Here is a 72,089-nt window from a genome sequence, read left to right on the forward strand (position 1 = left end):
GATCGAGGTTTTTGGGAGTGGGTTTCAAATCTCAATGACGTTTGTAAAAATATTTCTTTTAAGAAGATAATTTTCAACATTTGTGGATTTACGTTTCTGGCAGGGAGGAGATGATGGCCGAAAACGAAAGTAGTTTCGTTTATAGGACTAATTTGCTCGTTAATGCTTTGGGTACCGGTAGTTCCTAGCACTCTGTACTCTGATACCTGTATGATGATTTTCCACTGCGCTCGCTGCTCGCTCCGCTCGCTGTTCGAGAGGCGTCGCGGTTTGAGAACAGGGCTAGTTCCATAAGGGAAATGCAGACTTATCATCTTTATAGGCCTACATTTAATCAATTTAGGTAATGAGCCGTGAAAAGGCTCATGAACTGTACATTTGTCAATATTATGCCTAAAATAAATGCATAAATGTTCATGGTACTTTTATTTTACAGAATTCTGCCTTAAAACTTGGTCAATCAAAATGTATAACGTGTTGTTAATTCCGTCGCCATATATTCGTTGTGAGTTGCGACTTGTCAACATCGCGCAAATACGTTCTTGTCAAAGTGTCAAACCGGACCACGTTACTTTGCATAAATGCTAATTAAATTTGAGAGGGGCTAGACATTACGAACATAGTAGGCCTATGGCAAAATTCTACAAAATTAAAGTAAACCATGAACAATAATTATGACTTAATTTTAGCAAAGTGTTGGCAAAAGTTACGAGCACTTTCAAGTCTAGTCATCATCAACTCTCTAAGAAATAATTGTCCTCTCAGGAGAACCCGCCCTCTTAGATCTTGAACCTCTAAAAGGTTCTTTAGTTTGGGGTCATTTTCGATGGTCTTGGAACCATATTTGGTTCTTTAGAAAACCTCTAAGGGTTCTCCTGTGAGGACAACTTTAGAATCTTTTTAGAACCTTTATTTCTTAGAGTGTTAACTGCGCTTTGTACGTGAGAGTAATCAATTAAGTTTGTCGAATTTAACTGAAGACCGAATTGAAAACATTAGTTTGCGTCTGACGTCAGGGCAAAGGCGCGGTGTGATTGGTTGCTGACCTGCGCAGAACGGCATTTTTGGTCTGGTTGACAGGACATTATACGCAAACTAGTCTTTTGAATATTATTCTGTCTTCAATTATAAATAGTAACTTATATTTGAGAGTTTTCATGTATATAAATCATGTTTTAAAACTTTTTATCCTATAAATGTATAATAATCGGGTTTCATGAGTATTCCATCCATGCATATGTATTAAACAATAATTATTATAAATCGAGTAATAGAGTGTATAAACAGTCATCAATGGTCATGACAATAGTTGACTCGATACATGGTAACACAAGTTCCACATGTTCCATGGGGTGATTTTGCATAGCATGTTTGTATAAAATTAATTTATGTTTCAGCAGTATTTTCAACGAAAATGAATGAAGAATAGTATTCATACACAGGAATAAAGTTTAATGAATCACACATCAAATCAACATTAATTGTCTGGTGTGATTTATTATGTGTCGTGTAAGTCGTAAGTATCACTAATTTGCCAAACTAACTTGTTTCATGAATTTTGTATTGGCCTAATTTAATAATATTTGATATTTGTTTTGGACTTTTATTAAATTACATTTTCGCTTTATTTTCATTGTCTTAAACTAATAAAACATAGCACGTTTTCTAAACGTCACTAAAACGTCAAGAAAACGTTCTAAAACGTAGTAGAAACGTAACATACGTTTTCTGGTGGTGAGTAATGCATCCTCCAATACGTTTTTTACGTTGCTATAACGTTTTCAGGACGTTTTGGACGTTTCTGCAACGTTCTTAGTACGTTAGTTGCGTGCTAGAACGTCCAATACGTTTTCTGTAGGTCCTGGATACGTCTTGGGTAACGGAAAGATAGGTCTTAAAAACGTCTTTTACGTTGCGAAAACGTTTTTAGAACGTCTTTTAATAACGTTTTTAAAACGTCAAAAACCCTCCACAAAATTACGTTTTAAAAACGTTTTATCAGAACGTCTAGAAAACGTCAACGGTACGTTCTCACAACGTTCAGAAAACGTTTTTTGGTTAGCTGGGATTTTGGAAGGTCACGTGAAGTGTCAAATGATTTTTTGACTTCAAATACTCACTGTATTTCATATCTTATGCTTGTCGTATACTTCTTTTCTATTATCGATAGTTAGTTTCAATTTCGACATTACTATATCAACAAGACATTCCCTTATCAAATTAAAAGACTTTCTTGCAGAAACAAATCACGGTGGCCTGATGGGATCATAGTAGTTGACCCACTTCCGCCCGGTCTAACCTTGCTTGGGGGCGCTTTTTAGTATCTTCAACAGGTTCGATTCGCTAAACTTACGACACCTTTATGTGGTGACCTCAATCACATGGGCTGAGTAAGAGTTGATGTGAATTATTCATAACCGATCGATACCTTGCCTCACTTTGTTGAGAGCAAGCCAACAAAATTTGCCATAGGTTTGCGTGGCTAAACAAAAGCCGTGAATTTAGTGTCACCCCCCTGCATGTGCTAACTTGTTTACAATGCTAGTTAATGTTGCCAGGGCCAAGGTGATAGTACTTATTTTATTGATTTTGTCTAGTATAGTGCTGGTTGAATACTCATGCTCCACTGTGCATATGCTTCAGTGATTTTAGCAATCAAATGAAAATGATAGGGTTGCCAGTTCATGCACTGGAATAATAATCACTATAAGGGGCACATCACTAAATAAATGTCCCATTGAAATACATGTGAAAATACAATAAAGTAACTAGGTGCATAATAATTATGAGTCCTGGGGAGGGTAGAATGGGGGAGGGGGAGCAGTTTTGGCAAACATTTACAGTGCATCTTTATAAGGCTTAGGAAACACTACAGAAACATTCAAATCTGCATCATAATATCTAGGCCATTTAAAGTTTCCACATTGGCAAAGTTAGGCTGGCCGAGAGCAGGGCCAGGGAGGATGACAGGAAATGTTGGCATACCTTTTAAAATCTAACCCACGGGCCCCCCATGTATATTTGGGATTCCCCTTCCAAAGAAAATGATAGCCCTCACACCTTCTCTTTCTTCCATGAGTTACACCAAATGCGGAAGGATTTAGTGTAGTGTCCCCTTAAAACAAGAACTGTCTTTAAAAAAGAATTAGTGCTGTGGGATATCTAGAGCAAATATTGATACACAAAAATAATTTAAAAATACTTTGTTGATACAATTTTTCAATCTACATCTCTGAGATGTTTAATATATACATATACTTCATAAATAAAAATTAAAAAACAAAAGACAAGTTGAGTGGAATTTTCACCCTCCGTAACCTTAATGTGGCAAACTGCAACTTTTTCATTTTCATCTTCCTTGGGTTTTTGGATCGTCGTGTCTTTATTTCTTGAACAATTTCAACAAACGAGGTCTTAAATTCGAGCTAAAAGATGCAGCTATTGGATGCTGTTTCAAATTGTGACAGGCCTGCCTTTATTCAGAATACCCAGCAAACACAAAAACGTTTTAAAAACGTTTTAAATAAGTTATATTTTGGCTTTTGGTTTAGGTAAAACGTTTTAATAACATTAAAATGTCGGGTTATATAAAGGTCATGATAATGTTTTAAAACGTTTTTATGAAAACACACTACAACAATATTTTTAAATGTTTTCAAAAAATGTTATTATAAACTTTTTTACAAACATTTTAGCCAAATATTGTGTCAATACTTAAATAACATTATGTTAAAATGTTTGAACCCGGCAAACACGGAAATGTTCTTAAAATGTTTTCTTCAAAACCTTTTAATAACATTTAAATGTCGGGTTATATAAAGGTCATGAAAACCTTTTTAAAACGTTATTGAAAATATTTTGGGCAAACTTTTTTCGCAAAATATTTTTTCAACCCCAAAATAATATTCTGTTTAGAATGTTTTGAATCAAGTTTTCAAGAATGTTTTTGGAATGTTATTAAAACGTTTTATACCCTTTATATAACCCGACATTTAAACGTTTTCTGACAACCTTTTATAACCTTTTGCGAATGATGTCGAAAACGTTTTGTGTTTGCTGGGTACACAGGGGGTGAACGCAACTGGTACCTTAATTATTTGGCTTACTGTATATAAAAATCTCAACTTTTTTTGAGAAAAGTGGGGGGTGAATGGGTGATGCTGTGGATCACGAAATGCCCTTTTAATTTAATATAAGGGAACTTTATTCATTTCAGAACCAAATAAAGTTAAAAAGATTTTATTACATACCGGAAAAAGTTAATTTTTATTCCGCAAAGGTATAAAGTAGGTAGCCTACTAAGTCGGCAATCATGTACCACATCCATTTCAACACGGCCCGGCTACGATACCCGCAATAAATGTACCGGTATCATAATGAAATAATATCAAAAAGACCCAATTCGCCTGCAATTCCCTGGATCTTTTAAGGTGTTCTGCATGTTCATTCCATCTTTTTTTCAATTTGACTTTCCTTCTAATTTTGGGGGCCGGCCCGGGCCTATCTGGCCCCATGCTAAATCCGTCCCTGGGCAAGTGGACTCCCGGGCCGGGCGGAGAAATATATATCTGAGCTCTCTGGCAAAAACTTTAATTTGTATTGTAGCTTCATAACGAAATTCCGTCCAGTTGTGTGTGCACCATTCGCGGGCCGTGCAGTCACGTGATTCATTTATCAAAATTGGTGGCGGTGTCAACATGGCTGACGTTGACGAGTGCAGACAACACAATAACAGAGCAAATTACGAAGGAATTTCGCCATTAAATTGCCTGTTTTAGTGAATATTTTAGTGCATACCAGTGCTTCATTTCGTTCTTGATTATTTTGTGTTGTAAAGAATGCTCAATCTACGGTAGATTTGAAGAATGGACGCAGTTAGCATCTGCAATCAAGTTGGATTTAATTTTTAAATCACCGACCGTCAACAAACAACGAATACGATCGATCGATCGAGAGAAGGGTTTAAAATTTTATTTTAACTTTAGCTTTTTTAGTTAATTGAGATGACTGAAGAAATTTTATAGTATTTCATCATGTCTAGCTCAAATCTAAGGCCCAAGAAGGGCAAACTTCGTGCTGCAGCAAGCAGTGGAAGCAAAGCAAAAAGTGAGTACACTGCATGACTGATTGCGCTGAACTGACTAAAACATGAAAAACAGCATCATGATCATGATGGCATTGTTGATGCCATCATCATGATGAATTATTATTGATGATCATGATGATGCATGGAATGGATGGCCATCAGGGCTTGAAATAAGCAGGAGCAAGGGGCAAATTTATCCCTGCAGGGTCAGAATTTCGTTTCACAGTCAGTGAGAATCAATCTTGATTTTAAAATCTTGCATGCTTGCAGAATAAATTTGCAGGAATCATTTGTTTCTCCAAATCAACTTTTTTGACCTTCATGCCTTTTTTTAATTTTAGTGTAAACTACAAACATCTCGTTGCAGGAATCAACATTGATTCACGCAAATCTGTTTACGAGAATCTTTGTGAGAATTGATTATCTGATTCAAGCTGAAAGTCTGACCCTGGCTGCCCTGCTAAAACTTAAGGCAAAATGCCCGGCCCTGGTTCTGAAAGAAACAGAACTGAGTGTGTGTTACTGAATAATGTTATAGCTAAAATAATAATTTCTCAATCACGAGTGTATGAATGTACTGCGTGCACTGCGTAAATGTCGCAAGTTTGGTGGAATGACACGATAGCGCGATCGATTTTGCACGCACTGTAAATGCAGCGCTACCCAAAAGCATGTGTGGTAGGCGCGGCGCTGTACGCCGACGCAATTGTCATTGCGTACCCTATTGAGCTCATGATCGAGAAACTATTATCTTAGCTGTGTTAGTGTGCATTGTGTACAATGTGGACAATGTAATTTGTATCAATCATGCAATTCTGTTGGTCGGACATCCGGGCATGAACCGGCTGACAATATAGCACTCACTGAACTCTGGAGTGTACCACAAGCTATCACAGTATTGTGCCAGGTTCGACTCTCTGCAAATACAAATATGCGATAAGTTGTTTTCACTCCAATAGATGAATGGATGTGACGTGGCTCCGACCGAGAGAATGGACCAGCATGACCAGGTCCAGGGGCAACATTTACACAAAAACACCCAAAATTGCTCCTGGATCTGAAGTGCTTATATTTCAAGCCCTGATGGTCATGATACCGTACGTCATTGTTGTAATGATCATCATAAAATCTTTAAATTAAAATGCAAATTGCTTTCGAGTCATTCCATATCAAATCAACCAATTTTCTGAAAAGTTGCCAGGTGACCCGAGCTCAGATTTTGATGAAAGTCCATCAGAATAATCTTTAGTGGGCACAATCAATGAACACACACAACATTTTTGGTCTCATACAAAAAAAAATGCATAGTCCATGTCGTGTTTAAGAAATGGCCCCTTGAAGTTTAGCCCGCCCCCCTTTTTTTGGCACTCGCAAACTTGTGTCATTGGTGATTTTTACCAACTTTGGTAGCTGAGTCATTCCATGTTAAATCAACGAATTTACTGAAAAGTTCCCAGGTGACCCTCACAGATTTTGATGAAAGTCCATCAGAATAATCCTCAGTGAACACACACAAAAATGTGGTCTCACGGTCATAGTCCATGTCGTTTTCAAGAAATGGCCCCTTGAAGTTTGGCCCGGACTCCCCCCTTTTTTGGCACTCAGTCACAGATGATTTAATTTTTACCTTTTTTTATGTTTACAATGTTTCTTTCAGCTGGTCAGCAAAGTCCCAGTCTACGTAGAAAACTTGATTTCCCAGGAGCTTCTCCTAAAGGTCAGTTTCTCTTTTTCTTATCCAAATACATAAACAGTGGTGGCGTCAGGCCTAGGGGAGGCATGAGAGACCAATGCCCGCCAGTCAGAGCTCTTGCCTCTACCAGTTGCCTCCCCCCTGTTAAAAACCCCTGAATTACGAAAATATCCACTTTTTATGTGTAGAGTTATTTCTTGCAAAATTGTTGGTTTATTTCACCTCCTGACTGAAAGACTTTGCCCCCGCCCCATATGCCCCCGAAAACAATTCTGGCGCCATTCGCGGGCCGTGCAGTCACGTGATTCATTTATCAAAATTGGTGGCGGTGTCAACTTGGCTGACGTTGACGAGTGCAGACAACACAATAACAGAGCAAATTACGAAGGAATTTCGCCATTAAATTGCCTGTTCTTGTGAATATTTTAGTGCATACCAGTGACTTCATTTCGTTCTTGATTATTTTGTGTTGTAAGGCCACGTGTTTTGAACTCGCCACCCTTAGCGTTACATCACAAATATTATGAATTTTTACACCAATCAAGTTTCAAATTAGAATATCTCCACAACTATCAACCCTAAACTAGCAAAAGTATACACTTTTTGAAAGCTGAAGGCAAAAGCAATTTAAATATACACATTTCAACTCACTGTACAGGGTGACCTTGAAGTTATACAGGGTGGAATAAAAAAAATCCAAATAAAAAATGGGTCATTTAATGCATTGCTTATTACTAACTTGCAGAACTTTATAAACTGAAAGTAAACAACATTGATTTGGTTAGAGGTTAGGGGGAGCCTACTGACTCTAGAAGAAAAAAAATCACAGCTGTTTGGTAATCTCGGAATACAGGGTGTCCCAATATATGTTCAAATTTGTTTACAATTCAACATATTTTGAACTGAAACATTTTACCCCTAACCCATACAAAAAAAGTAAGTCAATATTTAGATTCCTCATCAAATTTCCTCTCAGAAAATGTAAACTTTGACTATGATAGGATAAGTAATTAAAAATTTACAGCAACTTTTAGATTTTGAAGACATCCGCATTGCTTACTACAGTGTTTAATATGAAAACGGTAGTTTTGTACATAAAAGTTTGCATTTTATAGACTAAACCAATCATAAAGAGTTAAAATGATTAAAACAATTAGCAGAATTAATAATCTTTCAGAAGAGCTCTTAACCATGTCTGTAGCCCATATGGATGCAAAGATATGATCAGTTGATTCAACGCACACACACAAAATCTTTATTTCCCATAGACTTTGCACATACCGCCACCGCCTCATCCGCCACCGCCTCATCATCCACCACCTCGGTCATTCTGAACTCAAACAACTCCACTATCTTAGCTGATAAACAATTCTCCTTTGGAGGTCTGTTAGGGCACTTATATAGCTTCAAAATGACACCAAACACACTTCAATACCTTTTGTTTAAGCAGAGATATAATAATTTGAACGAGTCTCGATTTGGAAAAGCGTAACAACACCACCATTTTTGGGTGGCGAGTTCAAAACGCGTGGCCGTAAAGAATGCTCAATCTACGGTAGATTTGAAGAATGGACGCAGTTAGCATCTGCAATCAAGTTGGATTTAATTTTTAAATCACCGACCGTCAACAAACAACGAATACGATCGATCGATCGAGAGAAGGGCTTTAAAATTTTATTAACTTTAGCTTTTTTAGTTAATTGAAATGACTGAATATCCACTTTTTATGTGTACAGTTATTTCTTGCAAAATTGTTGGTTGATTTCACCTCCTGACTGAAAGACTTTGCCCCCGCCCCATATGCCCCCGAAAACAATTCTGGCGCCGCCACAGTAGGGGAGATTGGGGTTAGTTGAAACATTTTTCACAAAATCGTCTTTTTAACGCAAACCGATTACATTCAAGAAACACTAACCATATCAGTATAAACATATACATACATGCTACAAATACAGCCTTAAATTTTATTGGACCTGCTTATGATTATTCATATAATCCAATTTGAAAATTTGAAAAAAGTTTCAACTAACCCCACCCCTGGGGTAAGTTGAAACATAGGGTGGGGTTAGTTGAAACATGGCTTGTAAAAATGTCAAAATAATTATTATTGTGTTGTTAGGGTTATACTTCCCTTGAAGGCACCATTTAACATACAATCAGTGTGAAAAAATGAATAAATAAATATGTGGGAGCGCGGGTCAATACTTTGGACACAAGGTGACGAGTGTCACCAAAAACAAAAATATGAGAAGCCTAAAATATTATAAAATGTACTTTCTGTGTGCACTTTTTGCTTGTATTATTGCTTTTTAACCATATTAAAGCAATATTGAAGAAATGGTAAACATGTTACAAATTTTTAAAAAGTCAAATTTTTAACCATATTTTTCTATGCGATTTTCACGCTTCAACTAACCCCACCTCAAAAGTTTCAACTAACCCGATGCCTATTTTTACATTTCAAAGTTCATTACACAAAATAAGAAATACAATAAAACTTTTATTTAACATTATTCTGGGACTTACTACTAGTGCTTATGATACTCAAAAATAATCCCTGAATCTTCAAACAACATGGAGATAACGATCTTTTCTGAGGGGTATAAAATTAGTCAGCAAGTCAAAAACAGATATTCCTTTCCCAAGCCAACACTGGTGGGGCATCAGTGCTGTTGCTAATTTGGTGGATGACCCTTACTAATACCTATTACTAGGTGCCAGTATTTTACCAAATTAATTTTTTGTGTCAGAAAAAATACAATGTTTCAACTTACCCAGTGTTCCAACTAACCCCAATCTCCCCTACATACGGTACATATATACTGAAAGATTGAAAGTGTTTGTTTTTCAAATAAATCAGTTCTAGATGAAAAAAATTCTAATTTATAATATTAACCAGTTTATCCCTTGTCTTGTCTTGTGCTGGTACTACCCAACACCCCCAAAAAATTGGGAGTCAACCGTGTAGGGTAGGCCCTACTTGAGGTGCACTGTGACTTCAGACTAGTTGTCTTGAAGGTACCGGTAGTTGTTTGTTTGTTGCTTTCTTGAAGGATTCTTTTTTTGTCGTTGATGTTGGTTAGGTTAGATGGTAAGTTATTCCAGTCAGTTGCCGAACCCTGCGTTAGAGCCTTAGAATTAACATATGTTCGATATTGTGTAGCCCCAACAAATACGTCAACTGAGTCTGATCCACAATCCATATTACAGCATTAGTTACAAATTGTAAATTCTGGATCAGTATGGAATTATGGATCAACAACAAGGCTGGGTTTAAAAGAGAGTAAAAACATTCAGAGAGTGCCTAAGTTACAGGAATTTTCTGATGTGCATAAATTTACATAAAGCTTGAAATGTTAAATGTCTCTTTGTTTTATTTGAAGTTGCTTTGAGTCAATTTTTTCTCCTTGCCCTTATTTTTGGGTAATGCTGTGAAAAGTTCCTCGGCTTCTGAGGCCAGTGCCTCGATAAATTTGTTCGATGGTGTCATTTAATTTGTTTTAAATTAAACCACCTATCCCTATCATTTCAATTTACACAGCTGCTGAAGTGGAAAGGCCTTTGAAAGGAAAAGTGTTTCATCTGAACGCCAAACGTCCGCAGTTCGCTAAGAGACTCAAAGAAGATTTGGAATATTTGGGTGGTGTAAGTACAACATGTATCAAATATTTGTTTATTGATCAGCTGTAGGCCAGGCAGGGCCTAGATGTTGTCTTGGTTTGCGAGCTAATCAAAATCCATCATAGTCACTATATATGATACAATGAGAGAAGTTGATTTTCGCAACCGAATCTTACAAGAATCGATTTGGCGATTCTCGTCGAAATCTAGGTTCTGCCAGAACTTTAGGTATTAAGCAAACGCAATTTTTAGTTCTGGACAAGGATGTTCAGCGATGACGTGGCCACTGTCTTCTATCACCTCATAGAGCGTGTTTCTACAGAGCCAAATACCGTTTTGGAAACGGTATGGAACCGTTAATCACTCCTGTGGAAACAGCCTCCAACGCCTTTTGCAACACCTTTTCATCGCCAACGGAAACCTCGTTGGAGTAGGTTTTTGCCGTTGACGAAGCGGGTAGATTTTCTGTGGAAACAGACCTAAGCGGTAACTTGCCGATTATTGAGCAAAATCAAACAAAATGGCTGTTAATCAACATGTTAATTGGACAGACGACATGACAAAAACGTTAATAACAGCCTGGGCAGCATAACAAGTCCAAACTATTATGTAAAGCCACAATTTCTCCGTGATACAGAAAAACAGACAAACTCACAGAATTCGGGGTTTGCTCACGGAAACTTGTAAATGCTACAAAATAGTGAAAAACTGTGTAAAATGTAAAACTTTTCTGTTGATTTGCAAAATATAACAAAAAAAGTGATTATAGCAATAATCAACCATTAAACAACCCATTCTAGCATTAATTCTAGGCCTACGATGCAAGATTTTGGCCATACTACCGTAAAAGGTAAGACAAAATACACTTTTAAAACATGTTTATCATTCAGATTAAACGGTATGAACAAAAAAAAAAAAAAAACCTGTCTGTGGAAACAGCAGGTTAAACGGTAAGATAGCGTTATCCATTTAGCGGTAACTTAGCGGTGCGCCTGTAGAAACACGCTCATAGATGACAATAATGAAATACATGTAGGCTATTCAATTTAAAATCCACACCCCCTGTGGAAGATTTGGGAAATATCTTCCATAGGGGGAATATGTTTTTCAAATGTAATTAAATATTAATGATTTTATATGTGACATGATCAAGAGGAATGAGTCGGATGTTGTTTTTGAGTTTATTGGCATAAACAGTGTTCAAATTCTTTTTGTTTTATATTGTTTTCAGCCATGATAAATTGCTCATAACTCGGTAACCAGATGTCCGATTTTAATGGGGTTTACATCAAAATGTAGTATTTATAAACTGCCTGAAAATGATGTAAAAAACTTCCTAATTGAAAATAGCTGACATGTGACTCATTCCCCTTGATCATATCACATGTATCTTTCACAACGGGAGTAGGCCTACCGTACATGTAAGTATTTCAAATAGAAGTACCCAGTTGTCTATTCTATTCAAAAGTCATATTCTCTCTGTGGAAGACATTAGCTAAATCAAGTCCACCTTGGGTAGTGTGGATTTTAAATGGAATAGCCCAATGCTAGTCAGGGTTCGAATTCGTTTAAAAATTTTGCGCAGCAGTTTTTGGCTAATCCATCATAATCAGGATACTTCCATATATACTAAAGCACAATACAAAGTGCTATACAAATGCAAAATTGGGTAGCAGTAACTTCAAAATAAGAAGCAAACTGCTATGCGATACAGCCAAATTCGAACCCTGATGCTAGTTTTAGGCTAAACCATACCCACTTTTATCATAACCCACTTGTGCATGACCACTAATTTTGTTGTTGTTACTTTTCCTTGATATTCAGACTGTTGATCAATTTCTAAATCGCGATGTGTGGTACCTTATCACTGATAATATTGAGGCTAAAGACACCGGCAAGGGTTCAGGCAAAGGCACCAATCAAGCTGGCCCGGCTAGTCCTGCCGTATCGACACCAAGCCCCTTCCATCACACCAGAGGGTAAGTCAAATACCGAAAAACTCTATAGTTAGCATACATGTACAATGTATGTGACCAGCTCCAACAAAACCCTGAACAAATCGCCAGGCATGTTTTTGAGTTATAGGCCTAGATAACATTCCCATAAAAAAATTTGACCTTGGGACTGAGTGGACTTTCAAATCTTTGAAAGTACTTATTAAATCAATAATATTTAATCAATGATTGACAGTTGAACTATGATAATCCCTATTCAATCCTGTGTAAGGCAGGAAACTAATTAGCACATTCATCAGACTAACAATTTGGCAAAAATATCAAGGTATCATTCACAAAATTATCCATATCTTGAAAAGTATTGATGCTATGTATATAACTTTGGTGTCATTTTGAAGCTTATTGTCCTGTGCTTACATTTTTATTCAAATCATGAAATGTCGAAAAGGCGACTTGTTCCTGGTTTTGTCGGAACGGGTCACATACTTGTTTACTATTGAGCGCTTCTAAAACATGAAGAGCTCCATCCACAAAAGTGTTAACTATAAACCATTGTTAAGGTGAAACAATATGGACTAAGGAGAGGGAGTGCTGGTACAACCCCTACCCCTTGATAGTAAAAATAGGCATGCTCTCTGGGTAAATAACTGTTTTTACTTGTAAATAAAAATGCACATAATTATTTCTCTACAGATCCTTTGGTAATGCTGACTCTCCTAGTATGATGACAGCCCAAGAGTCAGGACCGGTAAGTATGCTTGTTTCAAATTGTCACTTACTTATTTAGTATTAACCTATTTTGTGATATAAAATGTGTGATTCGATTCAGGGGTTTTATATCTCATCAATTACATGTGGCAGAAATGACACCCCTTACAGAGAGACATGGGATCTCCTTTATAGAACCCATACCATTCCTTTCGTGTGTCAGCTTTAATTGTCTCATTTAAAAAAAGGTAAAGGAGGCGAACCTGTGTATATACATTGAACAGAGTGCTCATCTCTCTTTCATTGGCGATTGGGCCAGACTCCTCCATGTAATGTTGCTGTAACCTCCTCCACAGTAAGTAGGTTACCTTCTCATCATTACAGCATTAAGGGATCTGGAATGAGGGTTTTGAGCGTTTCGACAGTATTTTTGTGGTACATGAGAGCACATCAGACATATCGAATTGCATTCTGAATACGAAGAATGTCTTTATGATATCAAATAATTTTCATTTTTTGAAATTCACGATATAATACAAATTTGATATTTTTCACATTTTTGATAACAGTCCTTGAAGTAAATTTTATAAATCTAATGATATATTCTTAAAGTGTATGTGGTTTGGAAGACAAGTCTACGATCAATTGAAAATTTTGACCTGTCATAATGAAGATATGGATTTTTTCCCAAAAAGACCTAATATTTTTTGGTGTTTTGGGAAAAAAATCCATATCTTCAATATGAAATATCAAAATTTTCAATTGACCGTCGGCTTTTCATCCCACCTACATATCTGATTATAAATCATCAGATTTATAAAGTCTACTTCGAGTACTGTTAAATATCAAAAATTTTTAATGATTTTGCCATAAAATGTGTATTACATTGCGAATTTCAAAAAATCAGAATGGAATTCTCTGAATGTCTGATGTGCTCTAATGTCCCACAATAAATACTGTCCAAACGTTCATACCCCATCCCTTAAAGAATGCCGGTACCCATTCACCTGGGTAGAAAGGAGTAATCGAGGTGAAGTACCTTACTCAAGGGCACAACACGTACACATGGCCACGGCGGGGTTCGAACCTGCAATCAGTATTTGAGTTAAAACACTAGGTCATGGGGTGGAAATGACACCCCATACATCAGGCGGCGGATGACATGATCGAGCCGGCAACTTGTGAAATCGCCCGGCCGTATGGCATTTTGATTTTCCAATACTCGGTTAGTTTTGTGGGGTTCATTATCGAACCCCAACGGTTTTAGCTTGTATTTATATTATTTATCAACAATTTTGATTTTGATTTAAACTTTTGATCCAAACACAAGGAATTAATTCCTACCTCAAAAATTTCAGATGGTACTCCATCTTTCATCAGCGAGTGAGTGACTGTATCAGGTCGTGATTTTCTTGACCTTTGACCTGATAACAGACTCGTAGACTCCTGCTTGAACCGGCCCCCGTCTTTGTTGAGAGATGGTTGGTTGGCTTTGATGTGAACTGCTTCTTTGACTCCACGTTGGAACCACAAGTTTAAATCAAAATCATGATTTATACCAACACAGATGAACTTTCATAAACATAGGCCTATTTGTTTGTGATATTTCAAGCATTTTAAAATTTCAAAAAAATCCCATTCAATTACACAGTTGACGATGAAAATTTACTGAATTTAGAGAATGCAATGCGGCCACCACCTGCCATACATCAAGCTTTGGGATCTCCTTGATAGAAACCATGCCATTCCTTCTGTGTTAATTGTCTCAATATTTGAGTTAATATACCGCTATATGTCATTCTTCCTTCCGACCCACCCAAAGAACAAGTTGAAACATTATTTGGAAGGTTTTTTGGAGGGGCGGGGGCAAAATGACTGCATTGTATCCCCTTAAGCCTGACATTGAGTATGCTGAAGAGGTTTTCATCTTACAGGGGCAACTGCTATGTGGCTAGTGTAAATTTGCACACTAGAGTATACCGGTAATTTGTTATTTAAGTGTCTTTCTTATTTTCTGCAGGTCACTCGTGGACAAGCTATTTTACAAAAAGCAGTGAAATCACAGGTAAATATGTTTTGGTGTAGTTTAATTGAAAATAGGTGTGGGAGGTCCATTGATTGATTGCAGGACTAAACGCTGGACATTTGCAATATGTGTCATGCGTATTTTGGCATTTATCTAAACTCTAAGACTTCACAATCTAAGGGAGTGTTCAGAAATACTTTGGTGGGGGGGGGGGCTGGTATTAGAACATGGCATGGGAAGCAATTGTGACTGATAGACTCATGCATTGAACTGTTAAAAGGAAATATCAAATATTTCACCAGTTTAATTCACCCAGTCAAAGACCATTCTAAGCAGATTGGTGTAGAAGCACACACCTAAATATAAAATTTGCAGGATATATGCATCCATGGTGAAATAATCCACAGATAGACAGTTTGGGATGGCCTATAATGCTCACTCCATGTTTGACACACACACAGTATACAAATATTGACTGCTATGGCGAGGCTAGCCGAGGGTCATAGCATGGTTTTGAGATCACCGCGGGCCTAAAATGTTAACCATGACCCGAATAAAGCAGTCAATATTTGTTTTATCTACCTAATTATAATATAGATTTTTGTCATCTGATTGGTTATAAAGGCGTATTTTATTGTTCATAGGCCATGGTAAAATTTTCCACGAACGTTTTTCGTTATGAACCGATCACGTCACCGCAACTGGCATACAGTGCATTGGCGCCATGGGCGTAGAGTTTGATCGGGACACACACCGATGATGTGAAAATGACTGCCTGGGGAATAGTCTTTTTAAAAGACTATTGCCCAAGGAATAGTTCAGTTTTTACGTAATTCTTAAAAAGGAGGGCATAGCTAATTCAATGATTGCACTTTTAACCAACCAGATGACAGGAATCTATATATGAGGTATATAAAAAGTTACGTTTTAAAACTTTTTGTACTGATACAGTACTGATATCAAACACTTGCATTGTTAGTCTTCATCCTAACATGTTTATATTTTTGTGTTTTACAGGGAGGAAGTTCCAATGTTCTTTCCAATGCCAGGAATCTAGGCATACACATTTACCATGTGGATGGTATCCTTTGCTACTTGATTACTATATAAATACTAAATGTGTGCTGAGGCCTGTGGGCTGAGGCCTGTGCATAGTGTAAATCACTTCAGTTTTTTTTAAACAATATTGGTTTTGAGTCCATGTCCCACCACTCAAAACTATAGTTGACATACCTGGTGGCGTGCCCACTGCCCCATGAACTTTCATATTCGGAGGCTGAGTGAATTAAAATATACCCAAAATAAGCTGATTTTTCGCATTTTAGGTGTAAACTTTTATCACTTTGGAAAGCAATTACCTTGTATTAGACAAACCATCTCGTTTTAAAGCTCCCCCTACAATGGTGGATAAGCTTTTATTATCCTTGTAATACAAGTAGTAAAAACAAGGTACAAAATGTGTTCATTTTACCACCTTTAGCATCAACAAATCAATAAACAAGACAAATGCTCCATACAAATAGTGGCCAGAAGATCTGGAATTAGTATGCATACATTGTATTAGTAAAAGTGGGTAATGGTGAATCCAACGGACGAGGACACAAAACACATCAAGGATCAATAAATGATACAAGAGGATACCTTGAATATAAACAACAGGAAGGAAAACGAGCAAGGTACACCAACTTGATGTGGGGAAACAAGTAAAATACAGACTAGACAATATGCAGGGGGGCAGGGACAGACTTAGGTTTCAGTTTTTTACTGGCCCTCCGGGCCAGTGAAACGGCAAATCTACTGGCCCTGCAATAAATTTACTGGCCCAACTTTTTCAATATGTTCTACTGCGAAAAGTACAAATAAAGAAGCATGTTCCCATGCCCGTAACCAGGGGGCAGGTGGTGAACACCCCCTCGCCAAATGACCCATTCACGAGCGTGAGAGAGCGAACATTTTGAACAAAAGTCCACTTTTTAAAAATCCTGGTTATGGGCCTGCACGCTCCAATGCGGCTTTTAAAGTTAGAGACTACCAATTAGGCCTACCAAACTTGACACATGTTACTTGTGTGTTAACATTCTTTTATTCTGTGCCACCATGGACCCTAAAAATCTTTTTCCAGGATCTATGGTGCCACTTTAATTCAAGCAAACCTGAACATTTTTAATTGTTTTGTACTGAGCATACTCAATATAGAGAGACTACTAACACAAGTTCAGTCAGTAGTCCTTCCTTAATCTATAGCTCCAATAGTTCACAAAAGAAAAGGTTCAACGGTATGCGGTATTTGCGATATCGCTATCATCATCAGATAGAGCATGAAAGAGCTTGGAAATAGTACGTAGGCCTATATCGCCGTAAAGAGCGGCCATTACCACTTGCTTGCAACGCAAGGACAAGAATAAATAGACAAAAAAAATCATTAAATAAAAATATAAATTACACACAGTTACAGGTGACAAGTGGAACAGAAACTGTGTCCAATTCAGTCATATGAGTTATATATATCAGGATCAAAAATCTAGTGGCCCGCCGGGCCAGCATTGTTGGAAGTTTACTGGCCCGAGGCAAAATCAACTGGCCTTGGGCCACCGGGCCACTGCTTAAATCCGTCCCTGCAGGGGGGGGGCAAACCCAGCAAATGTAGGCATAGGAAGTAAGCAAAGTTCAATAGCCAAAACTTACCAGTTCCAAGGCTCACAAAAGTGCTAAACCTGCAAAAACAACAAGGATCAATGGTAATACAAAATTGCACTAGAACAAGTGATGAAAATCACTGTGCATATAAACAGACACGCTAAACCAAACATCCAGAGTAGGCACAAAAACAAGCAAAGTTTGATTGTATTAGTACTCATTTTGAAGTGGAATGTCAAGAGCTGGCCTTGTATTGTTACTAGCTTTGAAGTGGATTGTGTAACTAATACATGTACAAAGAAGAGACAAAAGATAACTCATCATTGTTACAGGGAATTAATAATGAGGTGGTTTGACCTATACATGGTACTTTTTTTTCACAGTGTATGTATTCAACAGTTTTTTATGCCTCCACCATGAGGCATACTGTTTTTGCAATGTCCGTGCTTCCGCCCTTCCGAAGCTTCCGTGCTTCCGTCCGGAAGCTATATCTCGGCATGCATGGGCGGATTGACTTCAGATTTTCAGGATAGGTGGGTCATGGTCAAAAACTCTGGCTTTTTTTTTTTTTGGGTGCGATTCAAGGTCATATACTGAGGTTAAAGGTCATTTGAGGTCAGGGGGCCCATTTTCCTTATTTACCTCTTTTCTCAGAGACTAGGGTCGACGCTCCTCAAACTTGGTGGGTGGGTGCATCTTGACCCCAGGCAGAACAAGTTTGTATTGGTTAGTGGGTCAAGGTCACCTGAGGTCACCCAGGGGTCATCTGAGGTCAAATGAGCAAAAACTGTTGTATGGCCATGATACTTGGTACATACAATCAACATTTAGAGCCAAATTTTTGGAAGGTCATTTTGGGGTCACCCAGGGTCATCTGAGGTCAAATTAGTAAAACTGTCGTATGGGCATGAAACTTGGTGGGTACAGTCAACATTTAGAGCGAAATTTTGGAAGGTCATTTTGAGGTCATCCAGGGGTCATCTGAGGTCAAATTAGTAAAAACTAGCAGATGGGCATGAAACTTGGTGGGTACAGTCAACATTTAGAGCCAAATTTTTAGGAGGTCATATTGGGGTCATCTGAGGTCAAATTAGTAAAAACTGTCATACGTGCATGAAACTTGGTGGGTACAGTCAACATTTAGAGCCAAATATTTGGAAGGTCATTTTGGGGTCATCCAGGGTCACCCAGAGATCATCTGAGATCAAATTGATACAAACTGCTTTGTATCAACTTTTGAGTGCCACATCGCTCCCTTTGGTGGAGGTATCACGGTCGACGCTGTGCGTCGAAAACCGCGACATCCGAGAACCGCGGTCCATCTAGTTTATCTTTCAATATGTATTCAACAGTTTGCATACATGCATCTCTGTGACTGTTGAACCTTGACCTCGTCTGACACTTAATACTAGGATATAATAACTCCAACTGATTTGAAATTAACACACCAAACCGACATATATTTCCAATATCGCTGCCATGAAAAAGACCTCATGTAATTCCAAAGGTCAAATGCAAAACCTCATAAGTAAAACGTGGGCCAAAACCTCATGTAACAATTTTGCCATTTTGTGTGAGACGGCAAAAAATAACCGGTTAGAATTAACAGGATTTACATAGGACATGGGGTTGCTCTTTAATTTTGGTTATTTTTTTTTTTTACAGTTAAAAGGGAAGCACCAGAAGGTGTGTTGAGACATTTTCTTCAAGTTGACACACAAAAATAGAATTTCAGCAAAATTGCACATGAGGTTTTGTAAATGGGGCGCACTTTTTACATATCAGGTCTTGCATTTGACCTTTGGATTTACATAACTATGAGGTTTTTCCCGCCCAGCGATGATATTTGACCTTCCAAACAAAAAAGTACATGTACCTGCCACTATCATGTAAGTAAGTAAAATATCCAAACGGGGTACAAGTTGGTGAATCCTTAACCAGTAATTGTATAGCTATTCGAAAATATCTTGACAGAGAAAAGGTAAAGCTACAACAGCAATTGGGACCACAGACATCTAAGGTATGTGAACTTTATTGTTTATAATAAGGCCAAAAAAAAAAAAAGTTTGCTTGCCCTCGTCCGACCGACCGTCTCGGCAGGTTTTTTTTTGCGATTTTCCCAAAAATGGCATGTATTTTTCGTCTGAAAAACCAATGATTTAAAAGAAACATTGTAAAATACCATATCCTGCATGTTTACGTGTCCGGCTGTGCCTGACTGTCGGGTTCCGCAATTTCGCTTTACCACCTCAGCGCCTAAGCTCTAATACAATTTGCTATCCACCTGCACATTTCGGATGGCGCATCTAGGGATGAGTTTATTTACAGGCAAAATATAACCGTGCATATCGTGCAAGAATGGATACAGCAGATGTTAAATATGGTAAAAGTAGATAAAATTTGAAAACAGTTGTACCCGATATTCATTTCTTGTTTATAAATATTTAGATTCATTATATTTGTTCAGATCGACTAGGAAGTAACATTGCACTATTTTTTTCAACATGTTTGTTGAGGCTACTTTTATTAAGAGCACAAATCGCTTCGGTATAATATGATTTCACTTTAAACATGGCGGACAGAACACGAGTAGCGCTAGCTGTACAGGTGAAGCAAGGGACCGAACACGCTGATTAATATGATAGTTTTGAAAAGCAGAAAACACATGTAGGAGAATTGTACACTTCATTAAACGAAGGCCTACATGTAGAGAGCTACAATTGTTTAAGGTGCAAGTGGCGAGCACAGATGCTGGACCATGGCGTGATGTTGCTGCTACGGAAATGCTTGAACCATTAATTGCATTCGGTATTCGCCATGTCTGTTTCTGGGAAACGGAAAGAAAAAAAAAAAAAAAAAAATTTCCCGACCGACCGACCCAATTTTTAAAATCCATTCGAGGGCAAGCAAACAATTTTTTTTTGTTGGTTTAAGTGTAGATAAAACTGCACAAAAAGGTGTCTTCACATATGAGGCACACAATATCTTGAAAATACTTACCGTATTTCGTCAAATAGTCACCCCACCACTTTTTCAACCAAGATGTTTCAAAAATGCTGATATTTCCATGCTGTCTTGTGTAGTAAGCTTACCAAGTTGCCCACATGGTTGATAATAGCGTCAATAATTGGCGAAAATCTGGATTGGAAACCCGGAAGTGAACCAGAAGTCGAGTTTCTAGTTCATAGTTTGTCATTTTAGCGTGAGTTTTAAGATTACCTAATGATTTTAACAGGAATTATCATTCTAAAATTGACCTTGAATAAACCCCCCCCCCTTGGGAAAATGTAACGCCCCGGGGGCGTTTATTTGCCGAAATACGGTAATAACAAAAGTTAAGAATAGAGTTCTATCGATTAATAATCCTGTTATGCATATTGTTTTGAATGCTGCTTTTGACTCAGTGTGGCATGAAAGACTTTGGAAGGCACTTGGCTTCTTTGGTTTCCAAACAAAATCACCTATCTCCTGAAAGCCCTCTACAAGAAATCTGCAAGTACTGGTAGAGTAACAGATTGGTTTACAACCTTAGGTTGGAGTTCACCAAGGATGTGTGATGTCAACTCAACTGTTTAACATCCTACTCTAAATGATTGTTGTATGCCCTGTGCGATACCAACATATATATAGTATAACATGATCCAAGGACATGTGGGGAGTAACTTACAATTTGCAGATGACGTCGCACTCATTACAAATAAACGAAGATCGTCAGGCACTGGTTAACCTCAATCTTCAAAGCAGCTTAGCTTTTGGACTCACAATAAATATCGCTACAAGAAGTCTAGCCTTAAAGAAGATCTTTTTCAACATGATCACAATTGTTAATACTAAGCTCTTAAAGGTGGAGGAGTTTACCTACCTGGGAGGAAAAATCACTCAAACAGAATCCTGCTCAGCGAAGATATTAAACTATGTATGGGCAAAAGCCTAGCAGAGATGTCATTTTTCAGGTTTTGGACTGAACAGGTTTTTTGTGAGTCCAAATTCCTGTGTTTTTATTGGCCTGTTTTGGAGCTTTTTGGTCTGCTTTCGCGCACATTTTTTAGGTTTTTCTCACCAGTTTCAGGTTTTTTGAGTGAAACTGAGTGGCATCTCTGACTAGAGGAGCTAAATATTTTGAAAAAAACTATAAATTTCTTCCAAAGCAGTCAAGGTTGTTGAATCAAGAGTTTGTTGATCTTACAGTAATTTGTATGAATTTGTTCTACTTTTCAGGGTCATGAAACACCCAAGGATGCCAAACCTAGCACATCAAGAGGTAGGTCTGTCTAATAAGTGGTGAATAGATTTTAAAAAGTGTTCACAATTTGTGTGTACAAATATTTTGTTTTCAAACATCATTTAGAAAGTAAAATATTGTAAGTACCTGTTTTTCACGTTGAAATAATCTAAAATGTAATATTCAAAAATTTCAAAATGATCCCATTACAGTATGCTTAATGTTCATGAAAATACTCTCCCTTTGCTGCCCTCATTCGTCAGTTGTCTGCATTGCCAACTGAGAAAGTATAGGGAAAAAAAGTGCTGGGACTTTTGCAACCACTTTCTCACCCCTTTCTGGTTGCACAGAGACTGTGACGTTGTGTCCAAAATTGACCTTGACTGCATTTGTATCCATATACCTCTGCCAGTGAATGGTATATGTCCAGAGTGACAGAGGTGACAGCCTGCTGAAAACAAGTCGTATAATATCATTGATTGATCGCTTAAATTCTTTTTTCAGAGAAGAGACTTACGAGACCATTCTTAAAGTATGAAGACAGCAGTAGACATTACCGTCCCGTAACCAGGGAGTTTACCTCCGTACCCCGTGTCATGGCAGACACTGCTAGAGGGAGCTGTCCGTTTGATCTGCATCCACAGAGGAAAGAGAATAAGGAACAAAGAGCTGAGAGGAACTGTGATGAGGGAGGTGGGGGAGATATGGGACCACCGAACTCTGTCAAAAAGTAAGGGCATATTGCAAATGCACACATATCTGGGACTGTCTATTGCCATTTGGACTAATACCATTTCGTTTAATTCCCGTTTAGTCTATATTCAATTGGTCTATTACCAGAAAGTCTAATTGCCACTTAGTCTAATAATCATATAATCTAATGCCCATTTAGTGTAATATTGTTTGGTCTAATAAGCAGTATGTCTACTAACCATGTAGTCTAATAACCATTTTGTCTAATATTTCTTTAATAACCATTCGGTCTAATAACCGTTTGATCTAATAACTGTTAGGTCTAATACTCGTATGGTCTAATAACCAGTTAGTCTAATACCATTTCGTCTATTTATTAATAAACTAAATGCTTGTAAGACTAAATGGTGTGTAGACCAAATGGGTATTAGACCAAATGGTTATTAGACCTATTGGTTATAGACCAAATGAATATTAGACTAAATGATTTTTAGACTAAATGGTTTTAGACTTATTGGTTATTAGACTAAATGGTTATTGGACCAAATGGGTATCGGACCAAATGGTTAAAAGACCAAATGATTATTGGACGTAGTGGATATAGACCTAATGGGTTTAGACGAAATGGATGTAGACGAAATGGATATTAGACCAAATGGTATTAGACCAAATGGCAAATCCCCTCTGGGACTGTCTTGCGGAATTAGCAGGAGAGCAATAAATAGCTCTTCTGGACGAAATGAATGATTAGGATTGAGCTAAAGCTATGTTTCATTTGGCAGAACTTGATAATATTATTTTAATCCCCAAAAAATAAGTACTATATTTTTCTGGATTGGCGAGTATATAGTAACCCTGTGATTTGCACATTTCAGAGCCAGTAGTGTACAGAAAACGCCATCAAACAGGGCAGGGCATAGCAGCAGGAAACAAGCGGAGACTACCGGGGTTAAAGAAAAAAGACGAGGCTACTGTGAATGCTGTGCTGTCAAATATGATGATCTAGAAAAGGTTTGTCAAATGTAATAACAAGATTAGGATTAAAATATTAGCATGACAAAAGAAATGTTATCCACAGAATTGTACTTTTCATGGAAATATTTTGATTGCATTTAAGAGCTCTGTCACCGACCTTTGCACAGACAGTATTTTATGCCTTGTGGACTGGTACGTGTGGTGCTTAGATCTGTGAATAAGGTATATTGCTGATAGTGATCGATAGGCAAAAGTGATGCATGCGGGAAGGAAAAGGGCTCAAATTTGTGATCTCGGGTGATGAATTTTATAGCTATTGAGCCCTTTTCATTCCCAGCATGCATCAGGTTTACCCTTCGATCTCGATCAGCAATACCCTTATTTGCGTGGTATGTATGTAATTTGTAAGTTATTGCATTTGTGGCTTTTGATGTTGGCATTTTTTAATAACTAAATTATTGTTTCTTTTTTCCCCATAATTACAGCATTTAAAGAGTAATCAGCATAAAGAATTTGTAGCCAAACAGAACAACTATGTTAACCTGGATAGGATGATAGCAGAAGGACCCAACATTGACAAGTTCCTGGAGGATGTCATGAAATATCATGAGACAGACAGCCAAAAAGCACAAACGTAAGTACTCCACTATACTTGTAAGGCAAAAACCCTGTTTTACGGGCTGGGGGACTTTTCAAGTAGGGTGGGTCGGGCTGGATTTTTTTTTCTGGAGGCTTAAGTTAAGATGACCCTAAAATATCACCAAAAGCTTGAAAATTTGGCAAAAAAATTCTTATAAACATATTTTTGAAAATGTTCTGAATTTTTTGAGCAAAAAGTAGAAAAAAAATTCTCCCAAAATGCAAAATCTGGGTCGGTCGGGCCAGTAAAACAGTTTTTTTTTGTTGGTCTAACCCAAGTTATTATTCAGTGGGTGTGGCTTGTTAAAACGATACACCTAATTTGAGTGGTTTTTGGGTGCATCAATATCACGAAACAAAAGCTTGAAAATTTGGCAAAAATTCGATAATTTTTTTGCAAACACATTTTGAAATGTTCTGAATTTTTTTCAAAAAGCTTCAGTCAAAATCAATCAATTTTGGCCCCAAAACAGCTGATTTAAGCAAAAAATAAAAATTCTCTCAAAACACAAAATCTGGGTCGATCGGGCCAGTGGGTGTGGCTTGTTAAGGATACACCTAATGGTTAAGGGGTGCATCATATGAGACAATCGGGCGATGATCATAGCGTGTTGAAGGCATCCTCATAGGTTAATACACCGTACGCACACATATATTATGATCAAAAATTCATAAACAAGCTCGGATTTAATCCATCTCACTTGCGAAAATGTTAGCAAAATGATTCTTTTGTTAAAGAATTTCATTGTATGTACCATGTTCAGATCTTTATTTTGATGGAATTTTCATCACAATTGGACTTTCATTCAAGAGATATGATAACGCTAGTGCTGCCCAGAACTTTTTTTTTATAAAGATTAACCGTTCAAAACTGGCAAATAAACACGCGAAAAATTACACGTTTACAGTATCTCAAAAAGTGAAACTGCAGACATTACAGCCCATCATTTCGACAAAGTATATAATTTCACTTATTGGTAACTCCTTGAGCACTACCTGCCAATCTAACATTGCCCCTGATTGGTCAATTATATGATATCTTTATTTTAATCACCAATCAAGATGAAGCTTTGCAAATAATTCACCCCAATTTTTTTGTGTGGTGAAATTATTCTAACAATGTTACTGATTGGTCCAATTGATAATGAAAACTTCTTTTTGACCAATAGGGAGGTAGTTCTCATGGGGTTTAAGTCTTGTTTCCATTTCATATCTCTTTACAGAATTCAAGAAGAATTGGATGAAGTGATCCTCCTTTCTGAACCAAACCCATCTACCAGCAAACCACCTCATGTATTCGCCGTGCCAATGAGCCCTGTTAAGTCTCCATCTAAACAATTGAAAAGCCGTGCTAAAGCTGCGCCATCTTCCCCAGTGCAGTCGCCCAGATCAACCAATCTCTCTCTTCGACAAAGAACGTCACCAAGGCTTCTTGACGGTGAGCCCAAATCTCCGGATCCGCCACCTTCCGCTGCCAAAGAAATGGAAGCAAGCTCAGTTTACACGTTTGGGAAACCGTCTGTTAGTCGGATCGTGCCACAGAGACCGCCTAGTTCAACAGAGTCTTTGTGTGTTGGTAAAAAACAAAGAGGTCAATCAAGGTCAAGAGATACTACACAGAAATCTGCTTCTCAACGTAGCCCCAAGAAGGTCAATGATCAAACTAAAGTGAACGAAAAACAATCGGAAACTGAACAATCTAAGGAACATACGGGTGATGGAAAAGCATCTGAAATGGTGGATGAAGGAACAAAGGATGATATAGATGACAGAGAGAAGCAAAGTACTTCACGACACAAGCAACCTGAGACCGCTACTAAGAAAACAAAGACAGATCTGGTGTCTGATACGGATAATCAAAGAACTAGTAAACCGGAAGATGCCGGCATAAATGAGCAAGAAAAGGAGTCGTCATCTGGTAATTCCGGTAGTAAATTTGAGAGGAAGAAAAGGAAAGTGAGCCAAATTCCTCCTGATGTGTTAGAGGACGATGTATTTGAACCGGACACTCGCCGGTTCCGAACACCCGGTAGGAAATTCGGAAATTTTACGAAGGCTGGTGACTCAAAGAAGTCAAGAACTCCTAGGACTTGCGCATCGGGTTCTGTTGAACCTGATGTAGAGAACAATGAGTTGTCATCCCCTCGTGCTAGACCATTGAGGTCGTGTAAAGATGATAATAGCGGTATTATTGATGAATCGTCAAGACTTAAGAGGAAAAGAAAAACAGAGGATGTTGTAGGTGATGCATCGTCAAAGAGACAGCGGACATCTGATGATGTAGCAGAAGAAGAAACCAAAAGAAATTTAAAGACTAAAGCAAAATCAAGTGAAGATGGTAAAGAAAAAGGCTCAAGTCCAACATCGTTGGATGATTTTAAAGAAGAATCACAAGTACGGAGATCAAGCAGGGGAGCTACGAAGCCAAATTATGCAAAACAATTACTGCAGACCAGGAAGGAAAAAGAACTAGCGAGACAAACGAGAACAGAAAAAAAGCAAGCTATTGTGAACAAACTCAACAACGCTCAGAAACAAGATGACGGTAACGAAACCTCATCGGAGCGTAGAGGAAGGAGGTCCAACAAAAAGATCACAGTATTACGTAGACAAGATATTGACAAAGTTATCCGTGAAAAGACTACCTCACTAGCCAGCAATAAGAACTCATCAATGTCCAGTACTATGGTGCAACCACCATCTACGGCAGCTGAACCGATTACAATACTCGAGGAAGAGCCTCGTAGCGAGCCAAACCTCCCGTCCATGTTCCGTAGCGATAGCAGCGCAATGGATCTCAATTTCTTAGGTTTTCGAAACGACGAGATCGAGTTGACGGGAGAGAATTTGCTGAACTTGTCCGCTACACTGGATGCAGGTTTTGAGCAAAAATTGGAGCGTGGTGCTCTGAATGTGTACTGCATGCCGTCTTCTGAATTGGAGCTTGTTGAAAAAACAAGCGAGTCATCGGACAGTGTTGATTTGGGAGATGTAAGCAAGGTCTTGCAGAGTTTAGAGAACTTTGCTTCCGAAGGTTCGGAATGGGAAGCGCCGATCAATAGATATTTTGACGCGTTTGACGAAGTCGTGGAAGATCTGAAACGAAGAACTTCGGAATTACAGGCCTTGACTCCCAGAAGTCATTTGGCTCCAGGTGACGATGAAGAGGATAGTAGTCTGAAGGAAAATGTAATACAGAAAGAGGCAGGGAACCAGCAAAAGTTATTATTATCAAGTGAAGGGAATATCGCAGATGGCGTTGCTGATGTGCCATCTACAGCAGCTGTTGATGATACCTCGACGCGCAGACGCTCAGCTCGAATACAAGACAAAGATAGCGTATGTGGTGATGGCAAGGAAAGCGCCCCCACAGCAATCAATGCAGTGCCTTACGTCAATCCCTCAGGAAATGCTTTTGATACTCAAAATAACGCAGGGATTTTTAAAGCTCCGTTTCCAAGTCCTAAAAGAAAAATCGGTCAATCGGCAGGTAATCTCAAATTTGTCACTAGCACGCCGGTTCAGCAACAATCCAACGTGCAACCTGCGAGTCCTTGTATATCAATTCCACAGGGAGAAGATAGGGAGCTTATATTGGAGAACTATGTGCACGATGAGACAGAAGCGGAAATAGTCTTTCCAAATTTCTCAAGTCCAGACAAAGCAGCGGGTATATTAATGAGTCCTGTCAAGTACATGAGGTTAAACAACGGCGAGATAGGTTCACCGCCAGTTAGAAGGCGGAGGAGTAATCTCTCAATGTCGCGGGACGGATTCGCATACAACATCTCTCCAAGCGAAAAACCCGAAGCACGAAAGTCGCTTAACTTTAAACTAAAGAGGAGCCCCTCTTTGAATATCCCAAAGATTTCGTCGCCTGGTTCACACCAGTTGCCATCACCTGTTGCATCGTCAGATTTTGACACTGCATCTAATTTAAATCGGTCTCTGAGTACCCCGCTGTCGACATCAACCGTCAAATCCCCGGTATTTTATTTCAATGACTGTCAGAACAGAAAGCGACTTGGTTCGTATACGATGAATAGCAAAAGGCCAAACTTCTCGAACAGTATTTTGAAACCAGCCAAGAAAGGACTGTCCGCTAAACAACTCGGCAAGAAACATCAGCAGCTGAAAAAAGTGGGTGGTAAGAAAAAGGTGAAATCAAAAGGAGCGAAAAGAGCTATCTTACACTCGGATGCGGGAGAAGACGAGGATGGGGATGTGTATGAATTTGTGGACGAAGGTAAAGGCCAATCTCAGAGTAGTACACAAGAGAGTCCACCTGGACCGAAGAAAAACATGGTAAGCGTGTCTATACAGACGAACGAAGAGGATTTGGAATCGGATGGTACATTGAGGGTGCGAGTTCCTCCTAGTCCGGTAAAGCAGCATCTCAGCCCGATTAAGAATCGGACTCCAAGGAAATCTGAGACTGTGATGTTAGCAAGTTTTAACCCGGTTGTGAATTTGGATAAGGATAGTGTACTACCAATGTCTTACTGGATGTAGAAATATATTTGCCCCAGGGATGGTTGGACTATTCCAGTTGAAATCCATACACCCCCTGGGGAAGAACTGACCGTAATCTTCCACACAGGGAGTGTGAATTTCAAATGGGGTTGCCTGAATGAGTGATTCCATTCGAAATCTACACCCCCTGTGTGGGAGATTAAGGTCATGTCTTCCATATGGGGAGTATGGATTTCAACAGGAATAGCCCAGTAATTTTCATGAAGCATTTAAACACAGAAAAACCCATTCAAAATGTATAGGTTGGTTTTAATCTCCTTTGAGTAACTTATCAACAGCAAGATTCCTATTGCAGCTGCCAGTACAGGAACACCACACCACCAAGAGTATCTACCCAGTACCAATGCTGCTATTCGCCGTAGAAGTGATGATGTAACAGTATTTACTACCATAGCAATAGATTAATACAATTTTTTGATATATCGCATTATGAGCAGGTTGCACTCATCATCTGTGTATACATATATCTGCAATAATAGATTGAATACAATACCGCTCTTTTCAACGATACTAATCTTACAGGTGCGAGTGATCAGCATGATATGAATAATCTATAGAATTACGATCCAGATCTTTATCCCTGTTCTTTGACATGTATGGTTCAATGCATAGGTACTGCGTGAACGTTGTAATGCAAGGCAATATATATAAAAATTGTATTCATCTATTGCTGTGCTAGTTAGCCCTGTTACATCATCACTTCTATGGCGAATTGCACAGTACCAACCAGCACTAGTACCAGAACTAGTACTAGTACCAGAACTGGTACTACATAGGCGACCGTGTACCTGTGCAGCAGCTGCAATAGGGATCTGGTAGTGAATATGTTTACAGTTATATGTAACAATGCATTATAAAATAACAAATATTATCTGTTAGGCATTGCCATTTGTTCCATCTTGGAGACCACCATTGAATCGAGCATTGTTGCTTATTATTAATGAATTATCAATCACTTAGGGCCAAGAAAAATCAAAGTTGTATCCTTCAAACTTTGCTGGCATTAATCAGAATCGGTGGTAACATTGTATTGGTTGATGATACATTGCATACAACTATTCAAACGCCTGTGTATCTATTTAAAATCGCTCTCACGTGACAGGATTTTGAATAGATGCACCGGCGTTTGAAACGTACGTTTGGAAATCGCAAGCTCTATTATCTCTTTTTCAACTTGTACCAACAAGTATATAGCAGGGGTGTGAGAGTTCCTCTTTTCAGCTGATTTCCTCATTTTTGGTTGCCAAAATTTACGCCTTTTTCTTTCATTATCAATTCATATTTGGCAATTTTACACCGTTTTTCAGCATTTTTCCTCGTTTTTGGTTTGTGGCCTCGCACACCCCTGATATAGTTTGCTATATATATGTATTCACTAATGGGAATGGCAATGAGAGACACAGAAAGTCACACATGGTACATGTAACTGGACAAAAAAATTTGATCAGTGTGTGCCTGTGGTATTGTCTAGGTCAGTTTGTATTAAAACCAAAGTTAAGCATCAATATTGCATGGTACTGTGCATTATTTGGTTTGTAATTTTTGGTGAATAAGTTAAATTATATATTTATTATATTGTTTTAATAACTGGAATTGCAATTACTGTGTTATAGTAAAGTAACAACTAACTGGCAGGTTAGCTTTAAATTATTTTTAGTGCTTACTTCATCAGCTGTATATTGTAATTTTAATTGCTAACACATGTAATATGGTATAGTAATGAACACAGTATATGATGTGTGCTATTTCATTTGTATATTATGTACCAATTACAAGCTTATTTTGCTCTTCTTTAGCTAGAACCAAACATATTATGGTTTTATATGGTGTATTGCAGTCACAGATGTTAACTCTGCAAGGCAGCTGTTTTGCAATCCATAATATGCAGCCTCTTTAATGCTCTGCATGCTAGCCATACACTTCAATGGAAAAAGTTCAAGTTTTGAAATATTTTCTCAAAATATCAAGAGCTATCTTAAGAACCACTGAACCAATACTAGGCTTATTTGTACTCATTTTAATGCATTTTTCATGTTGATACCAAATATGGTAATGAAAATGTACAATTCTGAAATTTCGTCTGCAGTCGACACCCGTGTGGAGAGAGTTAACACCCCACCTAGTTGATCCCGAGTTTTCAGAAATTAAAAGTGGTAACAACTTCTTATATTCATTAGTTAACCAAAGATTCATTATCAATAAAGATGCCTGAATTAAATGCAGGGTTCCCGCGGTCCTTAAGTCCTTGAATTTGAAAACGCCTTTTCAAGGCTTTGAAAGTCCTTGGAATTTGCACAAGGTCCTTGAAAGTCCTTGAAAATTGGTATTTTACCTAAAGTATAATTTTGACAAAATTTGGTGAGTGGAGAGGGGCTGTCACTTTCGTTAATATGTGCCGCATGAAGAGCCGCATCATGATTTTTGTGTTGTGCCAAGTCCTTGAAAATCATGCTGTTGGACCTTGAAAGTCCTTGCATTTTAAAGGCTTCAAATTGCGGGAACCCTGAGAATATGTAGTTGTTAGCTGCAAGCTTACTTATTGAAGGATTTACTTTAAAAGCAGGTGTAGTACGTAAAGTGAATTAACATTGTGTTCTGTACTTCTGAATCACAGATTCTGGGTTTTTTTTTTACCACAAAAAAACTTTTGAATTTTAATGTGGGAAATATTGCAATTTATATTGAATTCACAAACGTAGGTGTGCATTTTGAAACTTGGACGAGCGAGAAGAAACTCAGAATCAACATTGTGTGACCTAAACCTGTATACAAGCTGCACTTGTAATTTATGTATTCAATTCCACTAATGAAGAATTTGCTATTTTTTCATCTAATTTAACAAATTTGTAATTTCCCTTCTATGCTTTAATTGTTATTACCCTAAATCACAGCTGGTAGTAGGCCTAGCTGGTGTGTGTTTTTATGCATCTTTTGGTAAAAGTGTTCTCTTGTTAGAAGAGTTCGCTTGATAAAATTGTTCTCTTGGTAGAAGAGTTCGCTTGATAAAAGTGTTCTCTTGGTGAAAGTGTTCCTAAGGAAACACCTCAAAAGATCGATGGCATCCTATAAATATAATTAGTTTTGTTTTATAGACGAATCCAATTTCACACATTCCTACACCTCAATGACAGCCATATTTGGGTCCCCGTCGGCTCCATCTCACCTAAAATGTGAAATGATGCGGCCTTGGAGGGTGTTTTAAACTGCATTCTATCACCCGTGTTACACGTAGACAAAAGAATGATGACAGTTTACAACACAAAAGAATCTAACATCGAATTTTAAGCGGCTTTAATCCACCCAATTGGGCAGTCACAACACCAGTTTGGTGCTGCGGGGACCCAGTCAATGGCCGATCAAATCCTGACCATGACTTGGCTCGTTGGATTCGTCTATAGCTTACACACTCCCAGAAGTGTACACCATTTTCACCCTGATGTGGCAGTGACGCCACTTGAGGCAGGTGATTTGCACGCGCATCTATGCGGCATCTATAAGCACTTGCGTGGGTACGCCAGCACTTTGGGCTAATGCCTGTAATTTGAAGCTGATTTGAATGGAATGTGTGCTGACGTCACTGCCACTTGGGGGTGGAAAATTGTATAGCATGAGTCATTTGATGACGAGGAGATCAAGCCTGATTGATGGGCACTAGACATTTTTCATCAATTTTCAGTTGGATTTTTCACTTTATTGACTCGCGCAATAACAAAAACCAAATAATTTTTGCCTATTATAAGCCGAACAAACTTAAGTAACTAGTTTTATTTATAGGTAATCAAGTCTTTTTGGCTGGATGTTCCTTTACCAATATGTCGATTGCTTGGAACACAGAAAGGGTAACTGTAATGGCTGCCTTGAGCACAAAAGTGTTACCTCGCTTTGTTAAACAAAAACAAACCAGGTAACTCTTATGCACCAAGCAGCACATGAAGTTGACCTTTTTGTGCTCAATGCAGTCAATATGAGTCTTCAAGTCTTCAACACAATCATATCTCTTTCTTTTTGACAGCAAAATTTTTAGGCAACCAAAAAAATGAAAAATAAACCCTGTTCTACGTCAGGCCTGAGGGACCCATATGTAAAAAAAAAAAAAAGTGAAAATTTTTTCCTGTATAAATGAATGCTGACCGAGAGTCCAAATGTCAGACCTTTTTTATCTGTGGTCTTTTTCTGCACTTCCTCTGTACAAAAGTATAGGAGCTTTCCAAATGTCAGACCTTTTTTATCTGTGGTCTCTCACACCTCTGGGTTAAAAAGATTGCAAAATATTTACAAATTTTGGTGATTGTTGGGGTCATTTGAAAAAGAACCAACATAAAAAACTCAGAGCCTACTTTTTGATTTGATTTGTTCGGGTTTTTGACAACCCTGGATAACCCAAGAAAGCCTCTATTGAAGCTTATTTCCATTGGGGTCCATTTGAAAACCGAGACGGATTGGGAACAGTCAGGGGTTAACACCCTACTCTTTTCGAAAATGGCTGCAAGATACAGGTATGGCTCTCTGCATACGGGACCGACAGCTTAACGTCCCCTCCGAAGGACGGGGTACTTTCGTGCTTCATTTACCCAATTCTAAATGAACCATGGGGAGAGCGGAAGTCTGAATTTAATCTACAGATGTTGCCAATTAATTTCAGACTTTTTTCCCAAGTCAATATCCCAGCAAATCGCCACCGCCGGAATTGAACCGGGACCTTATGCACTAAAGGCAAGTACCCTAACCATTGCGCCACGCTCTCCCTCCTTGCAAGGTCTGTCTGGCTGTAGAACAGGGTTTTTTATCGCCTTATTTAAATGTTTTCTTCCAAAACTGTATTCTTGTGAGCCTGGTGTTTAATATAACACTCGATGTAGATTATAACTATTGTATTATATTAGATCACAATTTTAATTTTTGTACCTTAATATCACATTCCATATCTTTTGAATCAGGAGGAATGATCATTTTTTTTACACCAATGTTTTACTATGAAAAATACAAACTGTATTCTATAATATTTTTTGTGATTGCCAAAATTCTTTTTGTACTATTTTTCCATGTATGATCTTTGTAAATATGTCTTGTAATTTATAAATAATGTATGATATTTCTTAGTGTATAGATCAGCTGATTTTTGCCATCCGTTTAAGACTTCCAAATCTGTTACCGTTAGAGTATTTTGTTATAACACTTTAATATGCATGTATGAATTATGTATAGTATAGACCTACTTCCAATTCCAGAAAATTACACTACTGATTTTTTGGGATTAAAAATATTTTATCCTGTTTTGCCAAATGAAAATGCCAAATCCTATAACTGGCAGTAAAAAGTCAAATTTTAATATTTTTGCAATTTCAGGGAAATGGGTAAAAACATGCAAAAAAAGTGTTCCAACAATTGCAGCACAAAAATTCAAAGACTTGGCTTAAGTCTAAGCATTCAGAATGTTGGCTATAGTCAGAAGAGTTTGCTCCTAATTCTAGTTGATAATTGGTTCAATGAAAAAGATCAGAAAATATGTTTTAAAAAAACAACCCACAAAACATTTGAATGCATAACCTGAAATTAGTCTTAGTAAAAGTCTTATGGAGCCTTGATTGCCACAGTATACAAAAAAAACAACTCTAAATTGCATGTGTTTAGCCCATATTTACAAAAATTGGTCGAAAATTAAATTTAGACTTTTATTGCCAGTTAGAACTAAGGATTAGGATGTAACCATGTTTCATTTTGCAAAACATAATATTTTTAATCAAATGATGTGTTGCCAATTTATAAGCAGTTTCACTTGGTCATACACTGACCAATTCACACGAGGAATATGTGTGTTCATTATCATTTTCAGAGCAGCTACTTGGAAAATTCCACTATTACAGTATGGTAACATCCTCGCTGGTCCTGTCCAGGCAATATGAACGTGAGAATATGTGCTGAATTCAGCAACTTGGACTTGTATGCAATTGGTTTCAATTTACATTAAAGCCTTAATGTACGATCTTTTTAAATTTTTAGATTTTTCTTTTTTTCTTCCAAAATGATAAAATAGTTAATATGCAATCATTATGAAAGTTACCAATACATTTGAATGTGAAAAACATTGGCAATTTGCAAAGAAACAACATCATAAACTTCACCTCTATCACTCAAAATATCTCGAGTTCGACCTCGGAGTTATTCTCCTACGCAGTCAGTTTGGTTATGCTTCCTCCACACATATGGAGGGAGCGTAACCAAACTGGCTTCGTAGGAGACTACGATTTGCGATCGTTCCGACATATCATAATCTGAAAATTATGATATGTCAGACCAACAGAAAATCATCCCGTTTTACTACAAATAGGGCCGGCAAATTTGACAGTTTGCTCATAGATTTAAGTTTGAACATGTGTAAGTATTACAAATATGCCCCCAAAAAAATCAGTTTTGAAAAAAATAAAGGTATATTCTGATAAAAGATCATACATTAAGGCTTTAAGGTATTCATCAATGTAGGATTAATGTTAATTTGAAGCTCAAAATTAAGATTCTGCAATAATGACTGACAGTAGTAGTTGTTCACTTGATTTGTTGTGAGCGGATTTCTTTATCCTCAACTATGTTATACTCTCAGTTCTTTCCATACTAGCATGCTTGTATAGGATTTTTTAGCCCAGCATGAGCATTTTATTTGAGTCTGGTCCCATCAGCACCTAAGCACATCTCCGTATGGATCAACAATAAAATGAACAAACAAAAAATAACATACACTAATTTGAACTTGAAGCAATGCATTTTGGGATTGATTTGTTGACTAATGTTGTGGATCAGAAAGTTTCTATTCATACGAGTTTGCATGAATACGCACCTTTAGGGTTTCTCTACCAGATGTGGATTTGTATTAAAATTCCTTCCCATAATACCATGCAGATTGTATAACAAAGGAGATGGATTAATCTCTGAACAGTATCTATTACTATGCAATATGCCTAATACCTTGTGGGAAGGAATTTAGGTACATATTGGCATCCGGTAGAGAAACCCTAAAGGTGCGCAGTGAATTTGTAACTGATTGGTACATACTTGCCTTTAGCTTACCTGATTTAGACTACTCCCCATTCCAGAAAAATACAGCACTAATGTTTTAGGATGAAAAAAATATTATCGTGCTTTGCCAAATGAAACATAGCTAAATCCTAAAACTGCCAAAAAAGGTCAAATTTTAATATTTGGCCAATTTTTTGGATATAAGAGCCAAAAACATGCGTTTCTAGTATGTTTTTCATATCTTGTGACAATCAAGCCCCAAAGACTTGTACTAAGACTGATTTTAGTTTATGCATTCTAATATTTGGATGTTTCATTTTGATCACCTATCATTAAATTAAAGTAACACCAAAAAGTGAAAATTAACGCAAAATGTCAGCATACACTCGAGATTTTGAATGCTTGATTTTTGCGACTCGATTGTCAGAAAACGTGCCGAAAGTGCATGTTTTTGGTTCTTTTTTCAAAAAATTGCGAACTTTTTCTTTTATCTCCAGTTAGTACTAAAATTAATGATTAGGATTGAGCTATGTTTTATGTGGCAGAACTTCATAATATTTTTTATTCCCAAAAAATTAGTGCTGTATTTTTCTGGAATGAGGAGTGCTCCTCCCCGATTAGAACGAGTAGGCCCTACCTCCATCGTAAACCTTTCTAACTTGCTCCTTTTGCACATGAATGGCTATTCCAGTTAAAATCCACACCTGCTATGGAATACACGACCTTACATAATCTCCCACACAGGCAGTGGAGATTTCAAATTGAGTCGCCAGGCCTTGTCTTTTGAAAATTGCTGGCGAGTGACAAATCGCTCTCCACAAAACTTGTCAGGTGAGCTGTACTATTGTAGGCGAGTGATTTTAATCACTTGTATTATTATAACACCAAATGTAGGGGAGTGATAAAAAGCTCTTCTCAGCTTCATTTTAGGCCAGTGATCACTCTCACTCGCCTCAAAAGACAGGCCCGAGTTGCCCATTCAGGTAATCCCACTTGAATTCGCAATATGGAAGACTTGACCTTAAATCTCTTACACAGGGTGCGTACGATTTCAAATGAAGATGCCCATTCATGTAACTCCATTAATTTTAAAATTCATACTATCCATAAGGGGTATGGATTTCAACTGGAATAGTACAATGGTTGTAACATTTATTTACAGTAACTCATTTCTACAGGGTGCACAAGTTCCCCTTAAATACTTTTTGAAATAAATCGAAAAATATTTGACGAAATGCAAACTTGTAAAATCACATGTGTAGCCTTATTTGTTTTACACCTATGGAACAAATTATAGCGTCACATGTCATTGCGTTCAGTCACAATGGTTTGTTATGTAAAAAAGGGACAGTTTTAAACTGTTAAAAGTTGCATATGAGTCCATAGGAGTCAACTCTCAAACAATACAGCAGGCCAGGCCTATTCGTGTGTTTGTTAAAGAAAATCTGACTGCTATGGGCTCAGGTGCAACTTTTAAAACGGTCTCTTTTCTTACATAATTAACCATTGTGACTGAACGCAATGATGTATGAAGCTATAAATTGGTCCACAGGGGTAAAACAAACAGGGCTATACCTATCTTTTTATACATTTTTACATTGCGCTAAATTTTTTTAGACTTATTTAAAAAAGTATTTGGGGGACCTTATAAGTTGTGCACAGGTATATTGCAGTTACAACATTGTATTAACATGAAAAAATGTGTTAACATTTGTAACATATACGAGGGGGTATCCAAAAGTTTTTGACATCACCCAGAAGTGAAAGAGCTATATTGATGAAATTTTGTCAGTGTAATCACTGGTCCTTATGTACATTATGGTCCAAAAATGGTCTCATAAGTATGTTTACTTTCTTTACAGGTGGCGCTAGATGGGCAGTAGGCGCATAACCTTTTCATGATAAGATCCTCCACTTTCTTGAATTTCTTCAATGTGGCCGCATCATCCGTAAGGGATGGACGTCCACTTCTTGGCTCATCTGTGAGGGACATGTGGCCAGTTTGGAAATTCCTTTTTCAAAAAGCAACAGTGCCATATGATGGGCAACCATCACCGTAGATAGCTTTCATTTAATCATAGATTTTGTGAGCATTGTAGGCCTAACCCTTCAGATGCAGGAACTTTATCACGCTACATGCCTCAATTTTCACCATCTTGCAGGTTATGGGCCTACTGCCCATCTAGCGCCACCTGTAAAGAAAGTAAGCATACTTATGAGACCATTTTTGGACCATAATGTACATAAGGACCAGTGATTACACTGACAAAATTTCATTTAAATGTTGGGGCACTTAAATTAATCTAACACAGTACTTGCAGTTGATGTTGAAGGCTGCTTTTAAGATCTGTCATGCTGCAGTGATTGTTTTAAATCATAAAACGCTCCAAAAAGACCTGTTGTTCTGAAATTAATTGTGATGCTCCATCAGGATATGCATTATTATTGTAATAATTTATGTAGAAGTTTTCTGTTATATTTAACTATGATATAATATTAACATACTAAAAAAAAGGAAACTGAATAGTTTACTGATTATACATTGATGGCAGTATTTTAGAACTAAACTATTTAAAATAAAACAAGAATGTTAAGTACAGCCTGTAGCTAGGGGTGTGACTCACCCCTGTAAATTGATAAATAGGATACCAAATTATTTGGTCTAAATCGGTCAGATTTGATTAGCGCAAGGTTTTACCGGACAATTTGTAGGTTATTTAACCACAGTTGCTGTTTCTTATTACCATCTGTGATGACCAGCGTTCAAAATGAACCCTTTTGTAGTGCAATTTGCACCCCAAAATACGCCTGTGGTGATACATTAAAAGTCTGGTGCAAAATTGCAATGCCACATTGTACTTGTGTGTCGATTATCTGAGACTGCACTTCAAATTGCTCGGCGTCAGATGAAATTACACCACAACTTTCAAAATGGGGTACAAAAGTGCACCCTGATGTAAAAAAAAATAATTTGAAAACTGGTGATAACTGTTAAACTGCATTCTGGAGTAACATGTTATTTTAGGGAAAATTTGCATTTTTTAAATTGCTTCTTTTATAACCTGTAGAGTCCATCTTTCACCAACTGAGGGGCACTAAAAGTTACTGCATCCAATGGACTTAATATAAATTCCTGAGCATTGGAACCCATCCATGCTCATTCTCACATCCTGTCTCATCAGGTTTTGGGGAAATGGACTATATGAGGTACACCACCAGATTCCTATTGTGGCGTCCTGCACAGGTACACCATTGCAAAGGTACATGACTGGTACAAAGTACCAAATTGGTACTATGCTGCTGGTGCTACAAAGGACCCAGCAGTGGTATTGCACTGGTGCTACGTTATACACAGGTACTCCCCTGGTACTGCAGTTGGCGATGGTGTACCTGCACAGGCTACTGCAAATAGGAATCGGGCAGTGTAGTCTTAGATTTTCTGTTTTTGTTTTGTACTTGATACTTGTAAATAATGGGATTGTTGTAAATTGTATATAATTATGTAGAGGCAATGACTATCTCATCTGTATTATGCAAGGGTTGTTTTTAGAAGATGTGAATCATGCAATAACAGATTGAAGTAGGAATTGCATTTTAACAGATTAAAGAGAAAATATATAACAAAATATGAAATAGATTTGAGACTTTTATTTGCATTGTTATTAAGTATAATTCTTTGTTGAATCAACATTGTATGTACAAAATTGCACATTGGTAAGGGAACAACCCAACAATTGGATGACATTCTATTCGCCGTAGAAGTGACGTAATAATCGTATTAACTACCATAGCAATAGATGAATACAATTTTTGAATAGATTGCCCCGCACTACAAGCAGATTGCACTAATCACCTGTGTATGTCAGCAAACATAGATTGAATACAACACCGGTCTTTTCAAAATACTAATCTTACAGGTGTGAGTGATCAGCCTTTCTTTGACATCAATGCACAGGTACCACATGAACGTTGTAGTGCAGGGCAATATATTCAATATTGTATTCATCTAATTGCTATGGTAGTTAATCCGATTAATTACCTCACTTCTACGGTGACTATAATCAAAAGTGCTTTCATTAGGAGGCTAACCCTCCCTCTGTAACGGTAGTATGAAATATTTAAATTCCAACCTCAAATGATAAACTTAAATATTTTATCTACTTTTTCAACATAGTCAGATTTTTTGATGCCCTCATCCCCAATGAAAGAATGTTCATCATTGTAGGACGTCATTGAAGTGTTGGTTTGTTCCCTAAGGCAAAGGTGTGTATTTACTTGTCCTCGGTGCTTTTCCTGGAGTAGAGTAGGCCGGCCCGAACATTTTTTTTCCTTAAAATCATAGTAAAAAGTAGCTGTATAATAAGTTCCAGAGAAAAATGTAAGTTGTCAATGTTTACTAAATTGTATTACCCCCTTTAACCAGTTTAAAAGTGACAAAAGTGGGACTAACTTGTTCACTTCATGCTCTGAATGTCCTGTCCAATACGGATATAATTTTATTCCCTCAGTGAATAGAAAACTAATATAATATGAATGTGCGTTATCTGAAGTACATCATGACAATAATATCGTTATAAAGTAGAATCTCCTTAAAATACATCAAACATGCACACTATCCATGTTATAACATGTGAAAAGTCATTATTTCATAAATATTTAAAGTACCAGTCTTTACAAGAGTACGATGAACTGTCACTGATGAAGACAATTGACTTAAAGTACTCAAGTTATAATACCGTCAGATCCTAGCATTATTCTGGCAGGAATGCTTCCTAGGTGTAGTAAAAGTTAATGCCTGTATTTTATAGGCCCGAGTGACCATTTCTTTCGAAGCAACTTCGGGGCACCCTCCACTTTAAATTTGTTGATGGTCATCCGCCACTTCTGCACAACGAGTTTGTTTACCTTCCCAGCCTATAAGTCGGTACCCATTTATACACCTGGGTGGAGAGAGACAACATGATAGCACCACCACCTCACCGGGGTTCGAACCCGTAACCCTCCGAATATGAGTTACCAACAGTCGAAAGATAAGTTCTGACACAAAATACTCTAAAGTGGTCGTTATCCACGCCACCAGTTACTAATGCTACACGCAAAAGTATACCTTTGTACATCATTATTTCATGTGCTACTTTGTGCCGTTTCAGGTTATGTCTCACAATTCCAACTTCTTTAATGCACTATTCAATTACTTCTTTACCATGTTTACACCCCACCCACCCCCATCCAGCCTTGTAGCATCTCACACAATCCACCATTGGGTCGGGCAGGGATGTCCGAATTGAAACTTTTATCGAAGTAGCCGGAGAAACAAGGTAAAATTAGCTGGTGGGGTTTCACGAGCATCTATGATATTATATGAAGGTGCGGCCACACGTCCAAAGTCTTTTTCCTCCCCACGCGAAGTTTCTGAATCTGTATTTTTTTAAAGACAATTCTAGATCAACTATCCTATACAGTATCTTTAGTATATCGCGAAGTTTTCATAAAAGGTTTTAATAGTCAAGTAGCCGTCGTTCTCGCCAGCTGCCAGTGCTACTGGGCATCTGCCTCCCCCTGCCTCCAGTGACATCCCAGAATGAATCCTGCTCGACTTTTCACAATATGGGACATCTTCTGACCTTCTTTGTCACAACATCTACAATACTCTTCGGCGGCTTACTTGGATCGATCTTAACTGGCACATTCAACTCTCGCTCCAATTCTTTCTCCAACTCATCCAGATATGTCGTCGTTTGATCCCTCTCCGCAATCGCCAACAATAACTCCCGTTCTAAGTCTGTCTCTCGTTTCACCAATCCAGACTTCTCAGATTCCACTTTCTTCAAATCCACTTCCAAATCATCCAGTATGTTGTTCATTGATTTCAAAGCCTCGGTGTATTTTGCTTTCTCAGTTTTCAACACTTTAGCATGTTGTTCTTCTTTAATACGAATCTGCGATTGTTGGCGTTCGATTTTGTGCTGCAATTCTTTTGCTCTTTTTTCTTCCAGCTGACGCCTCATCTCTTGCACTTCTTCAAGCTGTCGCTGTTTCGTATCAATAACAGCAAGATGCTTTTCGTATTCTGCGCGAATTCGTGCTTCACGCGCTTGAAACTTTTCTTCGATTTCTCTTTCATGACGTTTCTTCTCCATCTCCATCAGGCGATTTGCTTCTTCTAGTAGATCATTGGTATAACAATGACCTCCGTTGCCTTCTACCATCGAATCAACCACATCCAACAAATTGGACACCTGCTGCTTATTTTCAATCGAGTCTGGATCCAAAGTATTATCGAACGCCACATATCGATTATTACACTCTTGTAGGATTCTAAACAATGCAGGTGGGGCCTTCTCGATCATCTGATCAATCCCTTTGATTGATTTCTTCCGCTTAATAGCATCCAAGTGCGTAAACACAACTATCATGTACTGTAGACTTCGATCTCCGAACAGCTTGCGTAGTCCATCCGCAGCCTGCTGGACTTCGGTGGTCATTCGTGCTATAGGTGTCACCAACAGGATGGCATGAGGACCTGGGGTCACATTTATGATACACCCTGTGATTTTCTTAGCAATCACTTCTGGGTCGTCGGTGGTGTCAAACAATCCTGGAGTGTCAACGACTACTATTTCGTCGGAATTACCATCATCAGTAGGCCTATCACAATGGCGGAGATCTTTTCCAGATGATTTATGACAGTCTTTGGTTATAGAAGCAAAGCCGGGTAAACTATCGAATCGATCCCGATCACAGAGAATACTGTTGCCAGTTTCGCTTTTGCCACCGCCCGTGTAACCGATGAGCACAAGCCTTCTTTGTTGTCGTGGTGCAAGATTGATGGGTGTTTCTAATTGAGAGCCTGGAAAGAATATGAAACGATCATTAAAGTTTTTTAAAGGTTAAATAAATGACCATTTTGCAGTGTTGTAAATTTGGTATATGATTGTAGCAATGCCCGGTCAATGGTCAAGCATAATAGCATATTTAGGCGAAATTCTTATTGTCGTCATCGTCATTCGGTCATTTCAAATATTGAGTTTTAGTTTTGGTTTTGGTTTTATTGGTCACGTGCTTTCCTATTATCCTGCTTAAGCTATTGAGTGACGCCATTATCGATATCTTTGTCTGTACCATTTGTTAAAAACTTAAAATTTGTAGCAAGCCGTGTCGGTTTTCAATTCAGTTTGTTATATAATCGAAAATGAGGTTTGAAGTTACCTTGATCAAATTATTTAAAGTTTTTAAATTTCGCAGTGCAATATTCACGAGCAGAGAAGTTGTCGCACAAGTCAATCTACATTTGAAAGCGTGATTTAGTTTTGGATATAGCGAAGGCTTCATCATCATCATCATCATCATCATCATCATCATCATTATCATCATCAACATCATCATCAATATCATCATCATCATCATCATCATCCATCATCATCATCATCATCATCCATCATCATCAATATCATCATCATCATCATCATCATCATCATCATCATCATCATCAATATCATCACCATCAATATCATCATAATCAATATCATCATCATCATCATCATCATCATCAATATCATCATCATTATCATTATCATTATCATTATCATTATCATTATCATTATCATTATCATTATCATTATCATTATCATCATCATCATCATCATCAGCCATTATCAATGCCTAGGCTAAAGGTCAAATTTGTATGCATAGTTATCATTGTCACCACCTACTTCACCTGCAGCAGCACCACCCCCTCCTCCCCACCCATCTACCCCACTCCATTCCATTTATTATTAACTAAGATGGCGCTATTTATCCTAAATCATTATAACTATCAAAATCGGCGAGGATATTAGTACCTGTATCGGCGGTCATGTTGGTAGAAGTGATATCCGTTTTCAATCTCCCTGCATCCACATCAGTCTCCAAACCATTTCCAGCTTCCAGTGCTTCGTCAGCAAGATCCACAACTTCATCCTCGGCTTCATCTATCATATCCTCTGCGTGTGCTCCTCCGTCTGTCTCCAGTTCTTCTCCTCCTACTACAGCTGGAGGGTTTGGAGATTCAGAGGTTCCGCCAGATGGCTCTTGATGACCTAGAAAAGGAAATGATGAACACTGATGAAGAGGGGCAGTTGGTTTTTTGATTCTCTGGATTGTGTCTAGTTTTCACTCATAAAAATAACAACTTTTTATATGTCCAAAATGTGAATAATTATGGACTATAATATACAAAATTACATCGGCCTAATTCATGAAGGTATTACACAAGCTGTATCAAAAAAGATTGTTCTCTATCAATTTTTAGTGCTTTAAAAAAAACACCCACCTCTTCCATCAAGCTTCCATCTTCCAAGAGCATAATTGGAGATCACTTGAAATACGCATGCATGGATCGAATCATATATAGGACTTCAAAAACACTAGTATAATCATGATGATCCAATGGTGCGTTTGGACGGGAAGAGGCAGGCATTTCAAACACACCAAAAATGATGGAGAACATATACAGCCAAGCGAACCTATACCATGTATATGCAATTATTGAATCACGCTGTTTGTATGAAATCATCCATTGCATTTTGAAGGACATTTTGGAGCGATTGCCGAATAGGGTGCAACTCTACTAGTCTTATTACAAGACTGCCCCACCCCAACCCTAAACCCTAACCCTAAACTCCGTAAACGAGGACTGGACTCAAGTCTATCTAGCAAGTTGCACCCTATTTCTTGTCTATAAGTTGTGTCAGGGTCAGGGATAAGATTATTTTTGATAACATTTTGGATTCTCAGCTGCATCTTCAACTCTACAGACTCGGGTGTAGCCCGCATGCAGCGTTCTTACCATTCAAATTTGGGCTAGGCATCTGGCTAGGAAGTGGATAATGGAAGTAGAAGACGGACCCTGATCCTGCCGAGACGGTGAGATTGGTGCTGCCATTGACCTTCAGAGAAGACTGGACTAGCTCAGCATCACTGTTGTCATCGTCGTCATCATAGCTGGTCTGATTATTACGAGAGGAAAGTAAAATAAGAACACAATCAGTGGCCTCAAAAATATTTTTCTTGTCCCCCAGTTTGTCTCCGCCCCCACCCCACTTTTGAGGCAAACCCCCAAAAATACGTATATTTCCACTTTTTGCGGCAAATTTGAGCAAAATTGGTCGACCCCCCCACCATTTTTTTCGTCTTTGCCCCCGAAATTTTTATTTTGCCTCCCCTGAACAAGAAAGCTGGCTATACGCCCCTGGATATTGGCATATGGTTGACTGATGTTAAGTGTAGGGTTAGGGTTAATGTAAGGTTTTTACAATTCGATTGGAAAACGATTTCAACGCCTTTTGTAGGCCTACCTACCAAGTCACCTTCACTCTTAGTTCCCGGTAGCCGTTTCATCGACTCTTCTTGATTACTCGATTTTATCATTGAAATAGAATCTTTTCTTGACTCTCGCTTTAATGAGCCATGCTTTGTCTCCTTTAACTCCCGTTTCGGATCCGGTTTTCTATTCGTATCTGAGCTTGGTTCCGCATTCATATCCGTATTTCGTTCCGCCTGTCGTTGTACGGCTGTCACATAGGCATAGGTGCGGCGATCTGGGTTGGGAATTCCCCAATCGACAAAATAAAAAAATGCATATTTAGTTAGAAGTTCTCGCAGTTAATTTCTTATCTTGTCTAGATAGTAGGCTCCCTATAGTATAGTATAGTATAGTATAGTATAGTATAGTATAGTATAGTATAGTATAGTATAGTATAGTATAGTATAGTATAGTATAGGCCTAGTATAGTATAGTATAGTATAGCATAGTATAGTATATATAGTATAGTAGGCCTATAGTATAGTATAGTATAGTAGGCCTACTAGTATAGTATGGTATAGTATAGTATATATATAGTATAGTATAGTATAGTATAGTATAGTATGGTATGGTAAGTATAGTATAGTATAGTACTATAGGACCAACTTTGAAATTCATTTAGGTCGTCAAACCATTATAAGCCTAAGAACATTGAGAGGTCTTTACAGGATTTGCTTTGGTAAAATATTATTTTAATCGAATGACGGTGTAAATAGGCCTACATAGCCTATGATAAAAGGGATTTTGAATTAGCTTCTAATAGGCCTACGCAATTGATGGTCTTTGATTAATTTGGTTTGGTTTGTATTATTTCTTTGTACTTCTTTATTTTTCATTGCTCAAGAAACAATAAGTAGTCTACTGTAGACAACTCCGTTTTCAAAATATTGTTAAACTAAAATAATTATATAATAAGCATGTTGAGACATGAAAGTACAAGGGTCTATAATTATGACCTTTTCCCCTTCCTACGTACACATGCAACCACAATACTGAGTCATGATCCAATATACATGAAATAAAAGCATAATAACATCTATAGCATGATCGGTGATAATTTTATAAATGCAATTCGGGGAATTTAAAGGCTCATGCATATTCCCGGGGGGGTACTCAGTACAAATGACCATACGGGGACGTGCCGCAAACATGGGTAGCATTTTCAGCCTTCTGGTATATCAATGACCCCTTTTTCAAAGCCTATTTTGGTATATCAATGGGTCCTTTTTTCAAAATTTTCTTAATTTTTTCGGAAAATCTAGCCAATCTAGCAAAAACTAAGACAATTTTGGGTAAATTCGGCCGAAAATTTTGACTTTTGGTATATCAATGGGTCCAAATTTCTTGAAAAATTGGTATATTTATGGGTCTACTTTCAAAATCTCAGCGGCACGTCCCTACCAAAACCAAACTTGAGTACCCCCGGGGGCATATTCTTCGGTTTAAATTAGTTTTCCTTTGTTTGAACTGTGGCTGTGCTATATAATCATCTGTCCCCCCTGGGTTTCAAAAGAGGGGAGGGGTGGTCAGGCAAAATTTAGCAGGGCAAAATGGGTAGTTAACCGGGGTATAGTTAAGCAATTTATGGCTTGTCAAAAGGGGAAGGGTTTGTTTGGCAAGACGGGTAGGGAAATAGATTTTTGGTGGGCCACATAAAATTCGAAATTCGTTTAATTCACGTCCCCATCTTTTTGGGAAAGTGAGGAGAGAGAAGGGGTGTTTTTTTTCTTTTTCTAATTTGACAAAATACAGCATCTACCAAAAAAACGATGAGGCCCTTTTTGACAAATTTAAGATAATGAGGGGTTAGACCCCAGGGCCGGTTTCTCAAAGCATGGCTAGTGGTCATGCTTCCTAAGTCCAATAGGTCCTATATCGCTCATTCTATACACAATCTGGTGCCAATAGCCTTTTTCCCATTCTTTGCAGGTCCACAAACACATTGTCGAGCATTTAGGGCATCAAATATAGGCCTATTGTTTTTCTGGTAGAACTCAACGAAATCTACACGGACATATATAGTTTTCCATACTTCAAATGCTTTCTTCAGCCTGATTAACCCTTGTAAAGGCCCAACAATCACTAAAAATGCCCAAGTGTCAAACCTAACCCTTAATATTTTCTTTGGATAAATGCGATTTCTTTACATATTTGTTGTTTTTTAATTAGATAACGCGCCATCATATTGTTTATCAACATTATTTTTAGTGATCAAAACGTCTTTGAGTAATTCTAAAATAAATTGCACTTTCCACCAAAACGCTGTGAGCTACGTTACCCCTTTTTAACACACGTTATTGGAAAGAAGTAAAACAGAGGTATCAATGTACAGTTTGCGGTTTTTGAAAGGAAACACTTTAAAAATCATAGTAAATATCGTGATGCTGTAGCATTTTTGGCATAGAAATGTTGTAAACATTGAAATTTTGACCGACCCCATGTTAAGAATGGTGAGCGACGTTACCAGGATTATATAGCAGGTAAAAGTAGGCCTGTGCACTTGTATAACATGTACTTCCTAACAATAATGTGATAGGTACAGTGATCGAACCCCATTTATATTAGAATTAACCGACATAACGTTCTAATGTTCGCAAATCACATCAATTAAAAAACCGTGTACTACGTTACTGTGAGCTACGTTACGCACTCTTTACGTGAAATCGGTTTTACATCTTCCGTTTGCTCTTTATGACCTTGGATTAAGTAAAACCAGCCCATTTTGTAGCCGGTAACGTAGAAAAATATGCAAGTGGTGTTGGCAATCTTTTACATCTGAAAGTAGTGATACATTAATCTTAAAAAACACAAAAAGCAGGTCTTTTTGTCGAACAACTTTTATTTTTTCAATTTTTACAGTTGATTGGCACCCGATTTTGTAGAATGAGCGATATATGCTATAATGTACCAGTGCTGATTATTTTTTCACATCATTGGTAGTGCTATATAGCTTGCTGGTTTAGGAAGCCTGACCACTATGAGAAATCAAACCTCAGAATTCCACAAAACACTTGCAATTGATTCATGCTGACTATAGGCCTAATGGACTTGTTTATAAGCATTAACATATAAAAACATTAATAACTTAAAATTTAATATGAAAATTAAAAACGTATGATCCCAGAATACGATTTTAAAAAGAAATTAAAAGAGGGTCGAACTTAAGGCAGAACTTTTATGAATTGTATTTCGCAATTCTTTTCGTTGCACTATGTGTACAGCACCGGCTTAAATTGCACCACCATGACTGTTCATTCCATATTAGTGCATGATGCAACATGCATGATCCCCAACTTCCTCGGAAATGTAGCCAAAGGTTTTAGATGGGCTGCGGAATTCCCCCCCCCCCCAAATGTATAAGTAAAAACCGCATAACCCCTCTTCCCTCCTCAAAGTGACGTCAGAGGCTATTTGAACACGCAGATAGGCCTATGTATAGGCGGTCTTTTGACCGCCTTCATTCGTCTTGGTATAGGCCTAGGGTAAATTGGGGTAAATGGAACGGTGGGGTAAATGGAACGCTGAGAATACAATTCCCTCAATCAAGAAAAAAATTGGGCAACATCATACCGACTGTTCCATTTACCCCAACGCCATACGTTCTGCTTTCGTTTCATACCCCAAGCGTGGGTATACTCGGTATTTGAGTGGAAGAAAATCTCAAATGTTGTCACTGACCTTGAAGTGGTGCTACGGTTCAGTGAACATTACTAATTTAAGGGTATTGATTCCTAAATATTTGAATGTTGTGCTGAGAGTTGTCTTACAATATTGGCAATATGTTTGTTTTCTACAATAACATAAATGTTTTAAACAATAAAATAGCAGATTTTAATGATGAAATTATGCAAATTAATATGCTAATTAGCTAATTAATTAGTTTGGTGTTCCATTTACCCCACAACAGATCCACTTGGGGTAAATGGAACACGGTTGACTGACTTCAATTATATATGACACTTAATATTTTTTTTACTAATTGGTTTAATTATTATGAAATTATATACTACAAATAATTAATTCATGGTAGATTAGGCCTCCTATTGATTTTTAAAAATCTGAAAATCATTTTTTTCTGTTATGTACCGAGAAAAAGTGTTTTTTTACGTGGTATTTAACCATGTTTATAAAAAAACATGAAAACAAAATTATTTTTGTTAACCTTTTGTTTAGTCACAAAATATATGTTAAATAAAATATTCTGATGTCTTTTCAATGTAAATATGGCTATGAATTTAGGCTCCTTGCAAGTAATGCCCCTTGTTCCAATTACCCAACCCACTGTTCCATTTACCCCAATTTGTTGGGGTAACTGGAACACCATGACCATGCATGTATTTGGACTGATACAAGAAACAAAGCCATAAAATGGGAGTTTATCTGTTAAAACAAGTTGTAAAAACATATTATCTACTTATTGAAACAAACAAAAATCATATATGGATACCCTCCTGACCGCAGAAAGTGATTTATTGCTTAAGCGTTCCATTTACCCCAATTTACCCTACATGTTAAATGCTTATTCAGCAATTTAGGCCGTGGGAACTATATTTTCCGTCACTGTCTGCTAGTGTTTAAGCCGAAAACCGTTTTTAAAGATAAAATGGGACATTTAACATGAAATTATAATATCTCTATTAATGTAGGCCTATTTATGGGTTTCAACTTTATCAATAGGCCTACCGCAAGTTCTTTGTTTTTTCATTTCAAAAATCCTAATGACGTACGTCCCTGTTTGTCAATTTTTCGTCCCGTATACCCCCGAGTGGTGAGCTCTCAAAATCAAAATAGTCTGCCAAAAATCGCTTGTCCCCCTTTTCAACGTGCCAAAAAATCTTCTGAACTTTTAGAGAAATATTTTAGTCTCCGTTAATAGCTCTATATTCCACATTATGCTTAAAGAATGCATTCACCGTGAGAATATGCACGGTGCGGGAAAAGATCCCAAAAAAATTCCCGTTCCACCGGTTTATTAGATCTTAACTCGATCCCAGCAGCGCTAAGTGCATGTATGCTCCTAAATTTTATGCAAAATAGTAATACGTAGGCCAATCATACAATAATAGAAGTGTAGGCCTACCTTTATTCCTGGCAAGCGATTTCCAAGAACTTTTGGGAGAACTACGAGGTGAGCTTCTAGATGTCTCCATACTTAATTTCTTTTTAAACCATTGCCACAAAGACATCTGTGCCAAGAACGTCTTAACTACAAGTGTCCTGTCAAAGTATTACAAGATAAGGTGAAATCTGAATTGCTATCACTTGTCACTTCACGTTTATTGTCCTCATGGCATAGTTAGAAAGAGCCCAATTTGGGTGTAAAATTCAGCCCAAAAAGACCTATATTATTTAATATATTAGTGTTGAGTCATTACTTATATTAAAGACCTATAGCTAGTTACTGCTTATACTCTCATTTTTTGAAACTGCTTATTTTTCGAAGTGTGGAGTTGAACGAAGGAGTTTAGAAAGGAAACCACTCTAAAATGAAAGAAAGTACATTTTCTTGAGGCAATCATGCGAGTATTATTTTTTGGGTGGGGGGGGGGGGGGGCTTTGGGGGCACCAGCCCCGGGGTAAAAGCAGGGGGCGGCCAAAATAAAGGGGCGGCGGAAGAAGAAGGGCGGCAAAAACAGGGGCGGCAAAAACGAAGGGCGAAAAGAATTAGTAAAAATAGGAAAAAGTAAAAAAAATATAAAAAATGGTACTAGGCCTATACACCATAATGTGTTGCTTTTAGGGCGCTAGCGCCTAAAATCCTTTTTTTAAATTTTTTTATTATTATTTTTTTGCTCTTCACTTTTTTAAACCACCGGGAAAAAAATGGGTCAAACTTTTCGGGCTGTTGGGGAAGGGGCGACAAAATTGAATTTTCTTCTTTTCTACATCATGTCTATTTAGCCCCGGATCTAGACGCTATAGTTTGGATCACTACAGGGAGACACTCGCAATTTGCAAATCAAGGCGCAGACCCTTGCAAAAAAACCGCGAATGATAAAATCTATCAATTCAGAATCGAATTCCGCCCCTTTAAGGAGTCTGGACAGCTTCTGTAGCAACGAAGAAGTCTTATACGGGTGTTTTAAACAACTTATTGTCACCATTTAGGTGTTTTTCGGTTATTGTTCATAAAGCCCTTTTCTTATACAATATAACAACCCTGGGAAATGAGATCCCGCCCCAATCAGTTGACAGATTTTCTCCGATTTTAATGAACCAATTCCGGAACTAGGGTTGTCGCTTTTCTGTTTTTCTCTGTTTGCGGTTCAACGTAATGTTTCAAAATACTATAATCAGTTTATTTTCGCGAGCATTTAATTTCGGACCTATATTCAATAATATAGATGTGTGTTTGCGAAATTAAGGTTACTACTACTAGCGGTCACCCGTCTTTCGCGGTTCGTAAATAAATGCAATTTTACAAATGCACCCTCCGAGTTTTTATTGCCAACAATTTGACCAACTCCCTAATTTATTACCGATTGATCAGCCGTTTCATTTAATTCATGTATTGTTGGTTGAAGCAGCAGAAAAAAAGTAGTTCACAGCATCTTGCGAATGGTGTGAGCTTTAGCAAAAAATTGCATTGCTCAATTCATAGCGAGCGTGTAGAAGAATTCAAATATCACAGAGTATGCTTTAGCACGGTCCTGTGGTTCTTGAGTTATGTTGTAAAGAGGGCTGAAATAACAACACTTTTGTAAAACGCACATAACTCATTAACAAAAATAAATTAAGCAAGTTTTCAAAGGATATGATTTGTAAAATGAACTTTTGCAAAACACCAAAGTGTTATTTTTCAATAATATATTGATTCAGATAATGAAAATCGAAGCAAATTTTGATCTTATAATTCGCAATATTACGCATGATTCATACCAAATTTAAGCAGTTTTTTTTTTATACGCAAACCATGCGACAGTCTTTGTGAAAATAAAAGTGCGTTGAAAATATATCACTTCAGTGATAGAAGAAGAGTCGGTCGTGGACAAGTTGCGGGTTCATCATAAGTTTATGACTCATATTAATATCATAAGTTGTTTTTGAGAAAGTGTAGGCCTATTGCAAATACGACTATTTTTATCGAATATTATGACGATTCGATTTGATATGAAACCCGGACAGGTTGAGCTGTAGGCCTAGGCCCCTATATTTTACTAGGCCTCTGAAAAATGCAAGGGATGGTAAGTTTTTAGGGGGATGTCCCCTGTAAGTTTAGGTGTGGGGGCATGTCCCCGACGTCTTTCGCTTGCACCGCTACACATAGGTTAATTGATGAGATGTCCATACCCGGGGGTGCTCAATAAAGGTGGGTTTCCAACATCACTTCCATGAATCGATGTCTTACAAATTTAAAGGTGCATGTTCCGATTTTTTTTCATTATTATGTTTTGCACCTCACATTGAGGCCTATCCCCTAAATATAAATCTGATTATTGAGTTCAATTGCAGCAGTGCATAGTTTGCACATTGGACGCAAAAACTGGGTCACATCCGGGGGTCACACTGGGATATAGAACTATAGCATACGGGAGGTATAATAGGCCCTATACTTATACACCATTTTGGCTGAGGCTATCGCCTCGGTTCATGTTAACATTTAAAATTAAACGGATTATATTAAATACAGCCTCCGTTTTCAGGCCTAACATTTTTCTAACTACGAGAAAAATAATTAGCTTTCCTCTATTATAAAATCCACTTTTTAATAAAGCGGCCCCGACAAAATAAATACTCATATGGCAAAAAATAAAAGAGAAAATAGGGAAGGTAAAAAAAGAAGGACCCGTTTCCCAATAATATAGAAAAAATATGAGTTTTCGCCTGATACCAAAATCTACATTTTGATGAGTGGGGGATGATGCTGTCAAATAAGGTCACCCACCTTTAAGTGTCAATCATGTTTGTATTATTGTTCATCTGCCAAATATAAAATCTGGCAAACAACCTTATATGATATAGTATCGCATCACTGTTTTGGGGCGGTTCCAGCTTCAGTTTACCTTTTTACTACAACAGTCCCAGGAGAATACGGTCCAGGGGCGGGCAACCTTTCTCTTCTTCGCAACCCAAAGCCAACAATTGAACATAGCTGCAAATGTATAGGCCTAATAAAGTAGGGGATACGCGTACGACATCCAAATACTAAAATGGAACTTGTTTGACATTAAAAGCGGCATTTCGTGATTTTATTATCATCTTTTCTGCCAAAATTTCAGTTGATTCGGACTTGAATTTGCCTATACGGAAATAGCATGTATAGGCTTATCAGGGGCCTATACAGTGCCCAATAGCAGGCGGCCCGTAGTCAGGCATTTTATATGGGGGTTTGCGGATTTTCGGGGGGGGGGGGGGGCACTCAACTCAAATAACCATATGGGTATGCTCCCCTTCCTGGTTTTTGGACCATGCAGCTCCGAAAGATCCCCTGAATTGACCAAAACAGAGCATTGAAAGAGCATAGGCCTACCAAACAAAATATTATAATGGGCCCAGAGATTTTCCAAAATTCCAAAAGCAGACCTTTTCAAGACAAATCTTTATTACGGACTAAAAAGAGATCTTTGCCCCTCTACAATTGACCTTTATAGAGCTATATTTTTAAACAAATTTCATAGAAATTTGTGGCCCAGTTTTGCTATCTTTTTATAGACAGATTGCAGACAGAATGATTTTAGTTGCTGTACGTATACGAGACCACGCAGCTACTCGTTATTCGCCGGTTTCCTCTTCCCATGTGGTGGAATATAAGGGCATATTCTTTCACAGGCTCGTCATCTTCAAGACGCATGAGCCTATTTTTGGCCGAGAAATTTGAGTTGATGAATCTGGACTCTGGCAACCAGTGGAGTGGTGTTGGTCAGATTGTAGATGGTTTCATTTGGGATCCGATCCACACGCTTGATGTTTAACATGACTCTGTAGCAAGATGTTGCAAAGGCATTGATCTTGTTTTCCATGTCCTTGGTGATTACCCATGACTCGCACCCGTACAGAAGGATAGTGACACAAGTTGTCTCAAACAGCTTGATTTTTGTTCCGATTGGCAGGGATGGGCTTCTCCAAATACGTTACAGTTTCCAGAAAGCGGCCCAGGCTAGTGCTTTTCTTCTTTTAGGTCTCCAACACTAGAGCCCATCTTGGAACCCAAATACTTGAAGTCTGTGACGTCAAGTACTGGCTGGGCGTTACAGTTTGCAGTCATATATTCTGTCGTAGGTGCGCTGATGACAAGGCCTAGATCTGCTGCTGCTGTTGCAGTCCTAGTAAGCTGTGACTGGGCCCGGGCTATAGAAGATTCCAACAGGGCAATATCATCAGCAAAATCCAGGTCATTCAGCATCTTAGCAGGATACCTGCTTGACCGACGTGGGTAGGTAACAATTCCAGCGTCAATTCCAGAAGTTGATTTCTTCAGGAGGTAGTCTACCAGGATAATGAACAGGAATGGTGCCAACACATCACCCTGAAGCACTCCAGTTGTTACTTGGAAAGACTCTGAAATACTTCCATCTACCATAACGGCACTATTGGAGTCCTTGTAGAGCACCTGGATGGCATTGACCACAACATTTGGTATTCCATAATGCCGCAGCACTGAGAACATGACGGACCTGTTGATGGAGTCAAAGGCTTTTTTGAAGTCCACACAAGTGACTGTCAAGGGAAGTTGGTACTCCTTGAAGCCTTCTATGATCCTCCTCAAAATGTGTATTTGCTTCGACCTGATCTAAAGCCAGCCTGGTTGCTTCTCAGTAAAGGATCAATGTGAGGTCGGATTCTGTTCAGAAGGATCTTGTTGTACACTTTTGCGGCAATGGACATAAGTGAAATACCACGGTAGTTTGTCATGAGAGAGAGGTCACCTTTCTTTGGTAGAGGAATGATGACATTATTTTGTGACCCACTGACGTGGCGGTGTCAGCGTTGAGAATACCTCCATACAGAATTTGAGAATCATATCAATCATGCTATCCCCTCCTCCCTGAAGTGCTTCCGCAGTTATAGCACAGTCCAATGCTGCTGCCTTGTTGGTCTTCATGGCTACTATTGCTTCAACTACTTCTTCACGAGTTGGGGGCTCAGTGATAATAGGAAGATCTTCAACAGCTGGTGCAGGAAGTTCTGAAGCTGCTGTGCCACTGTCGTTGTTAAGGAGTGAGCTGAAATATTCCTTCCATTCCTCAAGCAGTTCATGATCACTGGTTGGGGCTGATCCATCTCTCTTTTTGACTTTTACCCCTTTCCTTGAGTTCTTCCCAGAAAGCGAGTGTATGATTTTCCAGGTGGTGGTGTAATTCCCCATTCCATCGGCCAGCTTCAGATCTTCCATCTGCTTATTGAGTGTAGCAAGCTCATCAGATTTATAGGAGTTGTTAAGGCTGGTGTTCAAGTTCCTCCATCTTTCTCTAGATTGACTAGACTTTGAAATGGAGTACCGCTTTTTTTTTCATCCCTTTCAAGTTTAAGTCTGATGGTTGCATCTGATACCCAACTTGGCAGTCCGCATGGCTTTTGCTTTCCAATAACTTCCTCAGCAACTTCACGAACTGCTGTCTCAAAGGTCTCATACCTATCAGAGATGGGCGTGGCATCATCCATGCTCAAGACCTGGAATCTGTTTGTTAATTCCAGCTGAAATTCCTCCTTTGTATCAGGATCTTGCAACTTCTTCCAATTGAATTTTGGTCTCTTGCAGTTGCTTGATGTATATAGATTTGGCTTCATTATTAACTAAATCCCAACTATAGATGGCGCTATTTATCCTAAATCATATTTCTTTATTTGTAAGGGGTAGGTGATGAATACTGCCATTAAAACAGCTGGAATAGGTGAAACAAGGAACAAGGAAATTTTATAAACATATTTTATCAAACAATAAAAGGAATTATTTGTATTAAAAGCTTTCCAGTAATTTCCTGTAACTAAATAGCGCCACCAATTTTGGCATTAATAGATACATTTTATATCCGAAAAAGCTTTAAAAATGCTATAAAAGTGAATAATTCTTTAAAAGAAAAGGAAAATTAAAGTTGAGAATGACTCAAAAGCATCTGTATACATTAGCATGATATCACTTTTATTTTAAAATTTGGTTGTACATGATGTTCTGTTTGAAAAACGAATAAATGATCCCATCAAACAACCGTGGCATGCAAGGTTTTCCTAGATCCTTTGCTTGTTCGCAAACTGGCAGCTAGACGGACGCTCACAATACGATGATCGGAGGCCACTTCTATACTGAATTGTATGCTCGACAGTTGCGGAGAGAATTTACCCACTTGCTGTTTATTAGAATGTGGTCTAACTGTGCATGGGTTGATCCAGCTGGATGGATCCAAGTCCAGAGACGATTCCTGGGTTGGGGGAATCTCATTTGGGCCGGTCTGAGGTTGTACTCCTGGCAAATGTTGACCATACGCTCACCATCGTCATTGGTTGAATCATGGTAGCAGTATGGACCAATCACCCAATGATGGGAAAGATGACTATCTGTTCCAATTCTGGCATTAAAATCACCAAGGGTGAGATGGATGTCGTGCCTTTTCATACCATCCAAATGGTCAGATAGAGATGAATAGAAATCCTCCTTGTCAGAAGATGTTGAGCACTCAGTGGGTGCATATACAACAGTGATGCTAAGCTGAGGGTTACCATGGAATGTTACAAATAGTATCCTCTCGGAAACAGCTTCAACACTCTTAAGACATCTGTGAACATGCTTGGACAAGACCAGACCCACTCCTCCATGCCTTTGCTTGGTAGCAGAACTGTATACTATAACCCAGTTCCTATCGTCTGACTTAAGTTCATCAGTTGGGCTTGGTGTAATGAGACGATGTTCTTGAATTCCGGCAATGTCAATACCTGCATCAGCACAGCCCATGAATAGGTGATGGATTTTCCCTTGTTGATTAACAGTACGGACATTATAAGTAGATATTACAAGAGGTTTGAAGGTAGACAGGCGACAATAATCAGGGCCAACAGTTCGTGATGGTGTGCCGAGTTCCCGCTGGTCCGTCATGGAGTCAACAGTAGACTGCCGCTCATCTACCCTCGGAATTTTTAGAGATTTGCTTGTAGTTTTCGTAATCATTGAGTTGCAGGGATTTATTTTAGTCCAGTCCCAGCAGCTTTACGGGTGATCAGCCCTGTTTCAGCTTATTTCTGGACACACAGCAGCCGAGAGCTACCAATATGCAGTAGTTCGCCTCTGATCTGGAACATGTTGGCCAGTGTTGGAAGATTGACCAATGATGACATGTTCAACACCAGCCTATTGACCGTTGGGAAGTAAATCTTCCTCTTCCGCTCTTTGGCCCATGATGAAAATTCGGAGCCATTGAGATAGGCTTCTCCAATATGAAGAGAATCACTACGTCCTTGTCCCCTTAGAATACTCAGATGGAGCTTGATGTTCATGGCAAGAGACCTTGGAACTAAACTAGCCCTACCAGAAAACCAGAATAAGATATATATATACAAAGAAAATGAAAACCATAATATCGGATTTGCTTCAAACAAAAGGCATTAACATATCGATGATACTTTGTTCCTGGACTTTGCTTTACTATAATTATAAAAAACATGCAAAGAGCATTTTCTATTATCCAGAAAATGACTCACGCCCTCAAGGAGGAGAGCTAAGGAGGCGTAGTTGTTGTATCAGGTGGCATGAAATGCTACACTGATATATTGTTGAGCAGGTGAATCTTCTGCTCCTTCTGTTTCTTCTTCTGCTTCTTTTGATTCTTTCGTCAACTCCTCTTTTAAAATGCTACTAGCCAGGCACTTGCGTCAATCTCGACCAAACTGGGCCACAAGGAACACTGACCGGGGCTCTTTTTTTCTATATAAATTGTACAAAAGTTATGGGTAAAAGGTGACGGGGTTATTAGAGGTCATTATGTGAAAATCTTTAAAATGCTACTAGTGCCATGCCATCATTCACTTGACCCGGTTTCAACCAAACGTGGCCATAAGAACCGCTGATCCATGAGTTGTACACAACTTACAGGTCATGTAGGGCTTATAGGGGTCATTTTGTGGAAATCTTCAGAACGCCACTGCTCCAAATTACATGCTATGAACACCATACTTGGCCAGAAGTAGCACTGGCCCAAACGTATAGTTCTAAAAAACATGGGGTCTAAGGTCACACATGGGTCAATTACTAAATTACATTCTATAGTTATAAGGAATGGTAAGGAGGTCAAAGGTCAAATGAAGTCACATGCTAAATTTTACCCGATTGGGCTTTAACTTGATTCAAAGCATCCTTGCTATGAGGGGAACATGAAAAGGTCATCCTAAGGTCTCCCAAGGTCAAAGGTCAAAGATAAAATGGGCTTATACTTAGTGCAAAGAATCATTGATATGAGGAGAATATGATAAAGTCAACCCGAGGTTACCCGAGGTCAAAGGTCAAATGCTAAAATGGACCCGATTGGGCCTAAAACTTGGTGTAAATCATCCTTGATAAGGAGAGCATAAAAAAGTCAACCTTAGTTTACCCGAGGTCAAAGGTCAACTGAGGTCACATGTTAAAATTTGCCCAATTGTGTTTAAAGTTGGTGCACATCATCCTTGACATGAGGGGAGTATGAAAAAGTCAACGTGAGGTTACCGGAGGTCAAAGGTCAAATGAGTTTACATGTTAAACTTTGCCCTATTGGGCTTAAACTTGGTGCTAAGCATCCTTGATATGAGAGGAACATGAAAAGTCAACCCGAGGTTAAAGGTCAAATGAGGTCAGAAATCGCTGCCTCATATTCGTGGCTATTGAGCCACAGCAGTTCTAGTTTAAGTTGGGTTTGAGGTTTAGTAATAAAATGTTTGTTGAGTTTTGCTGATGCTGATTTTCAGATCTAAGTTACAGCTGGTTCGATGCATTTTGTCAACAACCACTTGAAAATAATCTTCTCACCTGCAAAACAAAAATGTTTATGTGTTTTTTCATGGTTTTGGGCTCGTCATGAGCCTCATATTATTGTGTCATTAGTGGCATCTGATGAGCATAAGGCGGAGGCGTCCTATTTAGCGTTAGCTTTGGATATTTAATTATTAATTATATTTATTTTCCACCCGACATGTCAAATGTCAAATATCTCATGCACAGAGGCCAAATGCACCGATGCAATCGCAATTTGTCTCAAATTAGGCTGCTCCTCTCGGCAAACGAAATAAGAAAAAATTTTTTTTGAGAAATAAATACTACCTCAGATTGCCATTAAATCATGGGTTAAATGTTATGCAATGCAATTTCTATTTGAATTTGGCTGCATTAACTCTGAAGGGGGACAAGGCAATCGCACCAAATTGTGAATTATGCCCCACCCCCCAACCACCGCCACCACCGATGCACCTTACCCCTTAAACAGGCTAAGATTGTATTGAAGCCAGTCTTTTTAAATAAAATAAACACACTATAGTGGTCATCTTGTGACTCCATACATTTTGCATTGGTCATCAAAAATTTTATGACCACCCCTATTTTTCTATCCAAAAATTTATGACCCCCAGTATATTTGGGACCCACCCCCTTCCGAAGAAAATGCCAGCCCCCTATATTTTATAACCTTATTTTGTCAAAGTAATGATTAAACACCCATTCAGTGATACCAGCGCAAGTGTAAAAAAAATAAAATTGTTTATAAATTGCTTAAAAGTGAAGGATATTAGTCATTCAAATTGTCATTTGATATTTTTGAAATTTGGCACAAAACAAAGAAAACAGCAGTACTGACGAAGTTGAAGGCCCATTCAAATACATGTAGCAAATTTAGATACTGTCAGTATCTAAATTACAAATTCGTGTAAAATGTCTTATTTTGTCTTAAATACACGGCTTTCGGCTGAACCACTCGCAGGCTATGTTATAGGTCTGTCACACTACGACGGACTGGATCAACGTACAGTACCGAATACAAAAATATTTTATTCGGTGGAAAAATCACCAGTCCGGCAGAAGATTCGGTGGGATTTTGGGTCCGATTCCCGTTCGTCTCTCTATGCGTTGTGGCCGCTAATAATCCTGCAGGCGTCTTATATCCGATCGTTCAACGTCCGACAAATGACCGGATTTGGGGTCCGATTCCCGTTCGTTTCTCTATGCGTTGTGGCCGCTAGTAATCCTGTAGGCGTCTTATATTCGATCGTTCAACGTCCGACAAATGACCGGATTTGGGGGTCAACGTCCGACAAATGTCCGGATTTGGGGGTCCGATTCCCGTTCGTCTCTCTAAGCGTTGTGGCCGCTAATAATCCTGCAGGCGTTTTATATTCAATCGTTCAACGTCCGACAAATGACCGGCGAATCCGTGGCATGTGGCACCAACAGGGACGTCCACCCTATCAGAAAAGTGGGGGAGGAGAGGGTGTTTGAGAGGGTTTTTGACTCCTTAGAGGCAGTGACGTAGCAAGCACTTTTTCAGAAGGTGAACAAAGTGGGGAAAGACAACTTTTAAGGGGGAAAACTTTGACGAAAATGGTTAAATATTGGCTAATAAGTACAAAAGGGCTACAAATCTGATATATCAGGGCAACCAGCGTCTGGGGGCAATAGAGGTGAGAAACCTTTGGACAATGAAGGCCCAATTGAAGCCATTTGTCGTTTTTTGGATCAATTTTAGCACTATATTGGGTACTATTTTAGTTTGAAACAGCCGCAAATTGGTGAAACGAAAGCCTAATTGAAGCCATTGAAAGGTTTTCACCATTATTGTATAATATAAACAATTGTTTTAAAAATAACACGTGGATGTCCGTAGCAGAAGCAAAAAGGAAGACTTGTCCATTTTTCAAAGTGAAGGTCCAATTGAAGCCATTTGCATTGGGACTGTAGGGCCTACATGTATTTACATTATTAGGCCTAGGCCTATTGTGTAAAAAGTTAGTTTTAAAAATGGAAAATGTTGAAAATTGTTTTTGGTGCATCATTTTTACACTATTATTGCCTTAAACAAAAAACAAAGAAGGCCCGAACTGAATTTGCAAAATGTACAATGTTACACTGATCCACTGACACTTAGATATAAGACTTCAGACTCGTAATTTCAGGTAAAGCATGCATGGATTGATATGTTAAAGTCAGTATATAATAGACCTAAGTCTTTGGTGACAAAATGTCACGGGCCCTACATATCGACGGGCCTGCAGTAATTTTCACAGGCTTTTGGGCCAAGGAACCACATAATAAGCACTGCCTATAATAATCACAGGCCTATACTTAGGCTTACTATATACTATCCTGGGCCTACTCAATAACGTACAATTTAACCTTTTCCATGTTTTCTCTTCTTTTTTCTTTCTTGTCAATCACTAAAACTGGTAGGAATTTGATATTGCGTCCTCTATCCTTCAGAAAGTGCCCCTCCCTCAATACTACTTACATGCATAGGCCTACTAAATTACGTGCAATTTAACTTTTTCTCTTCTCTTCTTCAATTTTTCTCACTTTCTTTTCTTTTTTCTCTCCTTTCCCCCTTTTTCTACTTGTCAGTCACTAAAGTACTAAAGCACATGTTCGCCATAGGCCTACATCCGGCACAAGCGCCTGCGAAACCTTGCAAACACCTGCGGTATATAAACGAAAGAATAACGAACAAACCCAGGGTTTATATACAGAACAGTACGAACACACATCGGACAACTTCCGAACATGTGTATTCGGCACACTCCGTTTCAAGTTTTGTGCATGCACAAAACTTGAAACGTATTGTCGACGGACTAAACAAACATCACCTAACACGAAACGCATTTGGCGGATAATAGCAGGACATATGAAGAACATAAAACGAACATTGACGAACACTAACGGATTTGCTAAAATACCATCCGTTTCTTATACGGAAGACCGATCCGGTGTAGTGTGACACTAACACGGTCTGGGTCAACGTACATCACCAAATGCAAAAATATGCTATCCGGTGGTGAAGGCCTCACAGGAACGTATTTGCAACGAACACGGGCCGAGTGCAACGAACAAAGAACGAACATGAACGAAAGGAGAGCGAACAAACTCCGGCAATATGCAGCACCATACGAACACACATCGGATAAATACCGAACATGTGTATTCGGTACACTCCGTTTCAAGTTTTGTGCATGCACAAAACTTGCCGACGGACTTACGAACATCACCTAACACGAAACGCATTTGGCGGATGATAGCAGGACATATAAAGAACATAAAACGATCATTGACGAACAACAACGGATTTACTAAAATACCATCCGTTTCTTGTACGGAAGACCTATTCGGTGTAGTGTGACAGACCTATTAGCACATTTATGACAATGACAATTGTACCAAAATCAGAATTTTGATAATTTTTACGATCGTCCGGATGAGCAAATCACTGAATGGACCTTTAATATAAAGTAGTATAAAAAATAAAGCTTTGATATTGTCGTTTCAATTAAGGGATCTGGAATGAGCGTTTTGAGCGTTTCGACAGTATTTTGTGTGGGACATGAGAGCACATCAGACATATCGAATTGCATTCTGAATACGAAGAATGTCTTTCTGATATTAAATAATTTTCATTTTTTGAAATTCACGATATAAATACAAATTGTATGACAAATTATTAAAATTTGATATTTTTCACATTTTTGATAATATAACAGTCCTCGAAGTAAATTTTCTAAATCTAATGACATATTCTTAAAGTGTATGTATAGCTGGGAGGAAAAGCCGACGATCAATTGAAAATTTTGACCTTTCATATTGAAGATGTGGATTTTTTCCCCAAAAGACCTACTTTTTTCTTGGAGTTTTGGGGAAAAAATCCATATCTTCAATACGAAAGGTCAAAATTTTCAATTGATCGTCGGCTTTGCATCCCACCTTCATACACTTTAAGTATAAATCATCAGATTTATAAAGTTTACTTCGAGTAGGCCTACTGTTAAATATCAAAAATATCAATTTTTATTCATTTGCCATAAAATGTGTATTACATTGCGAATTTCAAAAAATTAAAATTATTTGATATCAGAAGGCCATTCTTCGTATTCAGAATGCAATTCGATATGTCTGTACTCTTTTTTTCCACAATAAATACTGTCCAAACGTTCATACTCCACCCCTTAACATGTTTCGTTTCTATCATGTCCAAAGCCTGCATGTCACATTCATTGTCATCCGCCATGCAGTCTTCGCAGACTATCGAGTAGTGCCTTCTATTTATACTTTGCCTCTGCCGCTTGCCGCTGAGCGGGGCGGCACAGCGCTGAGCGGCATCCCCGGCACAGCGCTGAGCGGCATGACTCTGAAAGCCACTCTTGCCGCTCAGCACCCTCCAAAATCGTATTTTGTTCTCATACGTCAGAGCGGCACCGTTCCGAGTTGACTTGAATTCAACTCCCAGCGGTGGAGTGATCGGCTTGCCGCTGGTCATCGCTAGCGTTTCTGGTGTGACTGCGTATGTGAAGTAAAATCATCTTCAGTGCGGCAAAACTGCAAGCGGCAGGAAAGTATGAAACTAGCATTTGGCGGTCGAAGAACATCTTCTCGTGTGGCTGCCCGGGTGTGGCTGAAGAAACCAATGCGAGACTTGCAGTTTTTGTTGCAGGACTGGTATGTGAAGACTGGTGCAGGCGTCTGGTTAGGTTTGTTTTGTTGTTCCACTGACTGGCGATTTAACCCGAAGCATGAAAGAATTTCCCGGATTTCCGAACGCTCGAGTATAAATTGGTAGGCCTATATACCTCTTCAGCATCACGTGTAGTGTTGAATTCCAATGTGTAACGTAAAAATACACAATCAAGCGTGTTGTATGTTTTGTGTACGAAATAAGCTAATGTTTATGTTGCCAAGTCTCAATTTTGTCCAAATCTTGAATCCGAAAATGACGTTTTTTGCCATTACTGTCATATTGTGAAGTGCCAAATATAGTGGAGGTGTTAGTTCAATATGTTAGAAAAATATTTTACCTAAAACCCCTTAAGCCTGTCTGGTTATCAAATTAATCAGTGATAAGGTTATCTCTGAATTTGACAGGTGCTAATTGATGCAATAACATTAAAACATCAATCAGCACCTGTCAAATTCACTTATTAATTTGATAACCAGGCAGGTTTGGTTCACCCCAGAAGAACTGCTCTGGCGGGGCTTCCTCTGGTTTCAAGACCTTTCCTGTACTCCTTTTGTGTCTAGTAAAATAGGTCAACTTTGGTCTTCAGACATATCTATAATGACCTAGCCTAGCTAGGATCAGACGTTAACAGACTGCCTCGCAAAAATTTCCCACTGGAAAGGGTGACAACTCTCTAGTCCGAAGGTTCCCTAGTCCGAAGGCTCCTTAGTCCGAGGGTTCGCTAGTCCGAACACGTAGTTTACCATTCGCTAGAAAAGGTTCGTTAGTTCGAATATCGGGTTCTCTAGTCCGAAGGTTCGCTAGTCCAAATAATAAATAAGGTTCTCTAGTCCGAATATAGAATAAGGCTCTCTAACCCTAACTCTAACCATAACCCTAACCCTAACACTAACACGAACTCTAACTCTAACTCTAACCCTAACCCTTATTCTATATTCCGACTTGAGAACCTTCGGATTAGTGAACTTAATTTGGTTTTTGGACTAGCGACCATTCGGACTAGAGAAACTTCTGACTAGCAACCCTTCGGACTAGAGAGAAGTCACGCTGGAAAGAAGGGAGCAAAACGATTTTACTGATTTGGATATTACAACTTTTCTTTACTGCATTTACATTATCTACATTAACTTGAAAACATTTTGATACCTTGTAATCAGCAATTACTATGAAATGTTCTAGTTCTTAGCTCTCATTTTATAACGTTTCATGACGTTTACACCAACTCATCTTTACATTAACTTGAAAAGATTTTGATACCTTGTAATCAGCAATTACTATGAAATGTTCTAGTTCTTAGCTCTCATTTTATAACGTTTCATGACGTTTACACCAACTCATCTTTACATTAACTTGAAAAGATTTTGATACCTTGTAATCAGCAATTACTATGAAATGTTCTAGTTCTTAGCTCTCATTTTATAACGTTTCATGACGTTTACACCAACTCATCTTTACATTTTGATACCTTGTAATCAGCAATTACTATGAAATGTTCTAGTTCTTAGCTCTCATTTTGTTTTAACGTGTCATGACGTTTACACCAACTCATCTTTAGCAGTCAAGTTAGCTTTAGCAGTTAAGTTAGCTCAATCGATAAGGCGTTCGACTATGGTGCGAGAGGTTGCGGGTTCGAACCCTGGCAGTGTCTAGTACGCTCTCGTGGAAAAATTGAGTTAGCTTGAAATTCCCCTGGACAAGGAACTCACTGCTAATTTGTCTCGTTGTAACCCGTACGAAACTCGGGGAGCTGATCCTGGTTGCGATGGTTATTTGTGGAATGTCTAGGGTGTGCGCTCTTGAAACAGCAAAGTCCCTGAAATGCTGTTAAATGGTTTGTGGAATGATGTGGGCCGTAGTGGTCAGCGACAACCTGTAAAGTGTGCTGAGGCTTGTGGATCAACGTCTAGGCGTTGTGCCTGTGCGTATAGCGCACTATAAATCACTGCGCTTTCTTTACATGACATAGTCTCCATAACATTTACCTGGTAAAAAATCTCTCAATTTTAAACTTGAGCGATGTGTCAGCGTTACCCAGTTCAAATAATGCACGTGGTTGCAAATACTTCATTAGTCGTGAATAGAGACTTCTGTCCACTTTTGCAGACGTCTCAAAAACCTCGATTCCAAGCGAAGAACCAAACTTAACCACATCATCATACGTTATATCTCGATATGCATTCAGGTCTGTTTTACTCCCAATAAAAAGGACATTTGCTCCTGGACGCTTATGTCTAATTTCTTTTAAGATACTACAAATCTCTTGAAAGGATCTATACTCATCGATGGCGTAAACAAGGATAAAGACATCAGCAAGAGCAAAAAGGAACTCTCTCATCGGTGGAGATTGGTAGAATCCAGGAGTGTCGTAAAAATCAAAGGCAATTGATTTCTTACCGACGGTTTTTTCTAGTCGATAGACGCAGCTGCCCGGCTTATATGCAGCTGGTTCTAAAGTAGGCAGATATGCTGGGTAGTAATCGTCAACCAGTAGACGCGTTAGCAATGATGTCTTGCCGGCTCTAGCTGCGCCCATGAGGACTACTTTGACTATATGAGCGTCTGTAAATGTCGTGAGTGACGCATCGGTATTTTTACGCATCCTTGGCATTCGTAAAAATGACATGTTTATTTTATATCTTTAGCCTACTGACCATCAGAACTGGGTATCATGCAAAGAGTAACTGTTCAATTGAAGTAGGCCTACTTCGCTTGAATGTAAGAGTTGCGTCCTGAACTATAGCAAATAGCGAAGATTGTTCAAGTTAACGTCAATTTTTGTTTGTCCATAAAACATCTTATAAGGCGGCCAAAATAGCTGGAAAGTTATCCTATTCCATCCAACTAAAGTTCTATCAATGTTGGCGCTTCACAAAACACTGTTTTCCTCAGAAGATTTGGCAGGCAAGTTGCTGATGTAGGCCTACAATAGTTGTTTCTGACATCAGAAGAGCTTATTTTCTCTGCTATTTCAAGATCACAAACTCAAACTGTTCATTCAGCGAAGGTAAGTGGAAGAATGTGACATGGCTCATTATTGACACAGGTTTATATAGACCCGTGATGGAATGGACGGTTTCTAGCAAGGAAGACTTATCGCTGCTATGTACGAGTAGGCCTATGGCTTCTTGCCCCACTTAAGGTTATTAATTATTTTAAACTGTTGTGATTTGGTAGTTCACAGCATCTTACGAATGGTAGTGCGCTTTGGCAAAAACTGCATTGCTCAATTCATAGCTAGCGTGTAGAAGAATTAAAATACCACAGATATACTTTTATAGGTGCTGCGGTTTTTGAGTTACGTTGTAAAGAGGGCTGAAACAACAACACTATTGTAAAACGTACATAACTCATAACTCATTAACAACAATAAATTAAGCAAGTTTGCAAAGTATATAAGATTTGTAGAATGAACTTTTGCAAAACATCAAGGTGTTAATTTTCAATAATATATTGATCTAGATATTGAAAATCGATTTTTAGGTTGCTTCGACCAACAATACCTCGTCTACCCTTAACTTGAAGGCTACTATATATAGTACAGGGCGCTGTGGGTTTGACAGAAATGATTAAAAAATTTGATTGGTTTCCATTTGCCTCATGTGGCTCACACGATGTTGTAATGTATTATAAATGGTTTCTCTCATGACAATGAATTAAAAAAAGGCAATTGTCATATTTTTCTACGGTGCTTACTGCTTAGTAGGGTCCATTTCACATGTCAAAAAGTTAATACACATACCTCAACATTTTAAAATGCTCCGATTTCATCGAAACTGGTCTCAAATTACTCACCTTAATATAGAACATCTGGAACGTATACTTAAGAGTGGGGGGGGTCATAATTTTTTTGTTGCCGAAATAGGGGAGGGGTCGCAATTTTATTGACGCAGACTTTTTATAAATTTGGGACCCCCTTCCGAAGAAAATGCCAGCCCCCTAAGGCAGTCAAGTTAGCGCTGTTGAAAGGGCAACAGACGTCAGTGCGAGAGGTCCCAAGTAGCTAGAAATTGTGCTCGTGAAAATAGCTGTGCTAGCTTGAAATTTCCCTCGGGGAGCTTATCCTGGTTGCGATGGTTATGTGGGTAGACTCGGATACTGCGTCTATAAAGTGTGTCTTGGTCCACTGTGGTTAGCGTAAAACTGTAAAGTAGGCCGATGCAGAGGCAGTGGCATCATCGCTTATTATAAATCTCGAAATTTATTTATTTCAATGTTCAGTTCCTTAAGCTTTCAGAAGAGAATGTTATTTCGTGACCCACCAAAAATGGGCTGTAATGTCGGCATTTTCACTTCTTAAGATATTGAACAGGCAACGTTTCTTCAAACCAAGCTTTGCTTTGATATATTACATAAAATTATTGTTTGAGTGCAAAGTGGCCACGAGTTTTCGCATACATATTGAAATATTGCTCATAACCCGTTATTTTTAGAATGGTGCATGGCGCGTATTAAAATTAGCAAAATGATAAACGTAATATACTTCCATTTTACTTGTACTACATACGAGGGGGTATCAAAAAGTTCTAAGCCTCACCTAGAAGGCATAGCAGCATCTCCAAATTTACATTGTAATTCAAAAGTATGTTGCCTTTAATATAAGGTTATACACCGATATTCATATATCTGTCATTTATTATTTTCAAGCGAGGTCCTTTGAAAGTCTTCAGATTCAGCAAAGATCCGAAAATGGATAAACAAGAAGCTTGTGCAGTGATTAAATATCTTCATAAAAAGGGCATGGCACCCAAGTTCATCCATGAAGACATGGTCAGCACACGTAGTGATACCCCTCCTAGCTATTACACCATAAAGAAATAGGCTGCTGAATTCAAGAGAGGGAGGGAGAGCTTGGAAGATGATCCAAGGTCCGGAAGCCCAATGTCTTCGACAACAGCAGATCAAGTGGACGCCATTCACCGGATGGTGCTGGAGGACAGACGCTTGACAAACCAACAAATAGCTGACAAGATGGGTAGTAGTTGAGTATACGGTTCAGTGCAAAGTGTTTTGACTGACACCTTAGGCATGAGCAAGCTGTCCGCAAGATGGGTGCCGAGAATGCAGACGTCAGATCAGAAACTTGCCAGGCATGACATTTCGAAGGAACTTTTGGCGCGTTTTCAGACTGATCCAGATAATTTGTACTCCAGAATTGTCACCCAGGATGAAACATGGGTTCGTCACTTTGAACCAGAATCAAAAAATCAAAGCAAGCAGTGGAAGCATCATGGATCTCCACCTCCAAGGAAGTTCAAGCAAGTGTCTTCTGCTGGAACGGTCATGGCCTCTGTTTTTTGGGATAGCAAGTGTGTCATTACCTTCAAAGAGGTGAAACCATCACTGGAGAGTACTACGCGTCCGAACTGCAGCAGCTAAAATAAGCCATTAAAGAAAAACGCAGAGGAAAGTTGTGGGCTGTGGACCTCCTGCTGCAGGACAATGCCCCTGCCCATAGAGCGCAAGTTGCAGTGCATGGCTGAAGCTGCCAAGTGTGGCTTTGAATTGTTGCCACACCCAACTTATTCACCAGGTCTGGCACCATTTGACTTCTACCTGTTTCCAAAACTCAAATCTGAAATTCGTGGACGCCATTATGAGTCAGATAATGATGTCATTGAGGCCGTGGAGTCCTACTTGGAGGTCCAAAATTAAGCTGTCTTCCATGAGGGCTTCTGAATGCTGGAACACCGTTGGACAAAGTGCATTGAGGTCAGGGGGGACTATGTTGTCAAATATTTTGGAACCATGAGTCTACTAACAAGCCTTCTTGTTGAGGCTTAGAACTTTTTGATATCCCCTCGTATTAAGTCTCAGCTAGATAGTCCTTATAATTGGGAGTATGTAATTAAATCCAGTGGCCTCGCTTTCAGTTTTCTGCTCCGCTAAATTGGAGTTAGCAGAGCCAAACGCCGCCAACAGCGACGAAGCGGTCAATTACGGAAATTGTCTATACCATTTAATTATATAGCTTATAGTGCTTCAGCAAGGATTTTAATTTACCTTTCCAAATGCAATCATGTCTTCAGATTGAAAACATTAACTGTTTTCCTAATGATGTCCTACATATTAATCAAAAACATGTAGCGAGGTGAGCTACTGTAAGACTTCCGTAACCTTCTAAGAACTCATTAATTTTTTTATTATAGGCCTATTGGTTGTTTACAATAGTTTTTACCTTATTTTTTAAGTATGTAGTGCTTCAAAAAGGACTCAACTCACCTAATTTGTTTTTATAATATGGAAACATAATTTCCCTGCAATGTCAATATTAATTGCAAGGTATTTTGATCACGTTCAGCACAACATTAATTTGTTTGGATTAAAAAAAATGTTATCCCGTTTTGCAAAAACAAACATAACTAAATCCTAATCATTTATAGTTCTAACTGGCAAGAAAGTCAAATTTTAATATTTGATACATTTTCGGAAATAAGGGCCAAAAATGTGTTTGGTATTATACGCGCTGTACCAATAATTGAGCTAGTATTGGCAGTAACACGATATGTTGGCGATAATTTAGACCATATTAATGTATCATCAAAAGTAAGGCCGTGTAAAATTAATATTTTGGTTCTCGTCCCCTCCCTCCTCAATTTCTGGGATTTGTCAGATTTTTTTATTTTTTTAGATTTTTCAATTTTTTAAGACTTTGGAATGATTTATGAAATCTTCATACATATAAATAAGTTTATTAGAGAACAAGCATCACTTCCAAGTCTTTTTTTTTTTTTTTAGAGGATTTATCCCTCAAAAAATAACATTTAAAAAAAAAAAAAAAAAAGGCCTCATCGTTTCCTCGAGAACTGTAAAAAAAGACAGAAAAATACTGATAATGCTAATTGTAAAAAAAAAAAAAAAAAAAAACCTCCCTCCCTCATCAATTCATGAAAATCCTCTGGACGAGAACCAAAACATTAATTTTATACGGCCTAAAGAAAAAGAAGCAAAACATAGCAGAAGCAGTTGCGGCGCCATGAATTTTTTTCGGGTGGGGCATTAGGGGGCAAAGTGAATTTCAGGGGGGCAAAAATCAACCAATTTTGTGCAAAATTACCGTATTTTTCGTAATTTTGGGTTTTTTCGGGGGGGGGCAACATGAAAGTCTTTTTCAACAGGGGGCATTTCCCCCCCAGACCCCCACCCCATTCCCCGTGGCGCCGCCACTGAGCAGAAGATGAAGGATGAGATAACTGTTAGTGTTAAAAAGCAAGGAGAACAAGAAGAAGGGAGCGAAATAAAAAGTGAGCAAGAAGAAGAGGGCGCAATACACTTATTTTCTAAGCAGCCCCGCTAAGTTACTGCTTATTGCATTTTAGGTATTTTAGAAAAGTAACTTGATGGCGCTGCATCAATATTTAGTTGCCAATCATAGAACATAAAAGCTGGTGGCGGAGGTTTGTTCTGTCTAAGGTCTGTGGTTGTGGCATGTCCGCCACTATGAAACAATTTTTGGCAGGCCGAGAGCGGGGCCGAGAGTGTGAGGGCAAGCAATTTTTTTAATACTTAAATTTGATGATATTTATCTAAAGAGTTCCTATTCTTTTCTGTATATAGTAGTCAATTGCATAAGGATTTGGTCACGCTTGCTGGTTTTGGTATGTCGTGCCCAATGGGTCACGTGCGTATTTATAAATACGCATTTATATTGTCGAAGGTAGCTGGTGATGTCTGTCTCAATGGGGTTTTGTAGCAATAACTAGCCAGTAGTTACTTGAGTATGATATACCCGAAAATCCGCAAGAATTAATTTTTGACAATTTTCAGATATGGTTTTCAGACTGTTCAAATTATTTTAAGGAACATTTCTTACTTGAAACAAAAAACCCCGACCGATCCTACTTTAAAAGTCCGCTCGTCTTATCAAAAATAGTGCGGTGTTTTGGTGCTCGTTTCATTATTATCACGTTCAGGCAGGGGCGTAGCAAGAGCCTCGGGGGCCCATGGACAAGGAGCAGTGCGGGGCCCTTTTAACATCTCCTTTATCAACCATATCTTTAACACATATAATAATAACTAATAATACTAAATGCTTTTAAAAATGCCCACTGTTTCAAAGCTGAAACGTTATTTTATTTGTTTTTCCAGTCTCAAAAATCATCTAGATTTTCGAATGTTGTGCATACCAGCAAACACAAAAACGTTTTAAAAACGTTTTAAATAAGTTATATTTTGGCTTTTGGTTTAGGTAAAAACGTTTTAATAACAATAAAATGTCGGGTTATATAAAGGTCATGATAACGTTTTAAAACGTTTTGTATGAAAACACACTACAACAATATTTTGAAATGTTTTCAAAAATGTTATTGTAAACTATTTTTGCAAACATTTTTGCCAAATATTGT

General features: G+C 38.3%; 3 protein-coding genes across 3 annotated transcripts; 1 reads left to right on the plus strand and 2 right to left on the minus strand.

Moving 5' to 3' along the window:
- The first annotated feature begins 4,691 nt into the window (after positions 1–4,691).
- On the plus strand, positions 4,692–34,630 carry LOC140162696 (uncharacterized). The gene is made up of 13 exons (XM_072185970.1): positions 4,692–5,106; positions 6,744–6,803; positions 10,321–10,424; positions 12,225–12,379; positions 13,049–13,103; positions 15,084–15,128; positions 16,107–16,170; positions 19,679–19,746; positions 21,945–21,987; positions 22,453–22,678; positions 23,517–23,652; positions 24,102–24,250; positions 25,479–34,630. Exons 1-13 carry the CDS (start codon positions 5,034–5,036, stop codon positions 28,765–28,767), a joined length of 4,467 nt encoding a protein of 1,488 aa, XP_072042071.1. The 5' UTR covers positions 4,692–5,033; the 3' UTR covers positions 28,768–34,630.
- Positions 34,631–39,427: 4,797 nt separating this feature from the next.
- LOC140162697 (uncharacterized) lies at positions 39,428–50,382 on the minus strand. The gene is made up of 5 exons (XM_072185972.1): positions 50,223–50,382; positions 45,139–45,377; positions 44,627–44,786; positions 43,641–43,877; positions 39,428–42,649 (listed from the first exon to the last, which is right to left on the minus strand). Exons 1-5 carry the CDS (start codon positions 50,326–50,328, stop codon positions 41,400–41,402), a joined length of 1,992 nt encoding a protein of 663 aa, XP_072042073.1. The 5' UTR covers positions 50,329–50,382; the 3' UTR covers positions 39,428–41,399.
- A 15,343-nt stretch (positions 50,383–65,725) lies between these two features.
- LOC140161769 (uncharacterized) lies at positions 65,726–66,370 on the minus strand. Its single transcript, XM_072185067.1, has one exon. The coding sequence runs from the start codon at positions 66,368–66,370 to the stop codon at positions 65,726–65,728; it is 645 nt and encodes a 214-aa protein (XP_072041168.1).
- Between the last annotated feature and the right edge of the window lie 5,719 nt (positions 66,371–72,089).

The sequence above is a fragment of the Amphiura filiformis genome, chromosome 10 (genome assembly GCF_039555335.1).
Source record: "Amphiura filiformis chromosome 10, Afil_fr2py, whole genome shotgun sequence".
Classification (NCBI taxonomy): Eukaryota; Metazoa; Echinodermata; class Ophiuroidea; order Amphilepidida; family Amphiuridae; genus Amphiura; species Amphiura filiformis.

Coding starts and splice junctions, on each gene's coding strand:
- LOC140162696 (XM_072185970.1), top strand. CDS start 5,034: ATGTCTAGCTCAAATCTAAGGCCCAAGAAGGGCAAACTTCGTGCTGCA. Junction 13,104..15,083: donor CAGCCCAAGAGTCAGGACCG/GTAAGTATGCTT, acceptor TATTTTCTGCAG/GTCACTCGTGGACAAGCTAT. Junction 15,129..16,106: donor AAAAAGCAGTGAAATCACAG/GTAAATATGTTT, acceptor TGTGTTTTACAG/GGAGGAAGTTCCAATGTTCT.
- LOC140162697 (XM_072185972.1), bottom strand. CDS start 50,328: ATGTCTTTGTGGCAATGGTTTAAAAAGAAATTAAGTATGGAGACATCT. Junction 44,787..45,138: donor CTAAGAGTGAAGGTGACTTG/GTAGGTAGGCCT, acceptor CGTAATAATCAG/ACCAGCTATGATGACGACGA. Junction 42,650..43,640: donor CAACATGACCGCCGATACAG/GTACTAATATCC, acceptor TATTCTTTCCAG/GCTCTCAATTAGAAACACCC.
- LOC140161769 (XM_072185067.1), bottom strand. CDS start 66,370: ATGTCATTTTTACGAATGCCAAGGATGCGTAAAAATACCGATGCGTCA.